At 45.6% G+C, this 72,089-nt stretch overlaps 1 long non-coding RNA gene across 1 annotated transcript; it reads right to left on the bottom strand.

Moving 5' to 3' along the window:
- Positions 1–41,301: 41,301 nt before the first annotated feature.
- Positions 41,302–46,719, bottom strand: LOC125102639 (uncharacterized). Its single transcript, XR_007128164.1, has 3 exons — positions 46,127–46,719; positions 45,060–45,406; positions 41,302–41,435 (listed from the first exon to the last, which is right to left on the bottom strand). It is a non-coding gene; the product is annotated as an uncharacterized LOC125102639 (long non-coding RNA).
- Between the last annotated feature and the right edge of the window lie 25,370 nt (positions 46,720–72,089).

The following is a 72,089-nucleotide window of genomic DNA, read 5'->3' as shown; positions in this document are numbered from 1 at the left end:
ATACCGTCAGACCCCGGAGGATGAGTGTCCCGGGGCTGCTGTCACCAAGTACGAAAGGCCGGTGCTTTGAAACACAGAAACATGCTGTCTCAAAGCGCCGCAGACTGAAAGTCCACACTCTTTCTGAAGGATCCAAGGGAGAACCCGTTCCACGCCCTTCTCTTGGCTTCTGGTGTTGCCGGCCGTGCTTGGCGCCCCTGGGCTTGGAGATACAACACCCCACTGTCTGCTGTCTTCCCAGGGCATTCTCCCTGTGGGTCTTCACCTTGTGCCCTCAGTGTATGCCTGCATTTCTTCTCCTTTTCTCGTCCTCATCCTCATGCCCATCCCCGTCCTCCTCCCCCTCCCCGTCCTCCTCCCCCTCCTCCTCACCCCCCTCCTCTTTTTAAGATTTTATTTATTCGGGACGCCTGGGTGGCTCAGTTGGTTAAGCAGCTGCCTTCGGCTAAGGTCATGATCCCAGCATCCTGGATCAAGTCCCACATCGGGCTCCTTGTTCTGTGGGGAGCCTGCTTCTCCCTCTGCCTCTGCCTGCCACTCTGTCTGCCTGTGCTCGCTCTCTCTCTCTCTCTTTCTGACAAATAAATAAATAAAATCTTAAAAAAAAAAAGATTTTATTTATTCATTTGAGAGAGAAGAGTGAACTGAAGGGAGAGAGAGATCTGAAGCAGGCTCAGCACTGAGCACAAAGGCCAACACGGGAGTCGATCCCAGGACCACGAGATCATGACCTGAGTCGAAACCAAGAGTCAGACACTCAACTGACTGAGCCACCCCGGTGCCCCTCCTTTTCTTACAAGGACACCACCAGTCACACTGAATCAGGGGCCCAGCCGTCTCAAGCAATGACTTCATCGACCTCTGTGATAACCCCATTTCCAAATAAGGCCTCCTTCTGCGGGAGGAGGTGAGGACTTGGTCTCAGTCAGCTCGGCTGCCGTAACGAAGTAGCACAGACTGGAGAGCTGAAACAACAGATGTTTATTTCTCACAGTCTGGGGGCTCAGAAGCCTGATAGCGGTGCGCCAGCTAACTCAGCTTCTGGTGAGGGCTCTCTTCCTGGCGAGCAGAAAGCTACCTTCTTGCTGTGTCCCCCTCGTATGGTGGAGAGACAATGGGAGAGAGCTCTCTACTATTTCTTCTTAGAAAGGCACCAATCCTGTTATGAAGGTGCCCACCCTCATGACCTCACCTCCAAACCCTAATCACCTCCAAACATGATCACAGCAGGGGGAAGGACTTCAACATAGGAATTCTGAGGGGATACACACACTCAGTCCATAAGAGACTTCAGCTGATCTTTTAGGGGATATGCACCCACTGGTACAACCACAGGGGTCACCAGGGACAGAGGTGTGAGTTCTCCAAGCCAAATCCTCCTGTGGGAGAAGTCACAACCCCTAACACAGGAATTGACACTCTCAAATTAGTCCTTTGCTGACCAGCCATTTGACTTCTCTCAGAGGAATGCCAGGCAGCTCAGGCAGGACTCCTGGCAGCTGGTACAATCCCCTTGATTGGAAACGACCCTGATGGGACACAGCCTGGCTGGCACTCAGGCTTCTTTCTTTCCTCGGTTTAGCCGGAATTACCCTTTGCCCGGCTCGCACTGTCCACACGAGGACTGCCTGCCTATTGACAGGATGCCCTACAAATTCCCGTCTTGGAAGGCCACTCCCCACCTCTGTCCTGACCCCAGATCACATGATGGGGAGCTGAAGGCCTTCCCAAAGAACAGGCACTCTTGGACTGGCTGTGCTCTCCTGCCCCTCCTCTGCACCCTCCACCACCACCAGCAGGCATTTAAGTAGGCGCGTCTTTGTTTGAAAACACACTTTGTGCTCACCACTATTAATAATACATTGAGAGCTAGCGTGTCTCCAAGGAGCTCCAAGTGCTTCACAGGCATTATCTAATTAGCCCTCACCCAAAGTCCTGCTCCAGCAAAACCACCGGGGAACCACTGGCTGAATCAGAGGTGGGAAAGGACAGAGGCATCATCAGGGTACTCTGTGAGGGCATGAAGCACCCATCCAGCAGGTGGGGTGACCCCGCTTCCACTGAAAAGGCTATTGTAAGACTCATCCCTCACCCCTCTCAGGATTGGGAAGCTGGGTCAGAAGAAGGATTTGCAAAAGCCCAGAAGAGCGTTCCTTTGCTCCTTGTTCAGGTAGGTTGCCAGCCTGGCATATCCCCCATATGCTGGCTGGGGTTCCCATATGAACACCCTGATCTCATGCACACTCGCCTACCTCCAGCTTTTCTTGATGGGGCCACTAAAGCGAGGAGGGGTCCCTAGAGGGGAGCAGCCTATGTGGTCTCCATAGAGCACCCGTCTTCCCAACCCACACACTGCCTCCGGGTCTGTAGTACCTAGGATAGCCAGAGTGCTCGCTGCTACTCGAGGTTAAGCCCTTGCCTCCTCCCGGGAGAGCCAAAGAGGCCACAGGCACACACGCATCTCACACGTCCAATTAACTAATTTCCCCTCAGCACCTGGCTCTGTGCCTTGTTCCCACCTTGAAAGTATTCTATGCGTATGTGGGGATATAGAATGGGAATATTAATTCCTTTATCCTCCCAAAAGTCCTCTGTGGAAGATGGGGCTGGAATTTCCATCTGTGCTTTACAAATCAGCAAATGAGGCTGAATAGGCTGGTTGATTTGCCCGCGTTCGAGCAACTTACAGGGGGCAAAGCCCCAAATGGGACCCAGATCTTTGGATTTTCAGGAAGGAATATTTGCCATCGGACCATGTCCCAGCCCACCTGTTCCCCTTGAGTCGTTCAGAAAGCTCATGTTACGAAAACCCTTAGGAAATGAAAACTACCTATCATGGATGAGGAAATAGTCCATTGTCACAGGTGTGAAAAGAAAGCACAAATGAGACAGAGGAACATTTTTCCCCTTGGTGACTATTTGAAAAACCAGGACCATTCCCATCATGCTTCTACATTTCTGGAGAGCGCAGTGGGGTCAGAGTGATGAGCAGAGGTCAAAGTCAGAGTCAGCAATTGCCTTCCCAAGCTCATTCCAGAAGTGACAAGAGCTTATATTAAGGTTTTATATAGGTAAAAGGAGTCAAAGAAGAGTTAAAATAACTCTTAGGGAACTCACGGCAGTCACAAATATACAATGTGCCTTCACACATATCCTTTGATTGAATGCATAAGACCCTGCATAATAAATACTGTTACCCCTATTTTTACAGTTGAGAAAACAGACGCTCCAAGACTCCTTGCCTAGAGACACAGAGCTAGTAAATTTCAGTCATACTCCAGCCTGGATGTCCTGACTCAAAGCCGGCGCTCTCTCTGGTTCATCGCCATTTTTTTGGGTCATGATTTCAAAAGTATCACCTTGAGTATTTGCTGGTGACCTCTCTGCATCTGTTCTTGATGTGACAGACATCACTGCTATTCATGGACACAATTCCCCTCTCCTTCCAGGCACTCAGGAAGACTGCACATTTCTAGCCCCTCAAGGCTAGACTTCACCATTTGGTTTGCTCTCACCAGTGCAATGGGAAGTGGTGCATGTCATTGCCAAGTGGAAACATTTGACTCCTGGTGTCTTCTCCCCCTGACCCAGCCTCCTCCCTCTGCCCCAGCAATAGAGAAAGCACTCGATTAACCTGGGCCCAGGAGTGATCACCATGAGCAGAGACTTCCTGCTGACCTGCATCAAACATGAGCAAGAAATGGGGCGCCTGGGTGGCTCAATCAGTTAAACCTCTGCCTTCAGCTCAGCTCATGATCTTGGGGTCCTGGGATTGAGCCTCACATCGGTCTCCTTGCTCCTTGCCTCCTTCTCCCTCTCCCTCTGCCAGCTGCTCCCCTTGCTTGTGTGCTCGCGCTCTCTCTCTCAAATAAATAAATAAAATCTTTAAAAAAAAAAATAGAAACATAAGCAAGAAAAGTCTTGATTGTCTTAAACCACCAACATGTTAGGCTTGCTTATTATAATGGCAGAACCTATCCTATCCTGACCATATATACTACCCAGAACTTCCTTTGGAGAACCTGCCCTACTTCAAGCAATCTTGGGTAGAACTGAATCTACTGTCAGCTCTCAGGGATAGGCCCCAGTGGGTATGCCCCCATCAGTCTAAAATCACCCCCTCTGTCGCAGTGACTAGTCAACTATGGCTAATAACATAAGCCCGTGAGAACTGACTCCTCATGCTTGTTGGGAACTGCGCAGGGATGAGCCACTCAGTGAGAAAGGAGTGACTGTTCGGTGACTAGGAAAGCAGTGCTTTCGCCCCACAGTGGGCGCAAACCTCCATCACTGGGGATGACCGGCCTCACCAGTGAAGGCTGCCTGAGGACAAAGGGGAACCACGGTCACAGGCAAAAGCTGCAAATGACAGCCAGAAAGAGCAGAAGCCTACTGTCAGCTCCAGGCCTTTCTGAAATGAGCCCATGAGACCTCCTAATTCTCTAAACCAGACTGAGGCGAGCTCTCAGTTCCTTCAAATTTAAAAATGAGAACAAACACCCTCGCTGATCATTGTCAACAAATCCCTCCTTAGAATAAGAACCCACTGACACACTGGTATGGAGATATGGATACAGATGTATTTCTGTATTTGGTCCTCTGGCTTTGGGGGGTTTTAAGTTTTTGACTTCTGTTGGGTGGCAGATATTCCTGAGAAAGGCAACAGAATTGAATTTTAGAGTCAGAAAACATGTTAAAGAACCTGTGCTCTACCTGTCTCATTTTATAGAAGAGGGACTAAGGTGTGGGAAGGTAAGGCTCTGATACCAGGCAGAGCACACGCTCGGGTTCCTACCGACCTCTGATCCCCTCAGTGGTAAATCGTCTAGTCTGGGGTCATTCTGGGATCAGAAGAAAATAATGTACGTAGAGCTCCAAGCACACCGGCTGGCACGAGGTTGATAATCAGCAGTTGATGACTGCTTTTTATCAGTGACTCACATTTTAGTATTTAAGTTGGGGTGGAGGGAGGAAGTAACTGACACTCCCTGTACCTGTTATTATAGTGAGAAAACTTGCCCAGAGCAGAGGGGGGAGCCAGACCCCTGAGCTTGACCTGATAACCAGCCATGGTCAGGGCAGAGAGGCAGGTGAACCCAGAGCCCTGTGTTGGTGCCTGTGGTTGGCTCAGGAGTGTGGAGGGCGTGCCAAGCACACCCGGGATCAGAGTCACTCCTTCCAAGAACCCGGAATGACTAACTGCGTCCTAAGGAGACCAGAGTTCTGTATGAAGCCAAGAGGGCATTGCAGCTGAAATCCTGAGAAAAACGGGTACTAGCTGCCTAGATGAGGCAACCCCACAACAGGGAGCAACACAGAAGGGAGCAGACTTGGCCCCCCGGTGGGGACAGCGGTCAGAATGCCAACAGACTTGTCCGGGGTGACTGTAGGACACCCTGCACATTCTCGGAAATACCTCGTGGAGATTCCGGAGGCTGGAGGTCCTGGTGAACCTGTGAGGATAAGGACTCGTGAGTCGCCAAGGGAAGGAGAGCACAGGAGTGTGGGTCGCTGTGGGAACAGGGACCCCGTGTCTACGAGGGCTGCAGAAACACAAGCCACAGGGGGCAAGCTCAGTCCGGATTTAGTGAACAGCCGTGGAAATGGTGCTCTCCCCGCACTGGGAAGAGGCAGGACACGGCCCAGAAGAAAAGGAAGAACTTCATCCAGCGGAAGCCCAGGCCACCAAAAGCAACTGTGATCGCTTACAGCTTTAATTAAAATCCAGCCCTGGAGAATGCCTGCTGCGTTTGTTTTGCGTTCTGGTGTTCTCCAATCTTGGATTAAATGAGAGAACAAAAGTAAGCCACCCTGCCCACTCTGTTCCCGGCACAAAACCAGCACAGAACTGATGGCAAGTGCCTTTCCCTGCTTCTCTCTGGAGTGTCTCATCTGAAAACCAGTTGGATCCCATATATTCCAATGGGTCACCTGAAAAGTCTAGTCTGTTGCACACGTGAGACGTTGAGAGATGTACCCTCTCCTTGCTATCTGTGCGATGGCACGTTCATCTCTCACTCTCTTTTATTTGTAAATTGGAGATGATATAACCCACCCTACCCTACCTACCTCGTTGGGAGGATTAAGTGAGATCGTGAGAAAGGAGAGGGTTTTATCAGATGCCAAAGGGCTGCAACGTCTCCATTTTTACCATCCCAATGCGACTCCCAAGGTGACAGAGGGAACTGACAAGACTCCTTCCAAATGAAGCCAAAGAATCCGGACGCACCCCCTCCAAGAACAAGGCAGCAGCACCCCCACTCCCAAGCATTTTTTTTTTTATTTAAAGAAACAAATTCCTGGGATTTATCTGATTGCCACTTTGCTCAAGCAAATCATTTTTCTCATCTAAATGCAGCAGCAGTAACAGCAACTGTAAAATGACTTACTCTTCTTAACACTTTGCTTTGGTGACAGGAAGAAAATGAGATAAACTGTAAAGGTGTGCTCTATATTTCACTCCAGATTACAGAAAAACCCTAAACACAATAATCCTGTGTGATTGTTTCCAGAGTCAGACGGGCTGGAGGGTGGTGGGGTGAGGGAAGCTGGGGAGCCAGTGCCCTAGGGCGGCTCAGGAAACAGTGACCAGCAAGGGCCAGAGGAAGACACATGGGGCCGGGCGTGGGTCAGGGCGCTGGTAGCCTCCACCCACCTCCACACATGGACCCCCACTGTCCCCGTTCTCTCTTTCCTCACAGCTCTGTAAGTCCACTCTCAGGACAGGCTCTAACAGAAGCCACTTCTACCTCAGGGTGAATGTAAGATACCCCATTGCCTCTCTTTATAGGTATTTCTGTATTTACCCTTATCACTGTTTCAAACGTTCCATATAATCTTCAAGCCCCGTTATGTGGGGACATCGTCTGTGCACATGGGCTCTGCCTGCCTCTCCGGCCAGTTCATGGTTCAACTGCACCAGCCCTACGTCTCGATCCCACTCACAGAGCAAGGCTGGTGGTGAAGGAAGAGCTGTGCATCTTGACCGTGGTGACGGTGAGAGGCTGCACGGGAGATGACTCTGGTCCACTCACGGGCCGGCACACAAGCACGTGCAGAACTGGGAAGACCAAATAGCTTGTGATTTGTACCAATATCAGTTCCCTTGCGCTCATGTCGGCCTGTCATGAGGCAAGACGCCAACTTTAAGCAGGGAGAGCTGATGTGAGCATGGGACCTCCCTGTACCTTTTCCTCACAGCTTCCTGTGAATCTATCTTTATTCCAAAATAAAAAAGGTTAAGGTAAAATGCGTCAGGTTTTTTTCCTGGCTTTATCTCTTCTGCTAGAGGATTAGCCTTCACATGTAGAGCTTCTAACTCTTCTTCATTCTACAGAACAGCTCACGCGTCATTGCTCCATGAAGTAGGCACTCCGTAAATGTTGAGTGAATGAGTGAACGAGCGGTCCCTGTTTTTCTGTGATAAAGAAAGAGGCTATGAATCAATAAAACGACATAATCTTGCAGTTGAAAGCACGCACTCGGAAGCCAGACCACCTGACTGAAACCCTGGTTCTACGTGCTCCTCTAGCTGTGTGACTTCCAAGCTTGGTTTCCTCACCTTCGGAATAGGAATAGTACTAACGCTGTAGGGTTAGTACAAGGATTCCATGAATTAATGCCCTGTGATACCGTAAGAAATATATATTTGATCTTCTCCCCAGTTCCTGACACAGAGCTTCTAAAATCCTCAGAATTTCCTACAAATCAAAACCACAGTAAGCTATCACCTCGCACCTGTCAGAATGGCTAACATCAAAGACTCAAGAAGTAACAAGTGTTGGTGAGGATGTGGAGAAAAAGGAATCCTCCTTTGGGAAAGGTGGGAATGCAAACTGGTGCAGCCACTGTGGAAAACAGTACGTAGTTTCCGCAAAAAATTAAAAATAGAACTACCGTGCAATCTAGTAATTTCACTACTGGGTACTTACCCAAAGGACACAAAAAATGCTAATTTGAAGGGATATATGTACCCTACGTTTATTGCAGCATTATTTACAATAGCCGAATTATGGAAGCAGCCCAAGTGTCCATGGATAGATAAATGGATAAAGAAGAAGTAGTGTGAAATCTTACCATTTGAAACAACACGGACTGCTCTAGAGAGTATAATGCTAAGTGAAATAAGTCCATCAGAGAAAGACAAATATCATATGATTTCATGCATATATGGAATTTAAGAAACAAGACCAATCAGGATGCTTAGGTGGCTCGATGGATTAAGCCATGACCTTCGACTCAGGTCATGGTCCCAGGGCCCTGGGATCGAGTCCCACATCGGGCTCCTTGTTCAGTGGGGAGCTGCCTTCTCCTTTTCCCTCTACCGGCCACTCCCCCTGCTTGTGCGCTCTCTCTCAAATAAATAAATAAAATCTTTAAAAAGAAAGAAAGAAAGAAAAGGAGAGAAGAAGGAAAGAAAGAAAGAAAGAAAGAAAGAAAGAAAGAAAGAAAGAAAGAAAGAAAGAAAGAAAGAAAGAAAGATGGATGAACCGAGGGGGGAAAAAGATAAACCAAAAAACATATCCTTAATTGTAGAGAACTGATGGCTCCCAGAGGGGAGGTGGAGGGGGGGATGGGTGAAACAGGTGAAGGGAATTGAGAGCACACTCGTCATAATGAGCAGAGTCACACACAAAAGGGCTGAACCGCTATACTGTACATTTGAAACTAATGTAACGCTGTATGTTAACTACACTGGAATTCAAATTTACTAAAAAAAAAATAAAATCCTTGAAATTTTCTGAGAGATAGGAGCATCTTTTGTTACTCATAACCAGCCCCTTTCCATACTTGAACTTGGGCTAAACAGGTGATTCTTGGTGGACCCCCAGAGAGCTTCAGGAAGAAGGCTGGTTGCCAGAGGAACCAACCTTCGGGGAGAGGGCTGGAACTTTCAGCCCCAGACCCACAACTGCAGGGAGTTGAGTGGGGCTAGAGATCGAATTCACTCTCTAATGGTCAGTGAGCTAATCAGTCAAGCCTATGTGATGGAACCTCCAAAAAAACCATAAACAATAGGTTTGGTGAGTTTCTAAGCTGGAGCACATATCCAAGTGCTGGGAGGCTGGCATGCCCAGAGAAGGCACAGGAGCTCGGGGACCTCTCCCACCCGCATCCCTTGCCCTACACTTCTCTTGCTTTTGGCTGTTACTGAGCTGTAACCTTTATAATAAACTGGCAACAAACAGTAAGAAGTAAAGTGCTTTCCTGAGTTGTGGGAGCCACTCTAGCAAGTTGTCAAACATGAGAAGGGGATCATTTATAGCTGCGTGGTCAGAAGGACAGGTTATAACCTGGGACTTGTAATTAGTGTCTGCAGTGATGGGGTGGTGGGAGCAGTCTTGTGGGACAGAGTCCTTAACCTGTGATGTCTGCACTAACTCCAGGCAGTGTCAGAACTGAATTGAACTCTAGGACCCCCAGCTGGTGTCCAGAGAGTTAAAGAATTTTTTGGTATGAGGCAAAGCCCCACATTTGGTGTCAGAAGTGTTGGGATTAGAAACAGTTCAGACTCACATGAAGTCCTTAAAATAGCACCTGGGCATACAGTAAGCTCTCAGATGTGGCCATTATTATTTCTGGGATGTCTTTTCTGACCTGTCTCCACCCCTATCCCTGTCCCACCCTCCCCATTTGTATCCAGAATATCCTATGCTCCCTGGCCCAGCTTGATCTTACCCTGCGTGCCCATTACCTGCCACGGTGCAAAAAAACTACCCCAAGACTAGGGGCTGAAAATAATGACATCATTTATTCTGCTTACAGAGGTGCACGTGGGCAGGCTCATCGAGGACTGCTTCCCTCTGCTCTAGTTGGCATCAGCCAGCGTGGCTCAAAAACTGGGGGCTGGATCTCACTGTTCACTCACTTGCGCAGTGCCTGATACAGTCTAACAACTGGGACCTTAACTGGGGTTTTCAATCAGAATCAGAAATGTCACCTCTACGTGCCTTGGGTTTCCTCACAACCTGGCATCTACGTTCCCAGGGCCAATATCCCAACCAAAAAAGAGGCAAGTGGAAGCCATATTGTTTCTGATAACCCAACCTTGGAAGCCACGGTGTTACTTCCTTCACAATCGATTCATCAAGGCAATCCCAAAGGTCTTCCAAGCTCAAGGTACAAGGAAATAGATTCCCCTTCTTGATGAAGGAGTGACAAGTTTCTGGAAAACACATGGGACCCGAAATACCACTGTATGAACCACATCTTTTATTTTCTGTAATCTAATACTTTGATGTTTGGGGCCTTGCAATCCCTGGAGAGATTGTCCCTTTCAGGGTTGACCAATTCCTAGAGATAGTAAATTATTTACCCACAAGCATACTTTTCAAATACAAACCAACCAATCGAAAGCCCACACAAAACCGACGTTTCTTTGGTCTCTCACACTCTGCACTACTATCTCCATACCCTCATCACCCCAGGGCCAGGTCCCAGGCAGCTAGGGACAGTCCCTAAGCCTCAGAGCCCACACTAAATTACTCAAGTAGCCAAACCTAAGTCTGTTTACCCTACCTCATCAGTGCCTTCCCTTTGAAACCACAACAGAGATTCTTTTTTTTCTTTTTTCTTTTTTTTTTTTTAAGATTTTATTTATTTATTTGTGAGAGAAGGGGAGAGAGAGAGAGAGGCAGGTAGAGGGAGAAGTAGATTACTCACCCAGTAGGGAGCCCAATGCAGGGCTCAATCCCAGGACCTCGGGATCATGACCTGAGTTGAAAGCAGACGCTTAACCTACTGAGCCACCCGGACATCCCCACAATGGAGACTCTTGCCCCAGTTTTTCCCTCCTCTCCTCATGATCCTGGTGCTTCTCCAGGTAGCCCCTCATGCCGAGGCATGCCCACTCCCCTTGAAATCTGTGAGCACAACTGAACTATCATTTTAGCACTAAATGTCTTCTAATCTGTTGGCCTTACTATACATTAAATTTTTTAGTAATATACTATATTTTAGAGTAATTACTATGGCCATCTGGGGGAAATACAATCTTCCACTCTCTACCTTATAATTGGTTATGACCTTGCCTTTCCCCTCAACCTGTGTGCACACAGAAAACAGACCTTGCTTTTATCTCTTAAGAGAAGTACGCCCAGGACATAAGAAGTACTCAATAAGGATTTTTTGGCGAACTGGCTGACTGAATGCTTGATAGCCATACTACAAACTTTGTCATCCTTATTGGGTCCCCAAAGAGAAAGAACCCTTTGCAAGTTCCTTGACCACACCCTGTCATGGTGGCTGCTTGGTCCCCCAGCCCTTCTCTTTCTACTTCTCCTTGCTGAAGCACAGAAACCCAACTCTTGTCACATCTCTGTGAGGTTACCTGGGATAACACAAGCCTGCTCTGAGTCTCAGGGGTTGAACGTGTGGAGGCAGAGTGGGAGCCCTGAGATGATGCTCATCACCAGAAAGCTACACGGCTATTCAGAGCGCTTATGGAAGCTGACTCTCTTGCAGTTCTGTGTGCGAACACCTGGGGGGTCCCTTATCCAGGCAGGTCAGTCACACCTCATGTAACCAATTAAGGGGAATTTCCCCAATGCTAAAATGTCTAGATAGTCCCCAAAGAAAGGGAGTCATGGTTTCGGCTGCCTCTATCCAGAAAAGCTTAGAAGCTTCAAAGTTCTGCACAGACCCCTGGGACAATGTGTGGATTCTCACCAGGATAGGTGGTGACTAAAATGTAGCAAAAACAAGGGGATGCTTCTCCCATCCTCCAGATTTCGAATTCCTTCACCATTCCTCCTGTGAGGACAAAGTCTTCCCCCAAAGACCCCAGTACCTTCTTCCTCAAGCCCAAATGGTGTATGAGAAGAAGTCACCTGAGCAAGATTTACAGCAAGGTAGGAGGTCTAGAAAGACCGTCCACAACTCTTCCATCTGAGTGGGATCCATTGACACGCTGGGGTCCATTTGACAGTAAACAAACCCTAATCTTATTCCCTAAGAAGACATGAGACTGAAAAGGCAAATACTTCTTGGAAGAAACAACAAATGGGTTCTAGGTCAGTCAGCGCTTGTTTTGGCAAATAATCCATCTTCATGAGTGGATTTGGTTGAGGGGTAAGAGAAAAAAAAAAAAGTCACACAGGGGTAAGGACTGAGGTCAGAAAATTGACTCTCTGCCTCCTTCCGGAGGAGTCTTCCCAGGAAGCCTTCCTTCCTCTACCAAAACCTTTTCTAATGACCATAGTGAGAGCTTAAAATAGCTGTCAAAAAAGTCATTCTAGTTCCACACACACCACAACCCTCAGGTCCTGTTCTCTAAGACATCCAAGGCACCTAGGTCATCAAGGAATATCTCAGTTGCTCTAAGCTCTCCACAGAGAAATGTTTTTCAATGCACAGCACACCTTATAGAGAATAAAACTTTCTTCAGCCAAATTTTAAATTTTAAATGCAACATCACCCACAAGACCCAAAAGGTGGAAACAACCCAAGTGAACACCAGCAGATGAAGAGATAAACAAAACGTGGTCTACACCTACAACAAATTATTAGTCAGACTTCAAAAGGAGAGAAGGTCTGACATACATCACAACACAGAACTTCCGGGACGTCATGCTAATTGAAATAAGCCAGACATGGGGTGCCTGGGTGGCTCAGTCAGTTAAGTATCTGCCTTTAGGGGCACCTGGGTGGCTCAGTGGGTTAAAGTCTCTGCCTTCCGCTCAGGTCATGGTCCCAGGGTCCTTGGATAGAGCCCTGCATCGGGCTCTCTGCTCGGCAGGGTGCCTGCTTCCCCGGTTCTCTCTCTGCCTGCCTCTCTTCCTACTTGTGAACCCTGTCTGTCAAATAAATAAATAAAATCTTTAAAAAAAAAATCATCTGCCTTTAGCTCCGGTCATGACCCCAGGGTCCTAGGATTGAGCCCTGTGTCATCAGACTCCCCGCTCATCAGGGAGCCTGCTTCTCCTTCTCCATCTACCATCTACCTGGCCCCTCAATGGTCCCACTGGTGCACTCTCTCTTTCAAATAAATAAAATTTTAAAAAAAGATTTTATTTATTTATTTGACAGAGAGAGAGACAGCAAGAGAGGGAACACAAGCAGGGGGAGTGGGAGAGGGAGAAGCAGGCTTCCTGCCCAGCAGGCAGCCCAATGCGGGGCTCAATCCCAGGACCCTGGGACCCTGACCTGAGCCGAAGGCAGACGCTTAACCAACTGAGCCACCCAGGAGTCCCTAAATAAAATCTTTTAAAAAAAAATAAAGAAAGAAAGAAGCCAGACACAAAAGGACATATATTTTATGATTCTACTTATGTGAGATACCTAAAATAGGCAAATTTATAGAGACAGAAGGTAGAATAGTGGTTCCCAGGAGCTAGGGAGAGGGAGAAACAAGGACTTACTATTTAATAGGTACAGAGTTTCTGTTTGGGAAGATGAGGAAGTTCTGGAAATGGATGGTGGTGATGGTTCCACAACAATGTGGAGGTACTAAACACCACCGAATTACATACCTAGAAGTGGCTAAAATGTTAAATTTTACAATATGAAAATTTTACCACAATAAAATAAATTTTTAATGCAATTACCACTCTCCATAAGTGGTTACTTGCCTTCCACCCCATCCTCTGACCCAGTCCTCTATCACTGACCGACTGAGCACCACTGAGCAGGGAAGAGCCATGTTCGGGAGCTCGCTGGAGTAAGGCAAGGCGAAGTTTCTATCCCCACTGAGAGGGCAGTATTTGTAGAAAAGAAAGTCTGGTCAGGGAGCCTGGGTGGCTCAGTTGGTTAAGTGTCTGCCTTCAGGTCAGGTCATGATTTCAGGGTCCTGGGATCAAGCTCCGCGTCGGGCTCTCTGCTCAGTGGGGAATCTGCTTCTCCCTCTGTGTCTTCCCTATGCTCATGCTCTCTGTCTCTCTCTCTCAAATAAATAAATAAAATCTTAAAAAAAAAAAAAATGAAGGCTGATCTGTTTCCACACTGTGGCAGAAACACACCTTGTCCGGCCTTCCCTCTGGTCCACCACACCTCTGATAGCTGCCTTTTGCCCGCAAGCTCAGGTTCTAAAACTTGGGCCAGAATTCAACACCCTCGCCCTCCAGTCCAACCTACCCATCCCGGCACTTTCTCCACCCATTCGGCTTCCTTCCCGTTCCCCAAACACTCCTTGAGCTTACTCTCTACCAGCCCACCTCTCCCTCTGGCCTGAGCCCCAGCTCCACAGGGTCCCTCCTGCCATTCAGAGGGAGACAGTGCTTTCCTAATATTTCTGGCAGCCTCCTTCAGCCGCCTTGTGCACCTCGTTCCCTTTATTGCTTGGTTATACAACAGATCTCCTGGTGGCGGTAATTAGATTCTGGAGATAAGATTCTGAGGGACTTTAGGACATTATTTTATTTGACTCCCTTCATCTGTAGGGAGGACACGGAGGCTGAGTGATGGCTTGTGCAAGGTCCCAGCACTCATCAGAGACAGAGGAGGGAACAGAATCCATGTCCTGACACCAGCTCCCTCCTCTGCTCCAGAGCCCCAGCTTGTCTCCATTGTCCCCAACAGGGTTGGAAGCTCTGCCCGGGGAAACAAGGACGACAACCCATGCCCTGTGTGTCCCCGCAAACCCAGCGCTGAAACCATAAAGGGGTTTCTAGGCCGTCCCCTCATCCTCACGGGCCTCCCAGGCCTCTCAGTGCTTTCTTAAGAAAAAAGTTTTCTCCTCTTCCAATGCAGAATATCTTCCTCGTGAGTCTTCTAAGAGGGAACTAGGCAAACCAAAACAAAAGCAGCAGGATCATATATTTGAAGAAACTTAGCCAGTGTTTGCAACCCCAGAAGCATGCTCAGTTTACTTCTTGGCCTCAATGTGGACCCAGCATAAACGGAACCAGACAAATTTGCTCTAATTTTATCTCAGCTTTGCAGACAGATAGTAACCTGGGTTGGTTTCGTTCATCTATTTCCTGGACCGTGAATTCATTGCTCTTGCTGGCTTGGCTGTGTGGGCATTCTTTCAGTTGGAACAGACACAGGCTGCTTCCTCTTCCACAGAGCTCTTAAAAGGAGAAAAGAAAACATAACTTCGCCTCACCCTTTATAGAGACAGGACCCCTCCCGTGGGGCCAGGTGACATCTCCGTGAAGGGGTAATTTTGCAGACGTCCCCTTACCTGGAGCAGAGCACAGCTCTCCTCCAGCAGACAAGCCCGTCTCTCTGGGAGTCTGTCCCTCCCTCCAGCCTAATGGATCCCATCAGGAAGCAGGATGTGGCTTTTGCCATCGCAAACCATAGAATCCGGAAGTAATGGCCCCGCAGCACTGGGGTTTGTTTGGAGAGAAAGACAAAAAAAGTTCTGAACGCTGGAGAACTTTTGAGAGGTCCGATGGGGGAGAGAGGCCCCGGTCCATAATTACAGAAGCCTCGTGCAAAATTTAATTACAACTTGGGCGGAAACGAACACCAGAAACAAGTGTCATTCATCAACTGAAAACACCAACCAAGGTAAACACTGCCACAAACTCAGGGAAAGAAAGGGAGGAGGAAGGAAGGGGGCGGGGGGGTACTCTGGATATCAAGCAAATCGAATTACCCGGAAGGCCCGGCCAGACACATGCATTAATCATCGGTTATCCCAGCTGCACACCTGTACGGGAAGGAGAACCTGGCAGGCTCCAAATGACTCCAGCTGATGGAACAGGCAAGCAGCTTCCCCCCCCCCCCCCGGGGCTGGACGGGAAGGACAGGGGTGCAGGCGCAGGGGAGCCTGGCCCGGAAGGGGCCACGTGGCTCTCCCAGGGCCTGCTGGAAGGAGGAAGAGAACTCGATTCAGACAGGCCAGTACAATCCTCAGCTCCTGGGGCCCAGTGACTTTCTCCAGCTCCTTTTTTGCTGGAGCACACGTGGCTACCTTCAGAGCAAGGCAAACCTGCCAAGCCACCACCACGTTCTGCAGCCTTCCCTGGAAGAGGGCAGGCTTGGGGGAAGGAGGGATGTCAGGCAACTGTGAGGGTTACTGGGACAGCCATGGCCAGTTTCCAAATCCTTGATAGCACTGGTTTTCATCTCTCGTGCAATTCAGAGTGGAAGGGAAACTCAAGCGTGATGGGCGGGGCAAGGAGGTGGAGACAGAGTGGCCCCTCTGACTCTGTTACCCCGTGCACCACCGGCTTTGTGCACTCAGGAGTCCTGGGGTCTGGTCACGAGCTGAAACCGAGTCCTCGGAGGCTGGAGAGGAGCTCGGCCATCAGAGCTGGGAGCTATTTGCTCTTGATGAGAAATCTCGAGGGGGACCCATCTGAGGAAGTACTTCAGGGAATGCGAGAGTGCATTTACAGCGAACAAATGATTTATTAGCGGGGTCTCCGCAAAGTCTCCTTCGGAAAGGGAGGGAGCTTCCCCCCACCCCCCTTATCATTAAAACATTACAGGGTAGAATCCATTTGGCCTCCTAAGCCGGCCTGCAAGGGATTCACCGCTAATCAGGCAGCCCGTGCCGCTCCTCCAGCCTTTCTCTGAGTGCAACAATATGTATAAACCGGCAAAAGGGACCGTGGACCCACTTTGATGTTGAACAAAGAGGAAAAACCCCAAAACAGCATAAGAACTATGTTCCCGTTTAACTCTTCTGCGTCCTTTTGGCAGAGCAGACGGGAGCATCGACACAGCTGGGCAGGGATCCAGGGACAGCTAAATAATAAACCATCCCCATTTCAGGCTCTTCCACCCAGGCATTCTCTATCTAGCAAAAGAGAAGGGCCCGTTTTGGCCTCTAGATTACTTGCTCCCTCTATGTAAGGGACTGTCCTTACAGCACCTGCTGGGGCCTGAAACTGTAGGACCCCGTCTATAGTCACCATCTCACTTAACCCTCGCCATACCTCTGAGCTCCATACCAACCTCCCCTTTGGGAGACGGAGGAACAGGGTAGTTAAGGGACCTGCCTCATATGTTCTGGCCCATCCAGGATTCCAAACCCAGGTCTTTACATTTCCAAAACCCTCCAAGGATCATCTAAGCTTGGATGGCTTCTCAAGTCCATGAGCGAATTCCCTTTTCTTAGGAATGAGATGTGCCACGTAATTAAACTTCTCAGATCTAAAACCTATCTCTCTAAAGCCAAATCTTTTTACATTTATGATTGGCTTGGAATAGAATTTTTTGAAAATACAGAGTATGATTCCATGGCTTACAAAAGAGAAAATGCTGGGGCGTCTGGGTGGCTCAGTGGGTTAAAGCCTCTGCCTTCGGCTCGGGTCATGATCTCAGGGTCCTGGGGTCGAGCCCCACATCATGCTCTCTGCTCGGCAAGGAGCCTGCTTCCTCCTCTCTCTCTGCCTGCCTCTGCCTACTTGTGATCTCTCTCTCTATCTCAAATAAATAAATAAAATCTTTAAAAAAAAAAGAGAGAGAGAGAGAAAATGCCAAGGGAATGCCCTTCCTCCAGACAGGTGGGAATTCCGGCCTGCGGGTGCTCAGAGATACCGAAGAAGGGGTAGGCATGGTGAGCCCAGAGGGCAAACTCCAACAAACATGGGGGTTTGTTCTCAAAGCCCCACCGGCGTGGGGAAGAGGGACCCACTCCAGGGACCACAGGCCAAAAGGGTGGTTCAGAAGGACTAAGGGTTCGTGGTTGGGTGAAAACCACGCAGGAATAAAGCCCTGGAAATATTTTCAAACACCATCTGGGAATGGACCAAGAAAACCAGGCATGGATCAAGAAGTAAAAAGCTTGAGGGCATCCGGGTGGCTCAGTCAGATAAGCCTCCGCCTTCGGCTCAGGTCATGATCCCAGGGTCCTGGGATAGAGTCCCGCATCGGGCTCCCTGCTCAGCTAGGAACCTGCTTCTCCCTCCGCCACTCCCCCCTGCCCGTGCACTCGCTCATACTCTCCGTCTCTCAAATAAATAAATCTTTAAAAAGAAAAAAAAAAAGGTAGGAAGCTTGTAAGATTCTGGCATTGGGATTGTTCCATTTCCCCTTGGTAATAAATGGTAAAAATTGTCTATAAAACAAGACACAATAAAAGTTCGAAAAATAAAAATGTGTGTAAGCCCAGATGTCAACAGTGGTGATACGGCGGTGAGGTTACTAAACCTTCTTCCTTCTTGCACCAGGGCTCACTGTCAATTCAGACCAGAGAGGTGCGACAGGTACTCAACTTTCAAGCACCTGTGCCTGAAGAGCAGGCAGAAGAGAAGAAATCACATGAAAGCTGAGCTGTGTCACCTTGGACAACGAAATGTAAGAAACATGTATATTACTGTGTTGTATTCAAACTGCGTATCCATAGCCTGAAAAATGGGGTAGCTTGGCATCCTAGCTCTTCCCCTCACCAGCAGAGTCAGCTGGAACACCCCACTAACCCTCCCAGACTCAGTTTCTCTCTCTGCAACACAGGCTGATGATCACTCCTTCCCAGGACTGCGGCAAGACGCAATGATTCATGGAGAGTCAGTCCTTTTCACTTACGGAATGAATATAGGAAATGAGCAGATACATTCACAGGAGCAACCTGTTTTAAAGCCTGTGTTTGCAAATGCGACCCCTCCACCCTCCCTCTGTCAAGGTAGACCTCGTCGACTCATTGTTAAAGCATAAAATGTTCAGTGAGTTAGGTCTGTTCTGGACGTTGCTTTAAAGACTATGGCAATTACCAGAGTGTCGAGAGAAACTCATGGTTAAGATTAGTGCCACAGGCACCTGGGGGTTAAGCGTCTGACTCTTGATTCGGCTCAGGTCATGATCTCAGGGTCATGAGACTGAGTCCCACGTTGGGTTCCAGGCTCTGTGCACAGTCACTCGAGATTCTCTCTCTCCCTCCGCCACCCCAGTCCACTCCCACCTGCTCTCTCCAAAAAAATGAATAAAATCTTAAAAAAAAAAAAAAAAAAAGATGGTCTCTCCTCCCTTCCCCTCCCTCTCTAAAACAAGATTAGGGCCACAGCACAGACTATATTAGGATAAAGCTACCATGCGGAGAATTGTGTGGGTTGAACATCCAATTAAATAAGGTGCTTATTACTTTCACATGCCTTCTCTCACTCAGTTAATAGAACAGCATCATAAGGTGGATATTATCATCCCCATTTGGCAGAAAGTTTCAACAACTTCCCATGGTCATAGAATCAACAGGAAACATAGCTGGGATTCAGACCCTGATGTCCCTGACTCCAATGTCCCTTCTTTACACACTGGTTCATGTTGCCACCTATTTCCATGATGATCCAAGGATCCTGGATTCGTGTGAATAGCACCCAGAACATTACTTAAAGCCGGACAATGCCAAGGAAGTTTCTCAATGGTTTATGATCCACGAATGAGCGATTCTGAATATTGCTGGTAAAATGCAATTTCTCCCTCCATCTGTCTTCCTCTTTCTGCTTCTGTCTCGTTCTGTCCCTCTTCCCTCCCCCACTTGGTCATATTCCCATTGACATAAAGATAAGATTGTAAATCCAGGATATTGGTTCAAACTTTGTTTGTCTATTCAATGCATGAAGGAGAGAGGGAGATTACAAATACATGTCCCTCAACCTCGGGAGTTTATCCTTAGCTTTTGTACTGAAAACAATTTGCCCTAAGGCTAAGGTAGTATGTGCAGTGTTTCTGCTGGTACTTTTTTTTTTTTTTTAAAGTAATCTTTCCACCTAGCATGGGACTCAAACTTACAACCCTGAGATCAAGAGATCTCAAAATGATCAAGAGATGAGAAAATGCTCAGGGTGCCTGGGTGGCTCAGTCAGTTAAGCATCCAACTCTTGATTTTGGCTCAGGTCATGAACTTGGGGTCCTGGGAACGAGCCCTGCATCTGGCTCCGCATTCAGCATGAAGTGTGCTTCCCCCTGTGCCCTGCCCCCTCTGCTCGCGCTCTCTCTTTCTCTCTCTCAAATAGACAAATAAATAAAATCTTTTTAAAAATAATGAAAAAAAAAGAGTCTCCTGCTCCACTGGCTGAGCCAGCCAGTCGGGTACCCCTCTGCTGGTACTCTACACAGAATTTCCAAGCAGTGTGTCAGAAGAATAGTTCACAGTGAGGGTAGGTAATGCCCTCAGAACTCAGGACAGCCAGAAAGAGCCAAGGTGGCCAGGGTCCTGGGGTCTGTCACCTCCAGCCAGGAGTTTGGTACAAGACTTTGGTTAGGTCATCACTTCCAATCATGTCCCTCCACATTTGGAAGCTCTGCTGGTCTCAGGTCAGGAGACCAATGGGCAGGAACCTCATTTAATATGGGAAGGAGGCAAAATGGGCAGGAACCTCACTTAAAACACTCCCAGAAGACCCAAAGAGGAGTCCAAAGCGGCCAATGAAACTCCATCCTCTTCTGGGAAGATGGAATTACGGAATTATGGAATATATGGAATAAAAGTCCGAAATCTAGACTTGGTGTTGTTACTAAACTCGCCGCATGTCCCTTCCCCTCTCTGAGTTGGACCTGACACTCTCAATAGTCCTCCACTCTTCCCGGTTCCTGCTGGTAAAAAAAAAAATCACTCCGTTGCAAAGGGGCAGCTCAAAGGAGAACTCCGTGGTAGCTTAGGCTGTACAGGGAGGCGGCTGTTTTCTCTCCGTGTCAAAGTAACTTGGTGGAAATCCGGCCATCCTGACGCAGCCACGGTCTGACAGAGGGGGCCCCCAAGAGCAACCAGTGGAGAAGGGGCCTCAGTCTCAGCCTGCCTCACAAATACTTTGTTCTCAAACCCCCACTGCAGAGACACCCTGGTGTCGTCAGAGGAGCCTCCAGCTACCGCAGGTTGGAAGCTCCGGCATCTTATCTCCCGCCTCACAGAGCCTCGGGGCCTCTCCCGGGAGGGGCTGCCAGAGCTGGGAAGAAACACAAGATTTGACTTGCTGCTTTATCTCCAGACCATAAACATCTATTATTTGAACAAAACTTTCTACAATGAGCAGCTTATCTAACTTTCTGGGCCTCAGTTTCTTTTCTGGTCAAATAGAAATCCCAACCTCCACCTCAAGGGGCAGCTCGTGGTAATTAAGTAAGAAAAACTGTGTCTGGCGGGTGACACTAAATAAAGGGTCAGTCCTTCCCTTTCTGGCGTTGGCCATGACCTTCCCCACAGATGAGATGGACTGAGGAGTCCCAGGACATGGAAGGACGGACACTGGGAAGACAAGCCAGCAAGAGCCCTAGACGAGAGAGCGCCCGCCGGCTTTCCCCAGAGTGGATTTCTGAGCAGAGGTGACCCAGCTCAGTAAGAGAGAAGTCAAGCTGAACACTAAGCTCCAGGGCAACTGGGGATTCCTGAAGGCTAATCTAACAGCTTTGACATGGATTTTTTTTTTTATTTCCACAAATTAAAATGAGACTGACAGCATTGTGCGAGTGTTTGAGTTAGACCCACACATGCCAATGCATAATTCACTTTGCGTTGGATCTGGGTCCCTTCGCCTCCAGTATAGACAGCAAAGCAAGAGATACAGACCCAGAATGAATTTGGATTGATGGCTCATACAGAACGCCCATTTAAAAACTACAATATGGACAGTCGTACGCTGTTTCAGCTCTGGACATGTGTGCTTGAATCTTCCTAAGACACAAAAACCAATGTTTAAGCTACGTGTGTGTCCAGAAACATCAAAGTGCTCATTGTCTTTGAGCTATTCTGTTTCCGGGAATGTGTCATAAGGCAGTAATTCGGTGGCTGAAGCCAGAAATGGGAACGTCGTTGAGTTAGGACACGGCTGGAGGCAGGAGATGGATGAAGTGAGCCATGGAATATTGCAAACACACAGCCGTGAAAAAAAAAAAGGCGTGTTTTGAAATCCGTATTGTAACATAGGAAATGCCTATAATGTCACATTCATTGAAAAAGGAACAAAATATTAAATATAAATATGGTTACAACTTTTTTTAAATGACAAACAAAAAGTGAAAATCTTGGAAGGAATTCTGCTAACATGTCAATAGTGATTTTCTTTGGGTGGTAGAACTATGAAAACTGTTTTCTTCTTTCAATTTGCTCTACGTTTTCTGGCTTTTAAAAACTGAGGTACCATTGACCTGCAATAAAGCACACAGATCTTAGGTGTAAAGTCAATGGATTTTGACAAATATTTATTTATACACCAGGAATCCAAGTAAGTTCTCCAGTGGACGTTCCCTATCAGCCTCCCTCTCTGCCCAGAGGCAACCATTATTCTGATTTCAATCTCCTTAAATTAGTTTTGTCTGTTCTTGAACTTCGTATAAATGGGATCAAGTGCGTATTATTTCATATGCAGTTTCTTTCATGCAAAATAGTGTTTAAGATTGATCTAAGTGTTGGGTTCTTTTTATTTGCTGAATACTATTCCGATGTAGGGACATCGACATTCCATTTATCCATTCACCTGTTTTTTTTTTTTTAAGATTTTATTTATTTATTCATTTGAGAGAGATAGAATGAGTCAGGGTGGACAGGCAGAGGGAAAGAGAGAATCCCAAGCAGACAGTGCTGAGTGCAGAGCCCAACCCAGGGCTCCATCTCACAACCCTGAGATCATAACCTGAGCTGAAACCAAGAGTCAGGCGCACTCAACCAACTGAGCCGCCCAGGTGCCCCGAATTTTTTCTATTCTAGTAGATGTGTGTTGGCGCCTCACCGGTTTTAATTTGCATATCCTGGTGGCTAAAAATGCAAACATATTTTCATGTATTTATTTGCCATTGCTATCTCTTTTTTGTGAAGTGTCTGTCACTCGTCTTTCTTTCTTTCCTTCTTTTTTGTTTAAGATTTTATTTATTTATTTGGGAGACAGAGGGAGCTTGAGCACGGAGAGAGGCAGGCCGAGGAAGAAGCAGGTTCCCACTGAACCAGGAGCCCGATGCAGGACTCAATCCCAGGACCCTGGGATCATGACCCAAGCCGAAGGCAGTGACTTAACCAACCGAGACACCCAGGTGCCCCAACTCATCTTTCATATTTAGTCCTGAGTCTCATGAGTCTCACTGGCCAGCCCTGGTCCTCGGCTATCTCCAAGGCCCCGTTGGACCCAGTGCGGGGCACTAGGGGTCTTTCCTGACACCCAACAGAAAACCAAGAGCTGTTGCTAAAAGTCGGGCAAATTCATGTGGACCGCCAAAAACCACACCGTGCTTCTCCTCCAAGCCTCTATTCTGTCCCATCTTTATCTGTCAAGACCCCACCGATCTTTCAAGGCCCAACTTAAATGCTACATCTCCCAAGGAACTTTCCTGACCCCCCTCTTGCCTTTCTCCACCACCACCGCAGACACTTGTTTTATTCTCTCATGGAGCAATTCCCTTACTCAGTAATTTATTATCAGGATCTGTAAACCTGGGTTTCATCTGCCCTACCACATAACAACGTATTTTTTCAGAGAGACAGAGTGCACCCAAGAGGGTACAGGAGAGGGGAGGCCGAGGGAGAGGGAGAGAGAAGAGAATCTTTTTTTTTTTTTTTAAGATTTTATTTATTTATTTGACAGAGAGAAATCACAAGTAAGCAGAGAGGCAGGCAGAGAGAGAGGAGGAAGCAGGCTCCCCGCTGAGCAGAAAGCCCGATGTGGGGCTCGAACCCAGGACCTGGGATCATGACCTGAGCCGAAGGCAGCGGCTTAACCCACTGAGCCACCCAGGCGCCCCGAGAGAAGAGAATCTTAAAGCAGGCTCCTTGCCCAGGGCAGAGCCTGACCCGGGCTCAATTTCATAACCCTGAGATCGTGACCTGAGCAGAAATCAGGAGTCAGACACTTAAATGACTGAGCCACCCAGGTGCCCCCCACATAATACATTTTTGAAGATCAGGGTCAGTAACTTGGCACAGTGTCTTATGCACAGCAAAGCACACACATTCACTCATGCAGTCACTCAACTAACATTCGTGGAGCATCATTTCTATACCAAGTCCAATACTGGAGATGTCATACAGCTGGGAACACTATAGACACCGTCCTGGCCCTCGTGAATCCTGTAGTTTCTATGTGCCAATATAGACAAGAAAACAGCCAAAAGCAGCACAAGGTGGTGAGCTCTCTGGTGGGGAGAGAAAAGATAATACAAAATCCTCGACGTTGGGGACTTCACAGACAAATAGCCAAGTGAAGGAGAGTCCATGCTATTGTATTAAGTATAAGTGATTTAAATTAGAAATCATGAAATATGCAAGGAACAGGGAACATCACCCGTCAAGCAAAGAGGGACAAATAAAAGCTATCTCTTGCCCATTTTGGAGATGCACAGGGTGTGTTTTGTGACCTGCCTCTGACATGCTTTCACACTGCCTTGGAATTTTTTTGAAAAGCAGGGAGGAGGCTGTGTCGGAAGGTAAGGATCGAGAAGCACCCCCTACCCCCCCCCCCGCCCCCGCAGCCAGTGCACACCTGCTGAGCGAGAGGCCTGTCCCGTGCAGCTGTGGGAGCATTTTGCCAGTAAGCAAGACGGGGGCTTGGAGGAGCGGAGGGAGAGGGGCAGGAAAAGAGCTGAAAAAGAGGTTACAAATTGTGAAGAGAAATAACAGCATTTATTTCTAAACGACAACTCTTTATCTTCCTACCCCAGGCCTATTTGTTGACAAGCCATTCTGTCAGAATTTGTTGGTCAAGGAGAGGGAGGCCCCACGTTCAGGAGGTGCATTAGACCTTGATCTTGTCTCTGTTGGAATTCAGGAGACTCCCCGTAAGCAATCAGCCTCCTAATGGGCAAGAGGCACCTCTGGGAATGGGAATTTGACAAGGCTTGTCAAAACTGTCAGACAGCAGCAGGGTCCTTCTCATTCTTCTGTTTCTACCAGAGGAGGGGAACAACTCCATGGGCTACGCCAATCCTTCAAGGACAAGAGCTAAAACCACAGTGAAAAGCTGCTCAGATATTAGCGGTGCCGACGCATAGATCCATCATATAAAAAAATACCTGGATGAATAAGACAAGTACAGGCCAAGCACACGGTCTATCTTGGGGCTGTGGGAACAGCCTATGGGGTAACTCAATAGAGTGAAGGACTCTCTCCCCCCTGAGATTCCCTATCGCTGGGCAGCCATGAATTAAATTTGCCTGAGAAATCAAGCAGGTGGTAATGACCTCACCAGCAGATAAAAGTTATTGGAGGATAGAGTTTTCCCTGAGGCTGTCACATTGTCTTCCTCAGCTCCATGGAGGATTAAAATCTGCTGCCCAGAGGATACACACACACACCCTAATACACACACACACACACACACACACACACACACACACACACACACGGGTATCCACTGACTGGAAACTGTTGTAAAGGAACCCTGTGTTGGAGGAGGCCAGGGCCAGCTCAAGGGCTCTCCTGGACCCAGAGCCTTCGTGAGGAAGTCCTTGCCTTGTGCCTTGACCTTCCCCCTGGGAGGGTACCGGAACCCGAAGCCAGAACATGATTTCTATAGGTCTCTCCTCTGACTCCTGTTTAGTAACAAACCAAGAAGGAGTGAGGGTAGATGGAAAGAGGTAAACGAAAAGCTCAACTGTCACATGGTCAGCAGGACGGGTCCCTGAGGCTTTGACGAATGTGGGAAGATTAGCAAGGATATCAAGCTGAAAACAAATGCCTTCCTTTTCTCTCCTTCATGCAACTCCCGGCGCCTCTCCCACACTCTACTCACACCCCGATCCTAACTAATCTGTCCTGAAGATAAACAGGCGTTCCTGAAACCCTAAAACCTGTCTTGCATTAATTCTGGTTTTCAGAGTGAAGCTTTCCCTGCTGATTCCAGAAGATGGCTTATTCAAAGCGACGTGGAATCCGTCTTAGAGACAATAGCTTCCATTGTAGACCTCGTTTCAGAGACTTCTGCACAGACAGGAGAGACTAGCAAGCACTTTGAGGCGACTGGGAACAAGGGAGAAGAGGGAAGAGCAGGTTCGCATGGGCATATGCTCCCTCGCACGTACACAAAACACACAGCGCCCCCCCTGCCTCAAAACTGCACCCCAGCACATGACACAGATGCATTTCGGCTTCTAATTACTTCACTGTCTAATTCATGCTAACACAGCAATTAGTGATAAAGCTCAAAACACTCATACACATTAGCCTGACGACATTTAATTATGACATTAGATGTATTGCACTTTGTAAGATCCGTAGCTTAGAAGTAATAGGAAATCTACATGTATGGCCCATCTCAACGACATTGTCATAAAAGTAAAGGAAAGCCATGAAACCCTCACTCTGTCATTAAAAGAAAATGTTGGAACGGGTGCATTTTTATGTGAAATATGCCATTTCCAGCTGCTGACTAGGAAGCCAGTCTCCCTGGCTCAGAAAACAGGGTGAGGTCTTCCTTTCTCAAAAAGGAGAAAAGAAATGGAAGAAATGGGTAGGTCGTACTCGATTACTGCTTCAGACATCTGTGTGTCCATTCTCATTTTTAGCACCTTAGACATCAGCAGAAGATATAAGGGGAAATGTGACTTTTTTTTTTTTTTTTTTTTTTTTTTGCTGGTCCACGAGATGTGCCATTTGCTTTTGGTTTACATGGGGCCTGTTCCATGAGACATGATTAATAGCTCTGTGGCCCTGCCAAAAAGCACATAAATCTGGCCATCCGCGGTGTAATTGACACGCTGCTTGTCTTACAGACACCTACAGCACTCGCTTATCTCGTTCTAATCCCCCGGTGGGCATTCGAAGCAGCTGATTATGCAATGCACAGTTGCTGACACTACATTTTTGGGGGGTCCGTTCCTTATAGCACCCAATTAGCGGCCACAGAAAGCCCTACTCCCCTTGATCAACCTTGACCGGGTGTTAAGCACCAGCTGAATGAGCACGGCCACCAGAGAAATTCTGCTGGAGCATCCCAGCCTAAACCAGCGGGGACCATGGGGGTGGGAACCTCAACCTCCAGACCCTGAATCAAGTTGCCTTTGTTTCCGCTTACCGAACAACCCTGCTTCAGTCCCTCCCTCACATCTGGAGCTCAGCGATCTGCCCGCTAGCCCCGGCTGGCGTCCACTGTTACCTCTTCTCCCCATCCCACCTCATCGTCTCTCTTGTGGTTCATAAGACATCTTTACTTTGCAAATGGAAACCTAGCAGCTGCACGTGGCCTTGCTGGGTGAACTTGACCACCTCAGCCCTTCTCTGTTCCTCAGATTTCTTCCTTTCCACGAACTAACTGTTACAGAAACAAACAACAACAAAAACCCCCAATACTGACTTAGCACAGTAGCAACTGTGAACATTAAAGATTACATAATGAACAAGTTGTAAAGCCCTTTGAAAGCATAAAATGCTGTAGGAGTAATTATTAACATTGTTATTAATCACCTCGGTTCATCACATATAGTAAACATGAGATAATAAAGAGGGGACTCAAATGCAGTATCAGCAGCAAGACCCGTTTATTACAATGCTATTTGCTTGGATTCCATTACAGTTATAAAATTTTACGCTCATCTAGCACTTTTCATCTGAGAATGTCAAAGTGCTGTACAAGCACAGGCTCTAATTACACTAATCCTCCCAACACGACTGGGGGAGCAGCAGAGAAAGGCCACTCCAGTCATGGAACATCGAAGCAGACCCTGGGCAGGTCTGAGGAGGTCTTCCTGCAGAGGGCTGCATCTAGAAACTTCTAAAATCTAGAAAAGTTCCTCCGCGAATCATTTTTTTTTAAAGCGCACATAATTAATTCCAGATAGAGACACATATAAAGGTTGGAATTCTTTTCTTCCACGTGAGGAATTTCATATCCAATATCTCACAAGTAACCCCCATGACTTGATCCCACCATGTTGGCCCATGATTTGTACAGTTGCCCACAAATAGTCTGAAAGAAGATCTTCCCTGTCTTATCGTTGGTAACATTGCCAGCCTGGAAGTTTTCTTGCAGTAATGATTACTAGTGATAGCAAACAAGTGTATACATTGAGAAACACAATGAAAACAATGTATGTTTTCAACATCTTGTCACTTCGCCAGTGTAATACTCATCTGGAAAAAAAAAACAGCTTTGGATAATTCCTATACAATATTTACAATATTTCTAACACTTTGTTGTAGGTTTTGGTTTAAGTAAATTGATAGTTTCGGTTATAGTAATAATTCTCCCCTAGCACTAATAAGAGCAGAACAAATTACCTACATCTTTGGGATTTTGCATCCTCTCAGTTTAAAAACCAAGTAGCAGTCTCCAAAAGAAGGCACCTGCAGTCCAGAATGTGTAAGAGGATCCTCTAACGGCAGTAAGGAAACTAGTAGAGCAAAAACATTTGAAGTGTTCAAAAAACCAATGCGAAATACTTATACAGTGAAAGAGAGGTGCATTTAGGTCAAACTCCACTTCCTCATCTGTATTAGAAATGTTTTAGGGTGGTTCAGTCAGTTGGGCACCCAGCTTTTGGTTTTGGCTCAGGATGTGATCTCAGGGTCATGAGATCGAGCCCTTCGTAGGGCCCCTCACTTAGCGTGGTATCTGCTTGAGATTCCCTCTCCCTCTGCCCCTCCCACTTGTGCTCTTTCCCTAAAATAAATGAGTAAATCTTAAGAAAAAAAGGGGTGGCTCAGGTGGTTGAGCATCTGATTCTCGATTTCGACTCGTGTCATGATCTCAGGGTCATGGGATGATCCCAGCATCTGGCTCCACACTTAATGGAGTCTGCTTCTCTCCCTCTCTCTCTCCTTCTGCCCCTCCCCGTGCGTTGTCTCTCTCAAATAAATCAATCAATCTTGAAAACAAAAAAAGAAAGAAAGAAACATTTTCAGGGTGAGGACCATACACATTTATCTGAAAGGAGTCGCTAACATCCCTGAAACCAAAGGGGACCAGCTGCATAAGTACCTCAGTGCTCATCCACACAACAGTTAGAAACCATGTCATGCTCCCCACGTGGCTCTAACCACATTTACTTATGACCAAAGCAGGCGAGGAAGCCTTTTCAGAAACCAAAAAAAACTTAGCGCAAAGTGACACTGCTTTACATGCAAAAATAAAACACTGAGTTCCTTTGGGCAAACCGCCTTCTAAAAACCTCCTACTTTGGTTCTGGAGTCCGAAGACACAGGTTTGTATCACAGATGAATGCCTTTGTGAAAGCCGCCATCCTCCGAGACACTCTGTCTCCTTCTCCCTGAAATGAAGCTAAGCCTCGGTCTGCCCTCCTTACCCCACGGCCCAGACATAAGCCTGTCCCCAGCCAGATGAGACTCAAGGCCAGGGTCTCTGACTCTGAGGGAGAAGATAAAATCCTTCTCACACATCCCATGGCCCAATCCAATGACCTGTAGGAACTTCTGTTGAGACACAGGGTTTCCTGGGAATTCCCACAGTAGAAGGAGCAACCTCAGGGAAAGCAAACACAGGGAAAGTCAACACAGGGGACAGGCAAAGAGGAGTAACACTGCAGAGAGAATGGCAGGACCCCCAGGGACAGCAAGAAGGAAGGCTCCTGCATGACCTGCACACTGGATCAGCAATCGACTTGAGGGTCAAACCAGGGCAGTGTTTCCAAGCAATTGTTAGCGGCCACTCTTTTGAAATTCATCAACACCCAAGCGCAGCACTTTCCAATAGAAATATAACCCACGCCGGGGCACCTGGGTGGCTCAGTCGGTTAAAGCCTCTCCCTTGGGGCGCCTGGGTGGCTCAGTGGGTTAAAGCCTCTGCCTTCGGCTCAGGTCGTGATCCCAGGGTTCTGGGATCAAGCCCCGCATCGGGCTCTCTGCTCAGCAGGGAGCCTGCTTCCCCCCTCTCTCTTTCTGCCTGCCTCTCTGCCTACTTGTGATCTCTGTCTGTCAAATAAATAAAATCTTTTAAAAATAAATAAATAAAAAATAAAGCCTCTCGCTTCAGCTCAGGCCATGATCCCAGGGTCCTGGGATTAAGCCCCACATGGGGCCCGGCAGGGAGCCTGCTTCCCCCTCCCCCTCTACCTGCCTCTCTGCCTACTTGTAATCTCTGTCAAATAAATAAAATAAAATCTTTAAAAAAAAAAAGAAATATAACCCATGCCATATATGTGATTAACATTTTCCACACTATTCACGATTGCCAAAAGGTGGGAACAAGTTCGCGTCCAGTGAAAGTGGAAAACACTATGCTAAGTAATTCACTCACAGAAGGATAAATATATGTTTCCACTTATATGAGGCATCTAGAATAATCAAGTTAATGGAGACAGGAAGTCAAGAGGGAGCGGTCCCCAGGGACTGGGGGTTTGGTGATGGAGGTGTGAGTGATCTACAGACCCAGAAGCTGAGTTTGGAAAGGTGGGTAAGTTCTGCAGATGGAGGCAATGACTGTAGAAATGTGAGCAGACTTACAGCCACTGAACAGAACCCCTAAAAATGCTTAAAATAGTAAGTTTATCTCATGTAGATTTCACAATAATTTTTTTTTCTAGTGGCCACATGTAAACACAAAAGTTTAAAAGACATGAGAGATTCACTTATATATTTCCTTTGACTCAATATATTCAAAAGTATCCTTTCAACATGTAAGCAACATAATTATTAATAGGGCGTCTTAAGTTCCTTCTCCCGTCTACATCTTTACATTCCAAAGTGCCTTTTAGGCTTATAGCACATCTCCAATCTGACTAGCCACATTTCAAGGGCTCTGTAGCCCCACGTGTCTGGGGGTTACTGGCCCAGACGGTGTTGTCCTAGAGGGTGAAAAGCTAACACAGCCTCATCGTGTGGGTCCCAGCCACTCTGCTATAGGAGCCCCCTAACGAAAGGGAAAGGGAAGCTTATTTCTCTACTGGTGAGACAGAAAGGATCACTAGGAATGTAGGACTGAAGAAGAAAGTGCTCAATACCATGTATAGACCAGAATGATAGCTGTTAACATGTCTCAACCGTGCACCAAACACGATTCTTTTTTTTTAAGATTTTATTTATTTATTTGACAGAGATCACAAGTAGACAGAGAGGCAGGCAGAGAGAGAGGAGGAAGCAGGCTCCCAGCTGAGCAGAGATCCCGATGTGAGACTCGATCCCAGGACCCTAGGATCATGATCTGAGCCTAAGGCACAGGCTCTAACCCACTGAGCCACCCAGGTGTCCCGCCAAGCACGATTCTAACTGGCGGACCTCCACCGACTCATTTAATCGTTGCAAAAACTCCCAGAAGTGAACATACCAGCACTCTCCCCATTTCACGGATGAGGAAACGAACACAGAGAGAGTGAAGTGCCCAAGGTCACACAGCTAGTAAGTCGCAGAGCTGGGACTCAAACAAGGTCATGCCTCCAACCGCCACACCATCCCACCTTCCTGTGTGTGTGCCATATTGTTTGGACACAACCAGAGGAGTGTAGAGCATGATAATGGCCCAGAAGATTTTGAGCTGCTGCCTCCTTGCATACTGCAAGGTAAAGGGACAACCTTGGCCGTGAAGCAAGTGAGGACAACTGAGTCACCAGAATTTCTTCTAGACCCACAAACCACTGAGACCTGCACCTACAACATTCGGGCTAGATACATGAATGAACTGCCAGTTCGACTTAGATCCGATACTAGTGTCACATATGTGGAAGCACTCTCTGGCTCCAGCCTCTTAAGACTGGAAGTACTTTTCCTCAAGAACCTGGGCAGCTGGACAATCCAATCCAGGACCTCCCTGGAAGAGCCCAGGGTAGACAGAAAAGCCCATAGGGAGTAAGTTCGCTGCCATTTCATCTATCTGTGAGCTCTGCTCACGTGAAATACTGCTCATTTCAGGACATGGTGACTCCTCAGCCAGAGGATCTAGGACACCAAGTCGTCATATTCTGGGTGATGGGCATCAGGTCAAGCAGCGCTAATAAACAGCACAAGAATAAAAAGCTTAATTTATCCTACAAAGAGAGAAACCAGCCAAGCCCAAGCAGAGTTTCTTTATCACATGGGCAAAATTTCACTTCTGATTGTCATGTTAGCGCCACACGGACCCCCAACCTCTCACAGAGCCAGCACAACAGAGGTGAGCCCTTCCTTCCTCTACCCCGATTGTCAACTGCTCTTATCATCACAGAACTCATGCTGAGCTACTGCTGAGCTTGACAGACAATAAAAGTAACAACAAAAAAGCTCTGCCTGGAAAATTATTGTTTTTATATACAATACAGATCAATTTGGTAGACAGTTTCCAAAACATCCACCAACCCACAAACGTTCTCCGGTCTTACCCCGTTTAGATCCAAGCATACCCTAAGGGCACACGAGCCTTCTCCAGGCCACTGTGGTCTTACACAAACATAATTAGCAGAGTGCTCGCTTCTATTAGCATCAGCAAAGAAGAATAAGAATGGCAGAAAGGAAGAAGAAAAACACAGAGTCCCAAATAGAGAATTTACAGTTGGTGTACTTCCAATCCCATTTTTGTTATACAAATACCACATACGATGATGAAAAAGTTAGAAAACACACGTAAAGGTGGGGTGAGGAATTTGTTTCCAGGTCTGGAAGCTAATTTGTACTTCCGCATAATTTATTTCAAAAGATAAACTGGCAGGCGCTGGGTGGCTCACTGGGTTATGCGTCTGCCTTTGGCTCAGGTCATGGTCTCAGGGTCCTGGGATCGAGTCCTGCATCGGGATCTCTGCTCAGCGGAGAGCCTGCTTCCCCTTCTCTCTTTGTCTCTCTGCCTACTTATGATCTCCCTCATTCTATCAAATAAATAAAACCGTTTAAAAAAAAAAAAAGGTAATTTGGCAAGTTACAGCTTCCCAATGATTACCTCAAAGTTCACAAAAACAAAGAAAAACCAATTCATCAGTCAAAAAAAAAGTCCCTCACCAGGAACTTAGCAAGAGCAAGAGTGGTGTGACAGACCTCACTGGAGTTTCCCTGGAGGCTAGATTCAGATGTATAAGAAGTTTCCTCAGAGAACTCACTCTCACAATATTGACTCCAGGAGCTTAGAGCAAAGAAAGTGAGAAAATCAGAGTCTGTTGAAAGCAAGAATATTTGGAGAGTTAGTGTCCGGGTTGGGCACCAAAATCCTCTCCAGGGACTCCTACCTTGTAGGCCACAGAACCCTAGGGAGTAATTACAAGTTGCGAATGCATGCCCATGTTTCCAGCAGGGAGATAATTAAAAATATAACGACTATCACATGAGTCTCATTAAATTCTTTGATATTAACAAGGGGTCCTCACCCTCATAAAGTTTGAGGACCATTACTCTGGTCTGCCTTTGACTCCTAAGACTTTAGTGCATAAGTTATCTTCCCATTCAGAGGACGGGCCATGAGCCTTCTCTACCCATGTGGCCCCAGACACTTCACCCTTTAGTTCAGGGCCTCAGTTTCTCCTTAACGCTATCATCAGTCATAATGATGGCAGTAAATGACACAAATGGAATATTTAGCCCTCCAAAGTAATTTGGGGAGTAGTAAAATCATATGTGTCAATTCCTTAGAGACACCCATAATGATTTTCTCAAGAACTCCCAATATAACCCTGAGCTCGCCACTTGCTAAATCAGTATCCAAACTGATGATCAAATCACGGAAAATAAATTGTAACTCTGCCACACAGACGATTTCTCACACAGAATTAGGTACTCAAGATTCACGTTTTCTATTTCCATTGTCTGCCATTAGAGTCCGACCTATTTATCCAATCTCAGATTCTCGAGTTACAAAAGGATCAAAAATTCAATCCATTGCGATTGTTTGCAAATTTTTTTAGGGATGCCATAAATTTAAAACTTTGTTCATACTATAAATTAATATCACATTAATATTCACCTTCAAAGCAAATGTAAAGGGAGGGGCAGGAGCAAGATGGTGGAGTGGAGACCCAAATACCACTGGGTCCCAGGAGTTCAGCTAGACAGTTATCAAACCATTCTGAACACCTACAAACTCACAGGAGAGCCAAAAGAAGAAGAGCAGCAATTCTAGGAGCAATTCTAGGAACAAAAAAGCGATCATATTCCAGAAGGTAGGATGTACAGAGAAGTGAATCTGAGGCAATACAGGGGAATAGAAACCATGGGGGGAGGTGCTGGCTACCGGCAAGCAGTGGAGCATCGCACCACAAAATCGGAACTGTTAGAAGTCTGCTCCACTGAGGGACATCGCTCCAGAGGCTAAGCGAGGGTGGAGCCCTCAGGGGGACAGTGTGGTCGCAGGACCTGTGGAGTCACAGAAAGACCAAGGGTGCCTCAGTGCGGCAGAGCCCCCAGGATCGGGGTGGGGAAGCTGGCTGCAGAGACAGAGCCGAAGAGTGGCTCTCAGCTCGGGGTTGCCTTAAACCATGACCTGAGGCAGAGTTGGGCCACTGTGCTTCGAGCAGGGACCCCACAGCAGCAGATCCAGGAGATTCACCTTCCTCTGGGAGGAGCATGGCAGGAATCTGCTGGGTTTGGAGACTCCAACCGGGGCCACGAGCCAGAGACAGAAACACCCGTTCACAGGCCAGGTGAGCTTGGAGAGAGACTGGAGACCAGGGAGACCGGAGGGATTGACGGCTTTCTCCAAGGGTGAGGTGAGGAGTGGGCCCTGAGCTTTCAGGTCCTCCGGCCAGAGACTGGGCGGCCGCCATCTTCATTCCCGCCCTCCAGAGCTCTACGGAAAGCGTTCGGGGAACAAAAGCTCCCAAGCCCGCAAACCTGAGCAGATTACTTAACCCGGCCCCTGGCAAGGGCGATGCAATCCCGCCTCCGGCATTGCGAATCAGGGCAACAGGCCCCTCACCTAGAAGATCAGCCAGAACACCCAGCCAAGACCAAGTTTACTGACCAATGAGAACTGCTAAACTTCACAACAATGGTAATACAACACATAAAATTCATGGGTTTTTTTCCCATGAGTCTTTAGTCTTTCAAAGTTAAATTTTTTTAATTTTTTTTCTTATTCCAATTTTCAAAATTTTTCCTCTTGCTTATTTTAACCTTTTTCAAATTATTTTATCTTATGAATAGCTTTTTTAAAAATCTTTTTAGGGGCGCCTGGGTGGCTCAGTGGGTTAAAGACTCTTCCTTCTGCTCAGGTCATGATCCCAGGGTCCTGGGATCGAGCCCCACATCGGGCTCTCTGCTCAGCAGGGAGTCTGCTTCCCCCTCTCTCTCTGCCTGCTTCTCTGCCTACTTGTGATTTCTGTCTGTCAAATAAATAAATAAAATCTTTAAAAAAAAAAAAAAAAGAAGGAAAGAAAGAAAATAGAAGGAGAGATGAAAAGCATCCAGGACAAACAAAAACTGAAAGAATTTGCAAACACCAAACCAGCCATACAGGAAATATTGATAGGGGTCCTCTAAGCAAAGAAAGAGCCTAAAAGTAACAGACCAGAAAGAAACAGAGACAATATACAGTAACAGTCACCTTCCAGACAATACAATGACACTAAATTCATATCTTTCAATAGTTACCGTGAATGTAAATGGACAAAATGCCCCCAATAAAAAGACACAGGGTATCTTTCAGAAGAGATTTAAAAAAAAAAAAAAAAACAACATGCTGTCTGAAAGAAACTCATTTTAGACCCAAAAACACCTCCAGATTTAAAGTGAGTGGGTGGAAAACAATTTACCATGCTAATGGACATCAAAAGAAAGCTGGGGTGACAATCTTTATATCAGACAAATTAGATGTTAAGCCAAAGACTATAATAAGGGGTGAGAAAGGACACTATAACATACCTAAAGGGTCTGTCCAACAAGATCTAACAATTTTAAATATCTATACCCTTAACATGGGAGCAGCCAATTATATAAACCAATTAATAACAAAATCAAAGAAACACATCAACAATAATAAAATAATAGTAGGGGACTTTAACATTCCCCCTCATTGAAATGGACAGATCATCTAAGCAAAAGATCAACAAGGAAATAAAGGCTTTAAGTGACACACTGGACCAGATGGACATCACAGATATATTCGGAACATTCCATCCCAAAGCAACAGAATACATATTCTTCCCTAGTGCACATGGAACATTCTCCAGAACAGATCACATGCTGGGTCACAAATCAGGTCTCAACCAGTACCAAAGGATTGGGATCCTTCCCTGCATATTTTCAGACCACAAGAACTCAATCACAAGAGGAAAGTTGGAAAGAACTCAAATACATGGAGGCTAGAGAGCATCCTACTGAAGAATGAATGGGTCAACTAGGAAATTAAAGACAGATTTTTAAAATTCATGGAAACAAATGAGAATGAAAACACAACTGTTTGGGCACCTGGGTGGCTCAGTGGGTTAAGCCGCTGCCTTCGGCTCAGGTCATGATCCCAGGTCCTGGGTTCGAGCCCCACATCGGGCTTTCTGCTCAGCAGGGAGCCTGCTTCCTCCTCTCTCTGCCTGCCTCTCTGCCTACTTGTGATTTCTCTCTGTCAAATAAATAAATAAAATCTTTAAAAAAAAAAGAAAAGAAAAAGAAAACACAACTGTTTGAAATCTTTGGGACACAGCAAAGGCAGTCCTAGAGAGGAAAGTATATAGCAATACAAGCCTTTCTCAAGAAAGGTCTCAAGTACACAACCTAACCCTACCTAAACAAGCTGGAGAAAGACAGCAAAGAAAGCCTAAACCCAGCAGGAGAAGAGAAATCATAAAGATCAGAGCGGAAATCAATGCAAGAGAAACCAAAAGAACAGTAGAACAGATCAACGAACCTAGAAGCTGGTTCTTTGAAAGAATTCATAAGACTGATAAACCCCTGGCCAGACTTATCCAAAAGAAAAGAGAAAGGACCCAAATTAATAAAATCATGAATGAAAGAGAAGAGATCACAACCAACACCAAAGAAATACAAACGATTATAAGAACATATTATGAAAAAAAAAAAAAAAGAACATATTATGAGCAACTATATGTCAGCAAATTTGACAATCTGGAAGAAATGGATGCATTCCTAGAAACATATAAACTATCAAACTAAACCAGGAAGAAATAGAAAACCTGAACAGACCAATAACCAGTAAGGAGATTGAAGCAGTCATCCAAAATCTCCCAACAAACAAGAGCCCAGGTCAGATGGCTTCCCAGGGGAATTCTACCAAACATTTAAAGAAGAATTAATACCTATTCTCCTGAAACTTTTCCAAAACATAGAAATGGAAGGAAAACTTCCAAACTCATATAATAAGGCCAGCATTACCTTGATCCCAAAACCAGACAAAGACCCCATCAAGGGGTAGTGGGGTGGCTCAGTTGGTTAAGCATCTCTGCCTTCAGATCAGGTCATGATCCCAGGGTCCTGGGATTGAGCCCTACATCGGTCTCCCTGCTCAGTGGGGACCCTGATTCTCCCTCTCCCTCTGCCTGCCGCTCCCCCTTCTTGTGCTCTCTCTCTCTCTCTCTCTGTAAAATAAATAAATAAAATCTTAAAAAATAAGATAAAATAAAAGACATTAAAAAAAGAAGAACCCATCAAAAAGGAGAATTGCAGACCAGTATCCTTGATGAATATGGATACAAAAATTCTCACCAAAATACTAGCCAATAGGATCCAACAGTACATTAAAAGGATTATTTACCATGACCAAGTGGGATTTATTCTTAGGCTGCAAGATTGGTTCAACATCTGCAAATCAATCAATGTGATACAATACATTAATAAAAGAAAGAACAGGGTGCCTGGGTGCCTCAGTGGATTAAGCCTCTGCCTTCAGCTCAGGTCATGATCTCAGGGTCCTGGGATCAAGCCCCGCATCAGGCTCTCTGCTGGGCAGGGAGCCTGCTTCCCTCTCTGTCTCTGCATGCCTCTCTGCCTACTTGTGATCTCTCTCTCTCTGTCAAATAAACAAATAAAATCTAAAATAAATAAATAAATAAAAGAACAAGAACCATATGATACTCTCAATATTTGCTGAAAAAGCATTTGGCAAAGTACACCATCCTTTCTTAATCAAAACTCTTTACAATGTAGAGATAGAGGGTACATACTTCAATATCATAAAAGCCATCTATGAAAAACCCACAGCAGATATCATTCTCAATGGGGAAAAACTGAAAGCTTTTCCCCTAAGGTCAGCAACATAGTAGGGCTATCCACTATCACCACTGCTATTCAACATAGTACTAGAAGTCCTAGCCTCAGCAATCAGACAACAAAAAGAAATAAAAGACTTCTGAACCAGCAAAGAAGTCAAACTCTCACTCTTTCCAGGTGATATGATAGTTTATGTGGAAAACCCAAAAGACTCCACTCCAAAACTGCTAGAACTCATACAGGAATTCAGTAAAGTATCAGGATATAAAATCAATGCACAGAAATCAGTTGCATTTCTATACACCAACAACAAGACAGAAGAAAGAGAAATTAAGGAGTCCATCCCATTAGAACTGCACCCAAAACCATAAGATACCTAGGAGTAAATCTAACCAAAGAGGCAAAAAATCTGTACCCAGAAAACTATAAAATACTCATGAAAGAAAGTGAGGAAGACACAAAAAAATGGAAAACTGTTCCATGTTCATGGATTAGAAGAACAAATATTGTGAAAATGTCTATGCTACCTAAAGCAATCTACACATTCAATGCAATCCCTATCAAAATACCATCAATTTTTTTCAAAGAAATGGAACAAATAACCCTAAAATTTATATGGAACCAGAAAAGACCCCAAATAGCCAGAGAAATGTTGAAAAAGAACACCAAAGTTGGCGGCATCATAATTTCAAACTTCAAGCTCTATTACAAAGCTTTAATCATCAAGACAGTATGGTACTGTCACAGAAACAGACACACCGATCAATAGAAAGGAATAGAGAGCCCAGAAATGGATCCTCAACTCTATCTATGGTCAACTAAGCTTCAACAAAGCAGGAAGGAATGTCCAATGGGGGGTGGGGAAATCCAGTCTCTTCAACAAATGGTATTGGGAAAATTGGACAGCCACATGCAGAAGAATGAAACTGGACCATTTCTTTACAACACACACAAAAATAAACTCAAACTGGATGAAAGACTTCAATGTGAGAGAGGAATCCATCAAAATCCCTGGGAAGAACACAGACAGGAACTTCTTCGACCTCAGCCTCAACAACTTCCTGGAGACATTGCCAAGGGCAACAGAAGCAAAGGCAAAGATGAACTATTGGGACTTCACCAAGATAAAAAGCTTTCGCACAGCAAAGGAACCAGTCAACAAAACCACAAGACAGCCTACGGAACGGGAGAAGATATTTGCAAATGACATATCAGATAAAGAGCTAATATCCAAAATCTATAAAGAACCTTTGAAACTCAACACCCAAAGAACAAATAATCCAATCAAGAAATGGGCAGAAAACATGAACAGACATTTCTGCAAAGAAGACATCCAGATGGCCAACAGACACATGAAAAAAGTGCTCAACATCACTTGGCATCAGGAAAATACAAATCAAAACCACAGTAAGATACCACCTCGTACCAGTCAGAATGGCTAAAATTAACAAGTCAGGAAAAAACAGGTGTTGGCGAAGAGGCAAAAAAAGGGGAACCCCGCTACACTGTTGGCGGGAATGCAAGCTGGTACACCCCTCTGGAAAACAGTATGGAGGTTCCTCAAAAAGTTGAAAATAGAAATACCCTACGACCCAGCAATTGCACTTCTGGGTATTTACCCCAAAGATACAAATGTAATGAAGGGGCACATGCACCCAATTGGTTATAGCAACAATGTCCACAATAGCCAAACTATGGAAAGAACCTAGATGTCCATCAACAAGTGAATAGATAAAGAAGGTATGGTGTGTACACACACACACACACACACACACACACACACACTGGAATACTATGCAGCCATCAAAAAAACTTAAATCTTGCCATTTGCAGTGACATGGATGGAACCAGAGGGAATTATGTTAAGCACAATAAGTCAATCAGAGAAAGACAGTTATCATATGATCTCTCTGATATGAGGAATTTGAGAGGCTGTGCATGGGGCCATGGGGGCAAGGGAGGGAAAAAAATAAAACAAGATGGGACCAGGGAGGGAGACAATCCATAAAGAGACTCTTAATCTCAGGAAATAGGATGAGGGTTGCTGGAGGGGAGGAGCGTGGGAGGGATGTGGTGGCTGGGTTATGGACATTAGGGAGGGTATGTGCTATGGTGAGTGCTGTGAATTGTGTAGGACTGATGATTCACAGAACTGTACCCCTGAAGCAAATAATACATTATATGTTAATAAAATAAAAAATTAAATTAATGGCAATTTTTTTTAAAAAGCCAATGTAAAATAATTGAAAAAGGGCTAGAAATATTTTTTAAATATACCATGTAAAAGTGATATCTATTACATTGTTTTCCAAGCCATGAAAGCTAACCATGTCAACTTAATCCAGGAAATTGTTGGCCAAATATTACATAGTACTTTGTCCCTAATGAGACTCCAAGTTAGCAGAAAACTGTGGAAAAGAATAGGATTTGGTGTCAGAGACTTGGGTTCAAATCTCAGCTCTATCACAGATTTCTTCCTTTTTTTGTGTGAGATTTTATTTCTTTATTTCACAGCAAGAGAGCGAGCAAGAGGGGGATCACAGGCAAGGGGAGTGGGAGAGGACTGCATCAGGCTCCCGCTGAGCAGGGAGCCCGACATAGGCCTTGATCCCAGGATCTGGGATTATGACCTGAGCAGAAGGCAGACGCCCAACAACTGAGCCGCCCAGTCGCCCCTGTATTACAGATTTCTATATTGGTTTCAGTCATGTTCCTCATTTCTAAATAGTAATATTCACAAGGTTGTGAAAAAGGTTTAATGTAATAATATATGTAGAAGCAAAAGTGTTGTGGAAATATTAGCTACTATGTTACTGTACCATCCATTCTTCTTCCAGTCCAGCTAGCTAGCCAATAGCCACAATAATGTTAATTAGAATGAGGTGTGCACAGGGGAGTATAATCAGCCTCAGTCCTTCCAGAAATATCTGTCAGCCTCTGTAACTCTCTTACCATCAGCAACCTCCACACAAAAGTAGCCACCCTACCAAAAGAGATCATAGGTCCTCTATCACAAGTCTGTTAATGCTGGCTTAGAAGCTGACACTTGCCAAATTGTTGTGGTTGGGGGTTTTTTTTGTGTTTTTTTGTTTTGTTTTGTTTTTTTCATGGAAATCTAAGATCGAGAATCATATGGTAGACTCAAAAAAAGCTCTCTGTTTAGCAGTTCTTGTAAGGATTCCTATTTTATGTCTTGAAAATAACGGAAATAAAATCGCACATTCATTACAACAAAAGTACCCTTCTATCCCCCTCCGTTAGCATCCGTTCCATGCCATACGCCATATTCGCACTTGCTAGAATCATGACAGTTGCAGGCATGACCATTTGCCTGCCTGATTGAAAGGGACTTAATTCCTGGGTGTATTTCAGAGTTGTAAGGGAGGAAACATTTTTTTCTAGATTACTTTTTTTTTTAATCAACACGAAAAACTCTGGATTTTAGAAAACGCAGATGCCCCAAGGTCAAACATCTCTCTACTTACCTGATCGCCACTTGAGGTGCAGTCGTATTGAGCTGCTGGAGGTTACCATAGAACCGCTCTTCTATCTGAGCTTTCATTTCAAAGGAGATTCTCATTTAATGTCTTTCCATGCAGTTTTTTAAAAGTAGTATTTTTTTTCGCTGCGAAAGAAATGGGATCATTATAAACATTCAAAAGTAAGATCACTTACAACTCATAATTTCACCAACTAAAGATAACCATTAACATTTTGCCACATAATTAAGTCTTTTTTTCAAAGTGTGAATGTATATTCTTTATTGACAATACAGTCATATGCATATCATTTTTTAATCTTTTTCTCCTTAACAGTATATTGTCAACATTTTTCCATGCCGCCAAATGTTCTTCTTCAGCATCACTTCAAATGATATATTTGGATCTTAACATGTGTTATTTAACCAACCCTTTACGGCTGGGCATGTAAGTCGTTTCCAAATTTCATTATTATAAACAGTGCTGAGCTAGACAGCCATACAGCTGGAACTTCGGGTTCATTGACAACTATTTCCTCCTAGAGGCAAAATTTGAGTGGAAGGGTATGCAGAGTTTAAGGGTTTTTGTTTGTTTGTTTTAAGATTTTATTTATTTATTTGACAGACAAGGATCACAAGTAGGCAGAAAGACAGGCAGAGAGAGAGAGGAGGAAGCAGGCTCCCCGCTGAGCAGAGAGCCGGATGCAGGGTTCGATCCTAGGACCCTGAGATCATGACCTGAGCTGAAGGCAGATGCTTATTAACCCACTGAGCCACCCAGGCGCCCCGCATCTGGGTGTTTTTGTTTCCCAGTGTAAGATTCAGCAGTCTTGAAATAGGTCCAGAGATCTAAAACATACAGTGTGAGGGGCACCCAGGGTAGCTCCGTTGGTTAAGCATCTGCCTCCTGATTTCCGCTCAGGTCTTAGGGTCGTGACATAGAGCCCCGCGTCAGGCTCCATGCTCAGTGTGGAGTCTATGTGACAGTCTCTCTCTCTCCCTCACCCCCTCTCCCCCTCATGCATGCTCCCTTCCTCTCTCTTCAAATAAATGAATAAAATCTTTAAAAAAAAAGGCAGTGTAACTGTTATTCACAGAAACTAATCACTGACCTGGTCCTACTTTGCTTCTCATTTATGGACTGGTTGGAAGCACTTGAGGAGAAAAATGTGTCATTTGACCAAACAAATATTTAATGATTTGTCGAGAACCTACTGTGCCTGGTACCCACAGCTCCTTAAACAACATGTCTTAAGTAAACCCCAGATCCCTACTTGCATTAGGCTGTGGGCCCCACTCTTGGTACAGAGCAGTTTTGCCTCTTCTCCTGCATGCTCTGTGCAGGAAAAAATATGGGTCACTTTCCTCTGGCCAAGTTTTCCCCAGAACTATCCACATATACACATAACCAAAATAAACATCTAAATATAGCGCAAATAAATTTCCCACCCAATGTCCTAGAACCAGTTTCAATACCGCCCATGGGGGACCAGGTTCTGCATGCATCTCTGTAGGGATGGATAATGAAACAATAGCCCTTCTGTAAATTCTCTTTAACCCAAAGTTAAATCATTCTCACTTTTCTTGATGAAATTCGACTGAGAAAAAATAAACCATGTTATTACAGATAAGAAATACTTTGGCCAATGTTCCAGAACCATTTCTAATTCAAGGGCCTAATCTGTCCCCTGGTTGTGCATGTCCTCACCTATCACCCCAAAATTGCTATCCTAACATTCTTTTCCCTTCTGCTATTTCCAAGAAGTCAGAAGGAAAAGGGCAGTAGCAAACACACACACACACACACACACACACACACACACACACACACACACACACACGCAGACCCCCAAAACCAAAAGAGACAAACAGGAAAACAGCTCAAGATTTAAGAAACTTTGATACCTGTACCACCACGATCCAAAGTGACTTTTAAACGTTAAGTGCCACCCTTGGCCACGCGTTGATAATTTGGCAGACACTGTTCTTTTATAAAAAAGCATAAATTTAACACAGGAAACATTGTCATGGGCTGTCAGAACGAGTTACTGTTGAATGGCCCCTGCATGGTGCGCATATTCAAACAGTCAGGGAGCTGCTGCCGTCCACACCCCCACCCTACCCCCCCCAGCCCCGCTCCGTGCCTCTGAGGGGGTGCCCCTTTGCAACTTGAAACCACCTCCTTAGCTCTCTGAGGGTCCCCGAAGGACTCTGTGCTTGGGAAAAGGGGTGGGTTGTGGCTCTCCTGTCTCCGGAGAGTCACTCGGGACAGTGGGGACCAGGACCCCGGGACCGGGCGCTGGGTTCTCAGTCCAGGTGTGTGCTGAGAAACTGGAGGCGCTAAACCGGGAGCCCCTGGAGGGGTGGGAGTGGGTGTCCCTCGTCTTTGCCATCCCTGTCCTGAGCACAGGGCCTACCATGGCAGACAAATGAGCTAAACACTGTCAAGAGTTGCACCTTCTGGAGGATGCCCCCGATCTTGGGCGGCCACGGTGATGCGGGCTGTTCCCCAAGGCAGCTCTGTGGGTCCTGAGGGCAAGCCTGGGGGGAAGCACCAGAGTGCTAAAATCCCTTTGCCTGAAACCTTCTCCTCCTCTTTGCTGCCTTTATTTCTGAGAGCATAGAGCCCTCATTCTCCTTGCCACTTTGGCTACTCTCGGCTCAGGCACAGTTGCTTGCTGCCTTTGGGTCGGCAAAATGTGCCTTCAATCCTGTTTCCTTAGGATGAACCAACCCAGCAAAACAACAACAACAACCACAAAACTCGTGCTTTAAGCCTGGTTAATTTCTCTGAGCCTTAATTTTCTCACCTGTAAAATGGAGATATTTCCTACATCATCACGCAAACGTCTTACCGTGGGGCCTGGTGTAGTGCTTCATAAAGAGTAGCCAGTACTGATATTATTAAAGACCAGGGAGGAAGTCAGCCGCCTAGAAGGTGAGGGAGCCTCTTTGAACATAGCTAAGCCAGTCTGAATTTTGGATCTGGGCAAATTACACTAACCGTGATGGGACGGTGGTTTGTGGGGTGATCTGCAAGAAGGGAGTTATATTTAGCCAGGACACTTCATTATTCAGGTTAAACATAAGAATAAAAAAAACCTTTTTTTTTTTTTCAAGTAAGCTCTACACCCCAACATGAGGCTTGAGCCCAAAATCCTGAGTTCGGGAATGATATGCCACTCCCACTGAGCCAGCCAGGCACCCCTAAAAATCAAAATTGTACTGGAAAAAAAATTCATGAGAATAAAAAAGAGAGAAGCCAAGTTATCTTAACACAGACATCTCTCCTTCTCTCTCTCTCTCTCTCTCTCTCTCTCACACGCACACAGCTTTCAAGCATCCTTGAAGCCGATAAAATTGTGACCCTAATACATTAAGGAAAAATGCCCTAAACCAGCCAAGAGTGAAAATAAACATGACTGAGCAATAAATTAGGATCTCCTTCACTCTCCTTCTACCTCCCACATGCCTGGGTTTTGCACGGGGAGAAATATAGTCCATATGGAGGTTTTGGCGCAATCGAGACCCACTCCTCACCCTCTCTACACATGCCCTCCCCCAGGTGACTTGGGGCCCAGGCGTCCAGGGCATTGGATAAACATGAGCCGATGCAGATGGAATGAGCAGATGTCTGGAGTCCTGAGCCCAGGCTGGGAGGGACAGACAGAGAGTGAGTGGGAGGACTGGAGGGGAACAAGCACCCCATTTTCTTGCCCATTCCCCTGATCCCCGAGTGCCAGTGGTGGAAAATGGTGCTCATTCCAATACCTGGTGACTCTCCTCAGGCTTCTCGGGGTACGACGACTTCCAGACCTCAACAAAAGCATCCAAGTCCAAGCAACTTGGCATTCACCTAATCCCATCTGTCCATGTGACGGATGAGAAAATGGAGGCCGAGAAGCTTTAAAAAGTTTGACCAATCTCATCCAACAGCTCATTGCAAAACCAAGTCTCCTGCTTTCTAGAGCGGGCCTCCCATTTCTACATTTGCCAGCTCCCACGGGATGACCGAAGATCATTCATCCAACTTTCCATTAAACACTCACTATCTGCCAGGCATTGGGGTGGGCATTCGAAACAGTAAGAGTTTTCCATGGCAATAATGAAAGATCTGTCTGTCTGCAGATGGAGAAAAAAAAAAAAATTATTATGGGAGCTGCTTACCCTTTAACAATAAACAATTGGTAAGCGTCTACTATGTGCTGAGTTCAGGACTAGCGAGGCAGAAAGGAAAGAAATGGACAAGGCACTCTCCCTTCCCCTCCTTGGGGTACTCCTGGTTGAAGTCAAATTCCACCAACATGGATAAACAGAGAGGAGAGTCAGACCGTGAATTAACATGGGATAAACACAGATAACAAATAGACAAGATTAAATATTTAGATTATGTGTTGGCCAGGGGTTAAGTGGATTAATGGAGTGATGAGTTGGGCAGAGTTATGGGATTTCCATGTTTAGACAGGGTGGATTAGGTTGTCGAGCATATGGAAATGCAAATCGAAACTGCTATCATCAGCATTAACACTCTGTATTCAGTTCCGGAGGTGCCTTTCCGACCAAGGGCAGGAGGTGCAGGACAGACCCTGTCTCGCCCATCTTTACGACATCCTGGTGAGTCAGAGAGCCAGCCCTGTAATTCCCAGGCTCCCGGTGAGGCAACAGATCCAGAGGAGGGAGTGGAAAAGTCCGTAAAACCTAGTCTACCCGGCCCCTCTTGCCTCCGATCCGAGTACCTCCAGGGCGGTTGGGCAACACGGACAGGCACCGACATGATGACCCACTGGAACACAGCCCTTTTGATCTTCTACCTCAAAGGAGGAGACGGTGTGAGTTACCTTGTAATTACTGCCCAAGTACTTCAAATGCGCTTTGCATTCTCCATAGAGAGTAAGTTTCTTAAGGGCAGGGACGTCGTACCCCGAAGCCCCCCCCCCCCCCCCGGTCACAGCCGAGCCACCGAACCCTGGGGACCCAGCAGATGTTTTCCACGTTCTTACTGAAGGAGTGAAAGGTCTAGAGAAGAAATTGCAGGAGGAGATGGTCATGCTCTCACCACTGCAGCTCTCTCTGCCCCTTCACTTCCTGCCCTGCATGCCTCCTCCCCCCACCCACCCCCCAGTGACACTGGATCCTGAAACGAGTTTCTGCCTGGTCAGTGACTCATTTGGACACCCCTGGAATCATTTGCCGCCCCTACCATCCACAGAAAGGGGTTATTCATGAAGAACGGTGAGAAGTGCCCGGAGATCCAGCTCCTCTGTTTTTCTGGACGGAGGAATTCCGTAACCGTATTCGCCCGTGTGTCCCACGCACACTGCTTGACAAAGAACAATGGAGGGCCAGGTATTTGGCTCCAAGGCCCAGTCTATGCTCCCTCCTTCTTAAGACTTTTCTCCCAAACCCGACACCTGCTCACTATCCAGATAAACTGGAAAGTAGGTCCTCTTCCTGAAGTTGTTCGCACAACTTGGGGGCGAGGGGGTTGTGCGGTGGACTCTCAACTTCCACTCGGGTCATGATCTCGGGGTCATGAGATTGAGCCCCGCACCAGGCTCCGTGCTCTGGGGGGGGATCTGGTAGAGCATTTCTTGCCCTCTGCCCCTCCCTCTGCTCCCTCTCTCTCTCTCTCCCTCTCTCTCAAATAAATGAATAAATCTTTTTAAAAAATTGTCCACACAATGCTTCTGCCTAACATCATGCCTCTTAAACCACATCTTGCCTGTCCTCTAGGCCCCTGGTGTGGGCCCCTTATTAATTTGCAAAACTGCTCTCAGAGAGATAAATGGAGACATGGTGACATGGAGACATCTGGGTTTGACCCTGGGTCCTGCCACTGTATTAGTAATAGGACAGTGGATGCTTTTGATGGATGGATGACAAGCAGAGGCCTGGGGACATTAGACAACCTACCTTGGAAACTAGGCTTCGGTCCCTCTTCTCTGCAAAGAGGGACCCGCTCTGGTCCATCTCAAAAGTCTATTCCAGATCTACACTTCTGACCATGGTCTACCTTCCTGCTATGTTCCTTCCCCCATAAGCCCTCTCTCGTGGGATACGGTGAGGAACCTGCCCTCCCCAGGCTGGGAACCGTTCCAACCCTACCAGGAGCCAGGTTCAGACAAATGCTACCAATGGTTGCCAGGTGTGGGCCGACAGGCTTGCGGCCTTTATACACCCTCCTGTGGAGTGCGCTCAGCCCACGTTCTGTTTCCCTGTTTGAGTACCCCCCCATGGCCTCGCTACGCAGAACTGAACTTGATTCCTGACCCTGGACCATCTGTTCCACCCACCCGTCCTCGGGCTCCTGCCAATTCACCTGTGTTTCCCCCAGGGAAAGGGCGCTTCCTCTGCCTTCTGGACTCTTCCAGCCCACTGCCCCTGTCCCAGATTCCTCTTGAACTCTAACGTGCCTCTCTGGTTCACCCTGACCTTGGCCCTTCCCTCTTGCCTCCTGTGCCACTTGCTCAGTCAATGAGAACACAGAGCCCCGGAGTTCTCAGGACGTCTGAAGGCTTCAAAGACCAACTCTATCGCTGTCTGGGTGAGTTTACAATAAAAACAGTGGGCTCGGAAGGGCTCCAGCCTTCCTTGGCTGTGCGAGGGCACTCTTTCAAGGGTAGGAACTGGAAAGTCCCTCAATGGTTAAAATATTCCTTGAAAATGCAAACTGGCAGACTGAATTCATTATTGTGGATTCTTTTTTATCCCCCCCCCTTTAAAGTAGAAAAAACATTTTTCAAGACTCGGGTTATGTGCTTTAAACATTGTCCTGACATCTGTTCTTTAAAAGCACAATAGAAAGCATGCTTTCAACTACAAACACAGATAAAATATGGAAACACGGCTCTGCCTTTCTGGGCTAGGGACATGCTAAGTAATAGGGATTTGCATGACTAAGCTTCTACTATGCTGACTTATGCAAAATTCAGGAGCAAACCAATCATTCTTCTTAGTTTGACAACGTTTAAATGAGAAACAGCCTTCACCCTGGGTCTGAAGACTGGTGAGCTCACATGGGAACCTGATTGCACCCAATTTAATAGCAATTTTAAAACAGATCTATCTAAATATTAAGCCTCCTTAACTAATAGTGATGTAGGCAGTGATTCTAATTATAGGAACAAAAGGTCAGTGGAGATCAGACCAAGGCACAATTCATATGAGATTTGGCTCAAGCTGGTTTTTAAGATCTCACCTTCCATGGAAAGAAAGAGAGAGAGAGAAAAAGGGAGGCACCTGGGTGGCTCAGTCATTATGTCTGCCTTCGGCTCAGGGCACAATCCCAGGGTCCTGGGATCGAGCCCCGCATCTGGCTCCCTGCTTGGCAGGAAGCCTGCTTCTCCCTCTCCCTCTGCTTGTGTTCCCTTTCTTGCTGTCACTCTCTCTGTCAAATAAGTAAATAAAATCTTTTAAAAAAGAAAGGAAGGAAGGAAGGATAGACGGAAGGGAGAAGGAGGAGAAAAGGAAGGAAGAGAGGGAGGAAGGAAAGAAGGAAGACAGAACCTGGAACTAATGAATATTTATACCGAAACTTATTGTATGCTAAGTTTTTGTAGCAACATTTTCTCTTTTCCTTCAAGATGTGCTACCTTGTAAGGATAAATGAATTCTCAAAAGCTTAGTCAGCTAAACACTACCGTGACAGCATCTGTTTTGTTGTTTTCAATAACAATAAAAGTGGATTAGGGGTTCTAATCAAATTATTTTTCCCAAAACATCAATTACCTACCCAAAAAAAGGCTCAGATTCTGAATTTCCTGAATCAGCCTCAATTTCAAATTTTCTGTTGCCGTTTCACAATAAGTAATTAAAACATCCTGGAAATTCTTAGTTGTTTGTTTATTCTCAAGGCGCGGGGGAGGGGTGTGGGGAGGGTGCATCCAATGTCACTAAAACCTTGAGTTAGATGGCATAGCCTGATGTTGATTCGGGAGACAGTCATTGTTCCGGCCCTGAGAAAGAGTCTTAGTGGCCCACTCACACCTACATTATTTCACAGGACAGAAACGCAGCCACCCCCCAGCCTGGCTGGTCCAGCCTGAACCAGGATCATCACTGGCTTTCCCAAGTATTTCCCCATGTTGTGGATTCATGTTGCTGGCTGCTGATTCTGGTTCACTGCTGGAACTGGGTGTCCTTCCTCCCAAAAGGAGTCACTGGCCAGTGACCACACCTGAGACCTGTTTCTTAGAACCTCGCAGAAAAGACTGGTTTGCAGGTTGCTGAGCCTGTGTGGAGCCTCTCCTGGGCCCTAACGCCCCCCTCTCCATAGGAGCAGCAACAGTGATGTAGGAAGAAATGGTTGGTCCCAAGGGTCTGGGGGATGATGAAATCAATGCTGGTGCTTTGAAGGACCACCCACCCAGGTGCACAGGGTGGGCAGAACTTTTGAAGGAACCAATTTGTTCTGGCAGCCCAGAACAAATAGAAACACCTGTCTTCCCATCAACCTCCAAAGATTGGACAAATGTATCTCAGTGATCCTGGCGTTCTGAGGACCAGCAGACCTTCCTTACGTTTTCAGGACTACATGGGTCTCCAAGTCCCTCCCATCGATGCTTCCCGAACTATAACATGCACATGAATCACTGGAGTCTCTGGTTAAAGCACAAATTCTGATTCCCAGGTCTGGGGTGGGACCCCAAGTTCGGTATTACAAGCTTTTGGAGGACCATGCTTTGAGTAGGTTTCTTCATCTGTCTGGGCTGCTCTAACAGAAGACCATGGACTGGGCAACTTCTAAACATAGTTCTGGGGCTTGGGAAGTCCAAGGTCAAGGTACCGGCAGACTCAGTGTCTGATAGAGTCCTGCTTCTTGTTCCTTCCCACTGTGTCCTCCTCACATGGTGGAAAGGGTGAGGAAGCTCTCCAAGGTCTCTATTATGAGGACACTCATTCCCTGCATGAGGGCTCCATTTTCATGACCTAATCACCTCCCAAAGGCCCCATGTCCAGATACCATCACCTTGGGGTGTAGGATTTCAACATACGATTGGTGGGGAGACAGGGGAGAGACACAAACCTTCAGTCCGGAACAGGTAGAAGAGAGTTCTTACAGAGAACTAGGAGTGTGGGGAAAATCAAAACAAAACAAAAGTAGGGATGTGGAGAAACTCACCCTGGACAACTAAAGTTGGTCAAATTACCAGCCCTGGGAGGTGGCTCCCGAGGAGCTAAATTCAATTAAATTTAGAAAAATTAAATCAATGAAATTTCCTGCCTCCATGTGTTGCAGAGCACATTCAAACTCATTTCTTGTGATACATGCTTGCCCGCTAGTAAGTTTAAGCTTTAAAACAGCTGTTACCCATCAAAATAAATTAGTCGGGAAGGACCAGCACTCCACGAGAGCACCCACAGGGCATCCGCAGCATCCCGTGTCATCCAGGGTCTGCCTCTCGCAGACCCGGCCCTCCTCACCTCACCTTTATCATCACAGCCCAGAGATCATCGCAAATGGCTCTTCTGTTAAGACAGTGCTTTTCTTTTTTTTCTTCCTTTTTTTCTTTCTTTTTTTTGTGCTGTTATTTTTCTTTTTTAAAGTTTTTATTTATTTATTTGACAGAGAGAGAGAGATCACAAGTAGGCAGAGAGTCAGGCAGAGAGAGAAGGGGAAGCAGGCTCCCCGCTGAGCAGAGAGCCCGATGCAGGGCTGGATCCCAGGACACTGAGATCATGACCTGAACCGAAGGCAGTGGCTTAATCCACTGAGCCACCCAGGCGCCCCTGTGCTATTATTTTTCTAATGGATAATATCTTTTTCAATTTTTTAAAAAAGCTTATATTTATTTATTTGAGAGAGAGAAAGAGAGAGCACAAGCAGGGGTAGGGGGCAGGGAGAGAGGGAGAAGCTGACCCCCCGCTAACCAGGGAGCCCAATGTAGGACCTTGGGATCATGATCCCAGCTGAAGGCAGATGCTTAACTGACTAAGCCACCCAGGCGCCGCATGGACAATTTTTTAAAAAAATGCTTTTAGGGGCCCCTTGGTGGCTCCGTGGGTTAAGCCTTCAACTCTTTGATTTCAGTTCAGATCGTGATCTCAGGGTCTTGAGATCGGAGCCCTACCCCTGGGCGTGGAGCCTGCTTAAGAGTTCTCTCTCCCTCTCCATCTGCCCCTCCCTGCTTGCTATCATAAGCATGCTCTCTCAAAAATAAATCAATTAAATAAAAAAATTAAACATACATTTAGAACCATTTCATAATCTCATTTTTCCCCTACTACCAAGTTTAAACTCATAGATAAATAATCCTTTACTGTAATACCAATTCCAAGTGTCAGCTAGACATTAGACATTGTGTTAGGTTCGTTACATACACATCATCTCATTTAACCACCATGAAAGGCAGGTATCATTAGTCTCTTTTTAGAGCTGGGGAAATTGATTCTCAGGGAGTCGAAATGACTTGTTCAAAGTCAGTTGCTACAAAGTGGTCGAACAGAAAATTAAAAACTCAGGTCCATTCACTTCATGGCTATTTAGTTGGTTGGTTGGTTTGAAGCAGAACTCACTATCCCAGAGTGTTCTTCCAGGTCCATTAGTGGTCTTTAGGACCAACCATATCCTTCAGGCTTCACTTCCCAATGAACCATCATACCTTTTCCAAACAAAATAGGAGAATATTCTGTGTCAGGGAATTAATTCACCCTTCTATTAACATCCATTTGGAGCCTTCCCAGAAAAAGGAAGACTGCTGTCTGAAGGCTCAAAAATATGTCTGATCCTTAATTCATTTTAATTTTACAGATTTCTAATGAGAATTCATGAGCCATCTCTAATCCATTTGGAGAGGCTTCTCCAACGGAAAATTCGCTATTCTAGAGGGCTGAACATAGCTTCCTTAGAGTATAAGACACTGTGGACACCACCAAGTTTACCTTTAGTAGTGTGTCCAGATGACATTCATCCTTCTCATTAAGAAATTTTCCAATGAAGGATAGCTGGGTGGCTCAGTCGGTTAAGTGTCTGCCTTTGGCTCAGGTCTTGGGATCGAGTCCTATGTTGGGTTCCTTGCTCAGCAGTGAGACTGCTTCTCCCTCTACCTGCCATTCCCCCCTGCTTTGTGCTCTCCTTCTCGCTCTTTGACAAATAAATAAATAAAAACTTTAAAAAAAGAAAGAAAGAAAGAAAGAAAAATTTTCCAACGATGAGAATTTCCCTCATCCTTGAAACCGTTGACTTTGTTAGGTGCTCTACGGTAGGGACCTTGACTTGCTCCTAAAACCATTAGTTTTGGATCACTTGTCTTTCAAGACAAATGTAGGTATTCAGGGCACAGATTGTCACTGCCCTGGAGGGCAGATCCCTCAGGCAGCCAGGGAGACCTACATTCAAGTGGGACTCTGCAACTGACCAGTTGTTAGGCAAGCTACCTTATTTTTCTGAGTCTCAACTTACTTACCTGTAAAATATTAATAATGATAGTTGGTCATAAGGCTGTTTGAGAATTAAGAGGGTATCCTATGAAAAGTACCTGGCCCGAAGTTGCTGCTCAATAAAATGAATGAGAGGCCACTCATGAGGTAAAGGATTTTAGTCTTTATGACTTTCACACTCCGTTTTATATTGTCTGAGTAGAGTGATTGGTAGTTGGGGGAATCCCAATCACTTTTATATTTCTTTTCCCATTAGCTAGCAATCCATTTTCTGGCAAACCTTCAGGTCCTTTCGATCTTAGCAAGGCTGAAAGCCAATAATAATCACCCAGAAAGAAAGGAAGAAAGAAAGAAAGAAAGAAAGAAAGAAAGAAAGAAAGAAAGAAAGAAAGAAAGAAAGAGGAATCTTATCCATCCAGGTACCATTATAAATCGGGCTATGTATGTATGGGTCAAGCTAAAATTCTGCCATTCTTTTCAGATGGTGTGTTGGGTTGTGTCTGGATCACATTAGGTCTTCTCTAGATGACCCCTCATAGTGCTTTGAAAACTGCTCAGAAAGTACACGTTCAGCCTGTGGTTTGCTCACAACTGTGTACATCATCTATCCACATTTCAGTGACACTACATCGGTCCCCCGTATTGAACTCCTATCCCACAATTATTCAAATCCTACATTATAACCCAGGTTCCGCTCTTACTTTTGCTGTGTCAGAGTCATCTGGCTAAGGAAAACTACTTTCCAAGTCTGAGTTCAAATCCAGGTCAAAATCGTCCCTTCTCCCCTCCTCACCCGGCTCACCACCAACCCCTTCCTGCCCCCAGTGCTGAGCGGAAGAACCAGGCGCAGGGTTGAATGATTGAATGAATAAATGAGCAATTGTTCCAACGGGTTTGGGCTCTGTGTCAAGTGTGCTAGGACACAGGCCATCTGCTTTGTATCTTGACACCACGCAGTGTTTGCTTTAGTCGTTTCTCTTAGCTCCTTCCCACCAAGCACCAGCAGGCTTGCCGCCGTTCCTTCAAACTGCCGGGCCAGAGAGCGCACCATAGGTCACAAACTGTGACAGTAATTAGCCATCCTATGACATATAAAGTCTGTGGATGAGGGGAGAGAGTTGCAAAGGTGAAAACAGAACTCAGGCATCCTTACCCTCAAAGTCGTTGCTGCAGGATAAGCTGCACACACCTCAGAACAGCCCCGATGAGCTTTATAGCCTTGATGTTACTTCGCATCAAGACACTTAGGCTCAGATGCTCTCGTTCCCGACTACTCAGAGTGTGTGGTCGAGCCGTCAGCAGCCACGTCGGGTGGGAACTTGTGAGCGAGGCAGAGTCTTGGGCCCCTCGCCAGATGTACTAGACAGGCATCTTCCTTTTAAGAAAATCCTCAGAGAATGAAAACATTGTTCGTCTGGGGGCTACACTTTGAATAGCAAGGCTCCCGATGACCATGGTCCCCTAAAGGAGTCACACGTGGTCATACCTCTAAACCTTTGGTCATATTATTCCTTCTGCTTATACTCCTCCTTTCCACCTTCTCTCTGTGAATTCTACACGATTTCAGTTCCTATGTAGAAACCACGGGAGCACCGATCTCAGCACTAAGCAAAAGAATGGCTTGGTTATCTGACTCTACACCTTCTGTTGTAATGACTCCTTTCTATGTGTTGGTCTTTCCAGGGCTGGGTCATTCAACAAGAGAAACCACGTGTATTCATCACCCAGCAAAGCTCATGGAATAATGATTGATACTCGTGGGGCGGTGTCTGGTGGCTCAGTCAGTTGAAGCTTCTGACCTTGGTTTCGGCCCATGTCGCAATCTCAGGGTTATGAGATGGAGCCCCGAGTGGGGCCTTGCATACAGCCCGGAGTCTGCTTGAGATTCTTTCTCCCTCTGCCCCTCCCCCTGCTAACCCCCATGCGCACTTTCTTTCTCTCTCTCTCTCGCTCAAATAAATAAATAAAATCTTTTAAAAAAAAGATTGACACTAGCCCCATGCTCTTTGCCATTTTCACATGTTTAATAGGTTCCAGAAGAAGCCATTTGGTTTAGAAGACATCCTACCAAATTTCAACTTGTGACACATTTAGCAAACGTCAAGTGCCTACATGCTTGCTGAATGACAGACCAGTCTTGACACAGACACTTAAGAGCGTATGTATTTCCGTATGCCCTCAAAGATATGCTGCAACAGGAAAATGGTCTGCTCCTGATCATCTTTGGTAGGTGATTGTAAATTGCAGAGAGTAAATGTAAAGGCTGATTTGTAACCCATCACTAGGAGCCTTAATGGTCCAAAGCAGGCCCTTACAATGTTTTTCTTTCCTAGTCCAGGAGCACACAACAACAAGCTTTGTGTGAAGGTAAGTCGATATCCAGGAAAAAAAAAAATTTAAAACACACTTCGGGAATTGAAGGCATTGAAATAAATCATAAATTCATCTCATTTCCTGCTTCTCACCCCAACCTCATTCACGACTATGCTCTAACAGCTTGGTTTGAAATGACTACCACGATGAAAATTTCCTTCTTTCTCAGGGCCCCAGCCAAACCCCACTGAGAATGAAAGAACTATACAGAGGGATGGTTGAAATTTCCCATAAGTTGAATTTTTTATTACAGCAACTGCTGCTTTAAAAGCCAATCCTAATGCATATGGCTTACAAATTATTGCCTCATGTAGGGAAAGCAAAATTATCTTTCTCCAAGTAGATGTGCACTTGACCAAATGCTAAGGGGTGGTTTACATGCCGAGAGCTGAGATTCTCTAACTGTTGGGGTGCCCACTGAATGTACCACAGACAGTCCCAGGACATTACATATCTGTGCGTTCTTTGTCGCCGCGCTCTATGATTGTCCTGGGCTACTGGAATTTAAGTTTGGGGGCTTGTCACTGACAGTAAAAGGCTAGCGAGTGCTTGAGAATTTTAGGTTGAAGGTGAACTCCAAGGTCATTTCATATAATGCTTGAATCATGTAAGGAACATTCCTACCAAGTGGTCATCCAGCTGAAACCAGAATACCTCCAGTATCAAGGAGCCCATTACCTCTCAAAGCCCATAAGTTCCTCGAGTGCCAATGTATGTATTCGGCCTTGTCTCCAGCTTTTCCTGTGCCGGAACATTGCCCTGCAGCCAAACACAGGCTCTGCACATACCCTGAATTAGACTTACACCTTCTCGCTCTCTGCATCCATTAGTTAGCGTTCTTTGGCTTCATGCAATAGACCCCAACTCTTGTTGCCTTAAGCAAACAGGGCATCTGGGGGGAAGAACTGAGGGGAAAGGGAGAGTCAAGCCCTAGCAAGGGCAGACACCCAAATCTAGGCAGCTGGAGCCCCAAAATAGCGTTTTTTAGAATCCCACCAACGGCGTAAATCAGATCTAGTCGTTTCCCACCTTAGAAACTCTGGGTTTGAGCTCCAAATTCTGCTTAGTCTAGATGGATGCCACTCCTTGTCCAGGGAAAAGCCGATACCTCTTAGACCACATACGGCAGAGATGGAGAGTCTTCCAAAATTAAGGGGGTGCTGTGCCCAGAAAAGACAAAAACAATTCCAGACTGACAAAAGAAATCAACATTTATAAACTCCCATTTCTGCTTTTGCTCAAACCCCAAAGGACCTCTTCCACCCCCGAGACAATTCTAACTGGCAGCCTGGACACCCAACTCCCCTCCCCTTCCTGGCACTCCCTGATCTGGTTGCCTCGTTTGCTTGCACACATCATATGTCTCCCACCTAATCTCTTCCCAGGCAGGAACCAGACCTTTAGTTCTTTTCTCTGCCGCAGGACCTACATACAAAGTATGTGCTTCCGTCCTGTTGCTGTTTTCCAAATGATGCTTTCCAAAACAGCAGAAAATGTCTCACTTCAAGAAGACGGACACCCGCAACACAGGGTGAATGGAGGGTAGGGAAGCAGTGAATTACCCCGAGCACTGATGTGTGTGCGGTCAAGATTCCTTTGTTTTAGAATTTTATGGCATATGGGATTTCTATTATTTAAATGAATATTTCTTTTTCGTGATTGGAGTGTTCAATCAAAATGCCTCACCCCATTGATGTTCGTCCTCTGACATTTCAACTCCTATCCCCATTCTCTCACTCAGTCAACAACCAGTAATTGTGCCAGGATCCAGGAGCATAAATATGTCTCTGCCCTCAAGGAGCTCATCATCCTTGATGAGCAGAAGGCACAGAAGGGTGATTCCGGAACTACAATATGGGAATCTGTCTGCTAGAGGTATAGACTAGGTGCCCCTCTCACCCTCTAGATCAGAGCTTCTCAAAGCACATACTCAGGCTTACTGCAACAAACTCGGTCTTAGACCTTCTTATACCGCAGACCCCTGGCCCCATGCCTATGGAGTCAAGCATTTAGCCTAGTGCTTGGAGCCTAGGAGTTTTTAACAAGCTCCCTGAGTGGGTTTTATGCCCATATCATATATTGAGACCTTGTACTCTAGCCATAAATTCTTGAGACTTGAGGATATTGAAGGCTATCATAGGGATATTACAAAGCCAAAAGAAACGAACAAACAACAAACAAACAACCCTACTAAAATCCCAACAAAACAATGTATAAAGTCAGACGAGCTCAACCTCTCATGCAGTGAAACTTCCACTCAGTATCAAACTCATTTTCCATGACTCATGGTTATGGGCATACATCGTTCCATTATTAAACCCCAAAGGAGAACAGCCTGCTTGACAAGAAGAGTTTCAGAATGGCAAGCCTCTGGAGTCCTGCCTGGTCCACGCCTCGCTGAGAATATTGCTCCAGCAGCTAGCATACCCTGATTGCATAGCAGGGTCGCTCTCAACTTTACTCCGTGTAATATATGTCATCCAATCATAAACGGACCCCATGAGAAGTAGGGTTTTCTGGGGCACCGGAGTGGCTCAGAGGGTTAAAGCCTCTGCCATGATCCTGGGGTCCTGGGATTGAGCCCAGGCGTGAGCTCTCTGCTCAGCAGGGAGCCTGCTTCCCTTCCTCTCTCTCTGCATGCCTCTGCCTACTTGTGATCTCTGTCTGTCAAATAAATAAATAAAATCTTTAAAAAAAAAAAAGAAGTAGGGTTTTCTGACAAAGGGGAAGACGTGGCAGTTGTAATATGTGTAATTATTATTAATATTGTTATTAATAGTATCTTTCAACATGTGGTCATTTCTCACTGGACCTCAAATCCACGGCACTTGCCCCATCTTCTATTTTGAGTGTAGAGCAAAGAAGAGCTGGAAAATGTGCTCTTGGTTCAAAGGATAAGGAGGAAATGCAATCAAATTTCTTCCTTTTCTTAAAGCCCTGATAACTATCCCCCCAATTTTTTTTAAAGATTTTATTTATTTATTTGACAGAGAGAGATCACAAGTAGGCAGAGAGGCAGGCAGAGAGAGAGAGGGGGAAGCAGGCTCCCTGCTGAGCAGAAAGCCTGACATGGGGCTCGATCCCAGGACCCTGGGATCATGACCTGAGCCGAAAGCAGAGGCTTTAACCCACTGAGCCACCCAGGCGCCCCCCCCCAATTTTTTTAATTAAAAAAAAAAGTTCTGTTTTTCTTTCCTCACTCTCACCCCAAAAGTTCTGTCTTTCAAACAGCAGGTCCCAAATTTCCAGTGGACAATGAAACAAGCCTGGCCTCAGAGGTTGGAGCTCTCGGGTTTAGCCACACACTGCCTCTGAGACAGTAGGGGTGAATCACCCACTTCTGCATGTAGGGTCCTCATCTGTCCAGTCCTGGCATCTTCTACCCTACCTCCAGGGTTTGGGTCTGAGAAATTGGTGCATGGCTATAAAAGCATTTCACATACTTTAAGTCAAGGCTTCTTACCCAGGAGTCCGTGGACCCAAATCCCCACACCCCCTGCCCCCTTGGCCTTGGCCTCAGGATCTTAGTGAACATCCTGATGTTATAAATAAAATCGGCTGTGTATATGCACTTGTGCTTTTTTCTGGGGAGAGTGTCCGTAGCTTTCATCAGATTTTCAAAGGAGTCTATGACCTAAATTAGTATCCTGTTCCTCTTTTCTCTGTAATTAATTACCAAGTGTTTATTGAGCCTTTACCATGGAATCTGTCATTAGTGGTGCAGCTAACCCCGCTTCTCTTCTAACCCTTGAGCAGCCAAGGAATGTTTACAGGGTTTATACTGGTTTGGGTTTTACTTTATAGGAGGGAGGAGGCGAGGGTCGTGCACGGAGAGACGCCTGAGAAGCATTACCTCATCTCTGGGGGCATCTAAGCCCACGGGGCTCCCTCCCCAAGCCTCCGGCAGAGCAGAGTGTGAGGCTGTCAGGCTCGTTCTAAGTCAGTGTAACGTGTTTTCCACTCAAGCAACACCTAGCATATGGCGTGTGCACTGATGCTTATGAAAACAGTGATTCATCCTTAATCCTTAAAAAAAAAAAAAAACACAGTCGACCCTATGTGGCCTTGGCTCTCCTCCCTGAATGCCCTTCTGTTCTCCAAAATGTCTGTGTTGTCACCTGCTTCCACCTTGTCCTCTCCGCTCTGCAGCTTTACCTCTCTGGCGGGCTCCTTCCAGCCTTCTGATCTCTTGTCTCCTCTTTCTGTTGCTCTTTCCTCTGCTTCCTTGCTGCTTCTGGAGCTTCCCAGCTGTACATTCTCAGCCCTCTCTGTAGTGTCAAGACCTTTCCTCTCACTTCCATCCTTGTGTCTCGCTGGAATGTCCCCTCCCCTTGCAGCCCTCCCGCACCTCTCTGCTCTTTGTGTTCAGGATCCTTCCCTAGCCCCTGCCCCTTCAAAGGAAAACCTCCCTATCTGGGGGAATGGGGATGTGGGAAGGTGAAGGAAGACGTAGGAGAGCTGGACTATGGAATTAATGAGGATTTGTGGGATGGAAACATCGGGAATCACTAACTTTTCCTCTCATCTGATTTATCTCACAAGGTCTACTGTTTGATGCCCCGCAGGGCAGAAGGCAAAGATGTTACATTCTGAGAAAAGACAAAACCTCACCAGTCTTGTAAAAAGTGAGAGAAGAGAAGAAAAGAGAGACAAGAAAAAAGAGAGGGGAAGAATAAAGGGAATATGCCAGGGACAGCGGGGAGGGAATAAGAAAGTATCAGTAATCTTTGGTTTAACTCTGTTTAAACCAAAGCAGATCTTAATCAATGGGTAGGGTGAGGACAAGCAGCCAGTCCCTGGCAGTGAGGTTTGGGATTAGTGCAGTCTCGAATCATGCAACAAGGTGTGTCCCAAACATTCGTTGTTGCTCAGAGCTCAAAACACGTTTTGAAAAAAAAGGAGGTATGATTCAGAGAAGTCAGAGAAAATGGAGTGAATCCTGGTTCGATGTAACCTTGGGCAAGTAACAACCTCTCCGAGCCGTCATGACAAATAATGATGTCTCTCAAGGACCTGGCATACAGTAGATGTTCAATAAATGATGGCCATTATTATTATTATTATTATCATCCTTGAAACCCTGCTATATATGGCAGTTAGAATCACAGGGGAAAGCCACCATAGTTAATAACCTGCAATCTATCAGAAATAAGACAACAGAAACCTAGCTGTCATATATATTTACCAATGCTTCCAAAGGAAAATATCCAGAGTTTACCCTCCAGCAGTTTGAGTGACTGCTTCTCCAAGAACAGCCTTTGCTGACATCTGTGCCCAGGCAGGGTCATGGCCAGCTGGGGGTGGGGCCAAGGGAGGGTGGGTTGGCCCCAGCAGGTTGGGGTAAAGAGAGTTGACTGTGTAAGATGTGGTCAATTTCTGGGGCGCCTGGGTGGCTCAGTGGGTTAAGTCTCTGCCTTCAGCTCAGGTCATGATCTCAGGGTCCTGGGATCGAGTCCCGCATCGGGCTCTTTGCTCGGCAGGGAGCCTGCTTCACCCCCCCACCCCCCACCCCCCGCCTCTGCCTGCCTCTGCCTACTTATGATCTCCGCCTGTCAAATAAATAAATAAAATCTTTTAAAATATATATTAAAAAAAAAAAGAAGAAGTGGTCAATTTCTGAGCCCCAGTTCCTCACCCACAGGAATATACCCTGTACACAGGCCAGAGGAAGATAAAAAAATGACCAGTGTACCAAACCTGTGTTTTCTGGAACATGAGCTCCCTAGCAGTTTAAAAGGTGTTACCAAACTAGGGAATGCTGGATCATGGGGGAGGTCCCACATGTCACTGGTGTATGTAGAAACATGCGAATTTGCAGTAATTTACCAACATTTTAAAGGTCCACACCTTTTGACACAGCCATCCTGCTAATGAGAAGGAAGGGAAAGATTAAACTGATTTTCTTATGCAGGACTGCTTTAAGACAGGAATGTGCTATGTAACTTTTCCCAGACATATTGAAAGCCAGGCCCCTTTTTCTTGTGGAACACCTCCTGGGACTAGTGTTCCAAGGAAGGCATTTGGAAACACTGAATTAGAGCATGCGTGTGTGAGCTGGTACAGATGGTAAGTCCGTAAGCCTTTTATTTTCTTCTGATGGTCCCAGGATTAGCCCTACACCTCCTATCCCATCACCACCATCTGTCCCTTATGACCCATGTCTCTCTCTTCCCTGGTCTGCTGCAGGATACGATACCGTCTGTTCCCTTGTCTCCTGCCCTCTTGTCTCTGAGGTATGGAGTCACTTAGAAGTTTTCCAAAGATCTTTACTGCTTATAGCAATGGGGAATGGAGAACAAAAGGTACCTGACTGGCTGGGTCACCGGAGCATCTGACTCTTGATCTCCGGGTCGGTCGTGTGTTCAAGCCCCATGATGGGCGTAGAGATTACTTACAAATATATAAAAAAGCTTTAAAAAAAAAAAGTGAAGAACAAAAACATTTTCTCCTCCAACTCCTTTTTTTCCCCCCCTCCAACTCCTTTTTATTCACTTCCCTTTACTCTTCTATATGGAATGACAAGGCCAAATGCAGATAATAGAGGTAAGCCTTGCTGCATTAAAGATGCAAAATAAAATGCATCTACATTTCAAAGAAAATTAGATAATAGATCCTGGGTCTTTCAACAGAGAAGCCAGAGGAATGTGGACTGTAGACTGAAAAACCAGTTGGAGAACCAAGAGGAATCTGTCAGAAGTAGCTTGGAATGACCTTCCCTTTCCTGTCCTGACTCAGCATCAGTCTTTTGCCCCAGGGTCTGATGTGGTGCTGCTGAGTGGATGCGGGACAGGCCAAGGGAGGAGGGGATGGAGGAAGGCAGGGAAGTGGTCAGGCTTAAAAGGGAAGTGGAGGTGGTATGCAATGGAGCATTGTTAACTGTTTGGTGTCTGTGCAGAGTAGGTCTGAAATAAATCCCTTAATAAATGAATGAATGAATGAACTACTGAGTAAATAAATCAACTGGACATAAACTGAGAAGAAATCAGAAAACCACAGTGTCTTCACATGGGAAAAATAAAGATCCCTGGCCAGAGTTGGATGCAGTTGAGGAAGACTGCCTTGCTTGACCAGGTAAGCTGGTCTCCTGTCCCACCCAGCAGTGGGGAGACTCTCCCTAATACCTACCTTGACCACTTTTGTTCTCATTCTTCCTCCCAGCCTTGACTCCCAGTGGGCGTGTGCAGTCCTAGCAGCATTTGTCAATAGACTTGAATTCTACTCTCATCTGCCCAGAGAGCCATTCTCCATCTTTTTGTTGTTGTTTTTCCCTGAAGCATTGCCTCATCTCTTTCATCGTGGTGGTAGAGATCTTCTCCAACTAGCCCATCAGGGGTTTGGCACAGTGACTCTGAAATTCCTGGGAGAACTATGAAAGAAACAAGCAATGGAGACTCAAAGTATTCACTGTACACAGCTAAAAACATCAATATTTACAAAGGACTCCAATTAGCATAATTAATTGTTGTGGGGCGTCTTACAGAAAACCATGGAATGCGACTCTACTGACAGAGGAAGGACACAATCTGAAAAACACATGTAAACTTTGACACACGTAGTAAAAGGGAAAAGTTGTTTCACCAAGAAAGATAGATTTAAAAGTCAATATATTTGTTTAAGTAAAACATAATCAGGAAGACAGATCTTTAACAAGCAAATGAGGACCTGTGTTCAAAGCCAAAGATAAAATTTTTTAAATTATCCATTGAATCCAATTATGCACACAATTTTACTACATTTTACTGTAAATAATAGAGTTAACTGGAGACTCAAATTTTTTTCAGAATAAAAATATAAGTTCCTGGGGTGCCTGGGTGGCTCAGTGGGTTAAGCCTCTGCCTTCAGCTCAGGTCATGGTCCCAGGGTCCTGGGATCGAGCCCCTCATTGGGCTCTCTGCTCAGTGGGGAGCCTGCTTCCCTCTCTCTCTGCCTGCCTCTCTGCCTACTTGTGATCTCTGTCTGTCAAATAAATAAATAAAATCTTTTAAAAATATATATATAGGGGCGCCTGGGTGGCTCAGTGGGTTAAGCCTCTGCCTTCGTCTCAGGTCATGATCTCAGGGTCCTGGAATCAAGTCCTGCATTGGGCTCTCTGCTCTGCAGGGAGCCTGCTTCCTCCTCTCTCTCTCTGCCTGCCTGTCTGCCTACTTGTGATCTCTGCCTGTCAAATAGATAAATAAATAAAATCTTTAAAAAAAAAAATATATATATATATATACAATTATTCAATTCTTAAAAATTTAACTTATGATAAATGTCCTTTTAATTAAGTGTAAAGTGATGGAATTTGTTTACTTATTTTGAAGAGTTCACTTTTAAGCAATCTCTACCCCCCCATCCTCCCCCACAACATGAGACTTGAACCTACAACCTGGAGATCAAGAGCTGCCCACCCTACTGACCAAGCCAGCCAAAACCTCCCAGAGTGCTCGACCTGAAAAAACTAACAAAATGAAACAAAAATAACAGGAAGAATGAAGATTTGAATGTGTTTATGGGTAAGTGAAAGTCGTGTTTTTCTAATTAAGGATGAATTAAGGAATATAATACTGATTGAAAAAGCAACACATGCTTCTCCAGAGCCTGCTCAATCTTATATTTTTTTCCCTCTAATAATCTTTTAATCTTGAAAATCTTTTAATTTTCCTCTTCTTCCTTACTGAAAGATAACATCTACTTTTTCCAATCACTTCTGTTGGGTAAGATTAATGAGTTCAAGGGAAGGTGATCCTGGACAATTCTGCCTCCAGCTGTGGCAGATTAATTTGTAACAGACCAACACTCCCTGAGGAACAACTGAAAAAAAGTGGAGATGGGTGAAAGGAGCCTGTTTGAGGGCATCAAAGAGGTACCAAGGCACCTAGGACCTGAAGGGGCGAAACTCCAGAGAGAAGGGAATCTTAGGTGTGACCCTGATATTTACCAGCTGAAATAGGTTTTTTTTCTTTTCAAGGCATTTGATTATTCAAAACAGCAGGATGGAGGTCAAGAAAAAAGAAAAACCAATGATCAGTGCATTATCGGTTGATGTAGTGATTTCATAAAAATAAGTCTAAAATTGGCCAAATGTATATTCCTAGCATCACTGAGAAAGGTACCACCGAACTTTCGAAGCGAACACTCCAATGAGAGAGTGCCGTACCTTCATTTGGAGTTGTCAGTTTTCTTCTGGACCACAACCAGAGTTGACTATTTTAAAACCTTAACAAAATAAACATTACAAGTTACCTTGGTGAATAATCAAGGAACTGAAGGTAAAGAGTCCTACAAATGAACCAAAGGCATAAGGAAGGTGTGGCAGGTTGGGTGTCCCAGAAGCAGGGGCTGAGATGGAGTTTGGGGGTACACAGTGTTTGAGGACCACTACCTGAGAAAGGTCAATGAGAAGAATGGCTGGAGGTAGAAGTGGGGGGTGCAGGGAATGGGTTCCTATTTCAGCTAACCAGGCAGGGAGCTATAGAATAAATATTACCCATCTGCATTGGACCCCCGTGGGGCCAATGTTCTCAGCAATCAGTCATGGGATCCAGCCTGCCCTGATGGAGCATGGCTTTGGGCAGGGTGGTTCTCTGCAGATAAAGCAGATCCTGGAATGCAGACAGCTAGAGGCCTTTTACTGCCCACCCTCCCTGCAGCTGGACAGCAAGTCTTTCCTTGAAGGAAGAGCTAAGTCATACACCTCCATGTTTCCCAAAGCAGTGGTGGCCAAGAAAACAACATATTACATGGAAGGGGAATGGAGTCGGGAGGGGGATGGTGCCACCCAAGCACAAATTCATTCATTTGCTAGGCCCCAAACATTCCCTGAGCACTTAATCTGGGCCTAGAACCCTCCTGGGGACTGTGGATGCGGAGATGAGACTCACATGGGCCTATCCTTGAAGGACATCCATTCAGGAGGGAAGGATGAGGGTCAGCAGGAAATGCTCTGACAGAAGAGAGCAGGAGGGGCTGAGGGACAGAAGAGGCATCTCCCCAAGTCCGGGAGGGACCTTCACATCTTCCCACCTAAGGGCCTTCCAGGCAGGTGTGTCTGCCATCCAACTATGCCCAAGCTGCTGTCTATGGGTGAGCACACTCCTGGTGATTTGGGTTTTTTTGAAGATTTTATTTATTTATTTTAGAGAGAGAGAGAGAGAGTGCCCAAGCACAGAGAGAAAGAAAGAAGCCGACTCCCTGTTGAGCAGAGAGCCCAATACAGGGCTCTACCCCAGGACCTTGAGATCATAACCTGAGCCAAAGGCAGACACTGAACTGACCGAGCCACCCAGACGCCCTGACTCCTGATGATTTTTATGGAAAAAGTAAAACATAGGGGCAAAGATGACTTAACTGCCATCCCCAATAATCATATGGGGGCAGTGGGGGAGGACCACCATCAACTTTCCTGGGCTTTCATCTATAAGAAAGAGGAACTCTATTTTAAAGAAGTAATTAATTCCTGTGAAATGTGTTCACTGAAATCACAAAACTTGGTCAGGATTATATAAAATCTGAGCTTGGTTTTCCCAGTTGTACACGGCTCAGTAAGTTAAATTTACGGAATCTGCAGAAGGAGCTAAGAAGGGGGCTATTTTTGTCTATTTTGTTCATAGCTGTACACCAGCTTCTAGAGCAGTGCCCAGTACGGAAGGAAATGCAGTAGGATTCATAGAGCCAGTTACTGAAGGACATAGTCACCTCCTCTCCTTTTCCTTTCTCCCCCACCTCTTTTCCAGGCTCTCCAAACGCAGCATGACTTCTGAGCTAAGGCATGCAAACACCTGCGGCAGCTTCTCCAAGTGGCTGGGGCTTCCTCATAGCAGGGTGAGCATCCAGAGACAGAAGCCATATTGCCTTTTGTGACCCCGTCTCAAACCCATGCCACTTCCACCACATTCCACTTGTCAAAGCAGTTACAGAGATATATCCAAGTGCAAAGGCATAGCACATAACTTCCCCATGGAGGAACGTCAACATCACGTTGCAAAACGATCATGTGGGGTCACACACACACTCACACACATCCTTTGGAAATTATACTCTGAGCATCTGTGGTGCCTGGCTGGTTCAGTCGGTGGAGTGTGCCACTCTTGATCTTGGGGGTGTAAGTTGGAGCCCCACATTGGGTGTAGAGATTACTTAGAGAAAACAAAATCTTAAAAAGAAAACGAAAGGAAAATACAATCTGCCATAACCCTTGAAACCTTCCCCTGAGTTCACATGATCAGATACCCATACTCTAACCTTCATATCCTTCATGCAATGTTCAGGTGCTCTGCAATAAAAACATGAAGAGAATGGCACATGTTCCCGTTCCTGCCCAAACTCAAAGTTGGGGGAGCGAAGGGAGTGTGGATCTCAGCAGGTAGAGGACTGATTTGGGCTCTGTGTGACGTGGGAGCAGAACCACATACAACTGTCCTCTCTGTCATCTGTGTCTTCATTCCATTTCTGGCCCTTTTCCCATCTCTTTTTCACGTTTTGTCATGCTTGCTTGGTTTATGTTATAGGGAATAAATCATCTTGGGGAAAAAAGACATTACTGTAGTGTTAAAACTCCAGTTTTATTTACTTACGGACAATGCTTGTGATATCAGTAGGAATTTTAAGCTGGGGGCACCTGGCTGGCTCGATTGGTGGAACATGAGACTCTTGATCTCAGGGTCATGTGTTCAAGCCCTGCATTAAGGGTAGAGTTTACTTTAAATTTTTTTTTTAAAAAAAGGATTTTAAGCTGAATTCATTTGTGCTAGGTGGTTCATTTGATAAAAAGTAGAATCAGAGGCACCTGGGTGGTTAAGCATCGGACTCTTCTCTTGATTTCAGTTCTGGTCATGATCTCAGGAACGTGGGATTGAGGCCAGTGCTGTGCTCCGTGCTCAGCTCCGAGTCTGCTTATCCCTCTCCCTCTGCTCCTCTCTCTCGCTCTCAAATAAATAAAATATTTTTTTTAGAAGAAAGTAGAGGGCGGGGCGCCTGGGGCCTCAGTGGGTTAAAGCCTCTGCCTTCAGCTCAGGTCATGATCCCAGGGTCTAGGGATTGAGTCCCACATCAGTCTTTCTGCTCAGCGGGGAGCCTGCTTCCCCCTCTCTCTCTGTCTGCCTCTCTGCCTACTTGTGATCTCTCTCTCTCTCTCTGTCAAATAAATAAATAAAGTCTTTAAAAAAAATAAAAATAAAAAAATAAAAGAAAGTAGAATTTCAGACTCAGTACTAAAGTAGTAATTCACTTGTTACATCCCCAATGTCAGAGTGCAATTCGATTCTTTTTAATATCAATGAATGCATTCATTAGCCTACAGTTAAAAGTATGTAAAAACCTCTTCCAATAATATGATCGGACTGAAATAACATCCAGAGTACTTAGACTGAAAAAAAATGGCATTACTCAATTTCCAAATACAGTACCTTGAATAATAAATTTAAAGAACTCATTCCTGTTTTATTATAGATATTGCTTCATAATTGTCCTTTCTGTTCTCTCTTTATTTCTTTTTGGGGAGCTAGGGCAGGGGTGACTAATGCAAAAGCAAAGTCGGCAACTTATCTTAAACCACAACTACTTTTCCTGTATCCTAAACCCTCAAGGGGGGTTTCTAAAGAAAAAAAAAAGAAAAGAAAATTAAAACTTACCCAGCGGAATTTAGAAAGCTAGAAATAAAGCAGCCTTAAAAGTTGTAACAGATATCTTTCTGGTTTATGACCACATTCTCTAACATCTGTTGTGGGACATTTTCTGACCAAAGGGCCTGTCAGTATTAATAAGGAAAGACGCTTTCTTCATTGTTCTAGAATCTACAATGTCTAGGGTTATTGAAATGGATATATACTGTAGTTCATACCAGAGGATGTAGAGAGAGTAAAGAGGGAAGGAAAAGGGGAGCATGGATTACAGTGTGAAGTTGCCTCTGGCCCTGCTTTGAACTCTCCCTGGCTTTTTGGAACTTAACCAAGGTCAAACAGGCAATTGTAACAGGCTCAAGGCCTCTGGTTCTCTGGATACAGTGAGGGGTAGATATTGAGGTTAAGATTATGAAGTTTTGTGGTAACTTTAAACTGTAAAGTATTGCATTCACCTTTTATATTCCCCAAAGAAAGAAGAAATGCCCAGCCATGTAATGAAACTCCTTTCAATCTGACCATTGTGTTAGGAACAGATTTCACACTGAGCAAATCTTTGCAACCAGACTCAAATGTTTCCCATTAAGTCTGTGCATGGGTATAAATGTGCAAGTGTCGGCTGCAAAGTGTGCAATTCTCCAACCAAAAGGCACACACTTGGTGACTTGGACACAGTATCAAAAACATACACAGTTGAACACTTGTATGCACTTACTATTGCCATAACTTAGAGCCTAAACAATGAGAAAGCAACATCCCTAAATTGTCTGGGGGAGTGGGGAAGAACCCTATCTGATTAGACATAACAAGCTTTGACTCAAAAATTGTTACAGCCTTAGTTCCTTGAGTAAGAATTATTCATATTTCAATGGCTACAACCTATCTTACCAGAATCTATCATAGTTTAGCAACTTTTGGTGTATAGCAAGTGCTAGAGAGTGGAGTCGAAAATGATACATGCAATGTTCAACTATCGAAACAGCAGATTCTATTCAGAAAATGATTCATACTAAAGTTGAAGATAACCACATGAACAGAACATTTGACTCTGCTATAAAATAGTTCTTATTTTGATTGGGGGTGGGGGAGCTTTCCTTCTCTTCCCCCTTGTCTCAGAGTAAATGTTAAAAACAACCAGTCCGGGGCGCCTGGGTGGCTCAGTGGGTTAAGCCTCTGCCTTGGGCTCGGGTCATGATAGGGTCCTGGGATCAAGCCCCACATCGTGCTCTCCACTCAGCGGGGAGCCTGCTTCCCCCCCCCCCCGAACCCTCTCTCTACGTGCCTCTCTGCCTACTTGTGATCTCTCTCTCTGTCAAATAAATAAAATCTTTAAAACAAACAAACAAACAAACAAAAACAACCAGTCCTTGCAATACAGCTGCATACTAGAGAGTGTTAAACCCAATTAAAGTCCCCTGGTGAAACTACAATAATGCTAATAAGAACAGAAACCTTGGCATTTACGCAATGCTCTCTCTCATCCCACACTTCAGAAAAGTTCCTAGATGGTATCTTATGAACCCTTTTGAAATAATGGGCATTGTTATCTCCACTTTATCATCGAGGAAATCAAGGTATCCAAAGATAACTTGCCAGGGTCATAAGCCTCCTCGGAGCCACTACCAGGAAAGAGGGCCCTTCAAAGTGCACGCTACCTGCTGCCTTGGGCTGCTAGAAGACAAGTTCATCTAAAAGTCCATCTCATGTTCCCAACCAGAGATCAACTTCGTATGCTCACGTGCAAGGAGTAACTTTTGTAGGAAACGTACTGACTGGGGTAAGTGGCAAAATAAGAGGGAAAGAGAATGAACAGAAAAATGAAGGTTGATCTGTGACTCTTCAAAGAAGTTCTTTTTACAATTATTCAAAAAGAAACCATGTTGTGCAGACTTTTTCTTTTAATGATTTTATTTATTTACTTGAGAGGGAGAGTGTGCGTACACGAGGTGGGGGTGCAGAGGGACAAGCATACTCCCCACTGAACAGGGAGCTCTACGTGGGGAGCTCCATTCCGGGACCCTGAGATCATGACCTGAGCTGAAGGCAGGTGTCCTCATGAATCTTACAAAGCTTTAGCATTGTTTAATACAACTTGTGCAACTCAAATACATACTTTCTCTCTTGACAGTTTCCCCTTTCTAATTTCAGAATTTAAAATTATATTGAATACTTCCACTTAATGTTTCAAACACTACAGTGTCCTTCAGCATTTTAAAGTGGCATTTCAAATTGGTTTCAATATGTATTGTCCTACAAAAATGAATATATTTTTCCTTTATTATTTGTTAATATCAAAAACATATAGAGTAGGCATGCCTGGGTGGCTCAGTCGGTTGAGCGACTGCCTTCGGCTCAGGTCATGATCCCGGACTTCCAGGATCGAGTCCCGCATCAGGCTCCCAGCTCCTTGGGGAGTCTGCTTCTCCCTCTGACCTTCTCCTCTCTCATGCTCTCTCTCACTCATTCTCTCTCAAATAAATAAATAAAATCTTAAAAAAAAAAAACAAACATATAGAGTAGGCATGCCTGGGTGGCTTAGTCGGTTAAGTATATTACTTTTTTTTTTTTTTTTTTTTTGACAGAGAGAGAGCACAAGCAGGGGAATCAGCAGAGGCAGAGTGAGTTGAAGGCAGATGCTTAACCAACTGAGCCACCCAGGTCCCCTGAGCATCTGACTTTTGATTTTGGCTCAGGTCATGACCTCCGTATCCTGAGATGGAGTTCACTACGGCTCTGTGCTCAATGGGCAGTCTGCTTCTTTGCCTCTCCCTCTGCCCCTCCCCCATACACTCTCAAATAAATGAATCTTTTTAAAAAATAAAAAATTCAGGGGCACCTGGGTGGCTCAGTTGTTAATCATCTGCCTTCGGCTCAGGTCATGATCCCATGCTCCCTGCTTGAGGGGGTGCTGCTTCTCCATCTCCCACACCCCCTGCTCGTGTTCCGTCTCTCGCTGTGTCTCTGTCAAATAAATAAATAAAGTCTTTTAAAAAATTTTTTTAAAAACCACATATAGTAAAAATACATTTTTACTACTCAGTATATACAGATTTTGGAGAGTTGATGTGCAATGTTGTAGGAATTATTTCAGTGTGTCTGGAATTCATCCAAAGAGCCATTCCTACTCAGTTTGGGGTTGGGCTTTTTTTTTCCCCTTCAATTTAAATTTTCATATTTGCCTACAATACGAGTGATTAGAGAAAATAAGAGAGGGGAAAAGGTGACATTTTCCTCACATAAGAGGATAATCAACCTCCAGCAAAACTGTTCTTTCTCCTACCCTCTCCCCAATCTAAATTTTTTAAAGATTTTATTTTTAAGTAATCTCTACACCCTTTGTGGGGCTTGAACTCACAACCCCAAGATCAAGAGTCATCTGCTGCTCCAACTGAACCAGCCAAGTGCCCTTCCCATTCCTTTTGATCCCAATTCCAATCATCTTCAACTATCACCAACACGCTCCTGACTCCAGTTTAAGGTGATACTAATCTACAAGTATGTGCACTGTAATAGCTAGACTTTTGAGGCCTGACACTGTTCCAGGGCCCAAAGGCCATCATTTGTAATGGTAGAATTTCAGCTGCGTTGACAGATGGTGGGGGAGCCATTTTTTAAACCAGAATTGATCCCCCTCAATTCGTGTTTCAGAAGAAACATATACAAGGGGAAGCTCTGAGCACAGGTTTTGATTACTTTTCAGCTTTTTTAAATTTTAAAAACCTAACAAAGCTGGAGAGTAGTCTGCTAAAGAATGAGGGCCACAGACTCCTAGTCCTTGAATTCTAAACCAGGCACAGATGATTCCCCTTAGGCCACTGGGGCCCACCCCACCCAGCCCCACTCCTACTGCTATGGGGGAAGAGGAGGAACAGCAAGGAAGGGGCAGGCCCTCACAACAGGATTTGGTGGGGATTATACTCCTCATAGAAATTCTGACGCCTGTAGTTCCATAATTATTTATTCATCTCTCAATAAAATGAAAATACCCTGGTAAAAGGTCATGTCTTATCCAATAAACTAACAGCATAGGAGTACTTAGGCATTTGGTAAAAATCAAGATTCCTGGACCTTAACAGAGAATCATTACATCAGTCCTGGGTAACTGGGGTTCAAGAATCTTAATTTTTAATCAAAATTCTCATTTGATCCTTAGACACAGTGACATGTGAGAACCAGCTTAGGGTGGAAGACAGGGTGGGTGAGGGAGGAGAAAGAAGAACAGAGAACTGTGAAGTTGGGTTTATGTGTGGAATCAAAGGTAAACACTCCTAAAGCATGACCCATCTGACAGTTTAAGCCAGTCTTGGAAGGCACAGAGAAGGCCAAAAAGGAAAATCAATGAGGGAGAAAAGAAAGAGTGCACAAGTTTTATAGACCTGCCACGGGCCTCTAAAAAAACATGCCACCACATTCAGAAAGGAGGTTTTTTTTCGTTTTGTTTTTTATGCTT

Source organism: Lutra lutra, chromosome 6, assembly GCF_902655055.1.
Source record: "Lutra lutra chromosome 6, mLutLut1.2, whole genome shotgun sequence".
NCBI lineage: Eukaryota > Metazoa > Chordata > Mammalia > Carnivora > Mustelidae > Lutra > Lutra lutra.
Note: the sequence above shows the minus strand (reverse complement) of the source record. Positions and strands in the feature narration are given on the sequence as shown.